The 71,707-nt window shown below is 41.7% G+C and overlaps 3 protein-coding genes across 3 annotated transcripts; 2 read left to right on the top strand and 1 right to left on the bottom strand.

Moving 5' to 3' along the window:
- The first annotated feature begins 42,944 nt into the window (after positions 1-42,944).
- TIMCC (TIM double twin CX3C motif chaperone) lies at positions 42,945-46,659 on the top strand. Its single transcript, XM_090281488.1, has 3 exons — positions 42,945-43,170; positions 44,057-44,197; positions 46,330-46,659. The coding sequence occupies exons 1-3, from the start codon at positions 43,084-43,086 to the stop codon at positions 46,516-46,518; spliced, it is 417 nt and encodes a 138-aa protein (XP_090137614.1). The 5' UTR covers positions 42,945-43,083; the 3' UTR covers positions 46,519-46,659.
- A 2,366-nt stretch (positions 46,660-49,025) lies between these two features.
- Positions 49,026-56,122, top strand: SNRPG (small nuclear ribonucleoprotein polypeptide G). Its single transcript, XM_090281487.1, has 4 exons — positions 49,026-49,195; positions 51,708-51,730; positions 52,420-52,544; positions 55,960-56,122. The coding sequence occupies exons 1-4, from the start codon at positions 49,164-49,166 to the stop codon at positions 56,008-56,010; spliced, it is 231 nt and encodes a 76-aa protein (XP_090137613.1). The 5' UTR covers positions 49,026-49,163; the 3' UTR covers positions 56,011-56,122.
- A 1,545-nt stretch (positions 56,123-57,667) lies between these two features.
- PCYOX1 (prenylcysteine oxidase 1) lies at positions 57,668-70,926 on the bottom strand. Its single transcript, XM_090281486.1, has 6 exons — positions 70,730-70,926; positions 69,422-69,628; positions 68,214-68,388; positions 61,284-61,495; positions 60,775-60,927; positions 57,668-60,062 (listed from the first exon to the last, which is right to left on the bottom strand). The coding sequence occupies exons 1-6, from the start codon at positions 70,887-70,889 to the stop codon at positions 59,404-59,406; spliced, it is 1,566 nt and encodes a 521-aa protein (XP_090137612.1). The 5' UTR covers positions 70,890-70,926; the 3' UTR covers positions 57,668-59,403.
- Positions 70,927-71,707: the final 781 nt, after the last annotated feature.

The following is a 71,707-nucleotide window of genomic DNA, read 5'->3' as shown; positions in this document are numbered from 1 at the left end:
TCCTTCTCTGAGACTGTCTCACCCATTGACTCAAAACTTCTGGAAGGAAAGGTAAAATGATGGAGACCATAAAAAAAATTAGTGGTTGCCAGGAGAGGAGGATGGAGGAGAGATGAATAGGCAAAATGAGGATTTTTAGAACAGTGAAAATACTCTGTACAGTAATATGATGATGGGTATATGTTGTTATACATTTGTCCAAACCCATAGAATGTACAATACCAAGAGTAAACCCTAAAGTGTACTACAGACTTTGGGTGATTATGATTAGGCTTGTCCTTAAAGAAAAAAAATGTAGCATTCTCATGAGTGATACTGATAATGGGGAAAGCTATGCATAAATGTATGTGGGAAATCTCAGCATTCCTCTCAATTTTATTGTATACCTCTTAAAAAAAAAAACTCTGGAGTGATGTCTCTTTTCCTTCTTGCTTAGCTAAAGAGCTTTCAGGAGGCTGCTCAGAGGTAGAAACTCCAAACTTCTAGGAGCTGGACCCTAGAGGCAGCCCGCTTCATTCACTATATGGTCCTCTTGTTTCTTTTTATCCTCCTTACTCTTTTTCTTCCCCCCCACCACCCTTTTTCTTCATCTGGGATCTACTATTCTCCTTTCTTTCTTTTTTTCCTTTTTCTGTCCTTGTTTGTCATGATCACTTTTTGTTCTCAGAAAGGCTTAAATTGTGTCCTGACCTGCATACTACTAGACTGGGGTAGACCCTGAATCCAATGACTAGCATCCTTATAAGAAGAGGAGAAGACACACAGACACACAGAGGAGAAGGCCCTGTGAGGATGGAGGTGGGGTTTGGAGTGATGCAGCTACAAGTCTAGGAATGCCAAGAATTCAGAGAGGTATATGGAACAGGTTCGTCCTCAGGGCTTCCAGAAGGCACCAACCCCATCATCACCTTGAGTTCTGAATTCTAACATCTGGGAAAGAATAAATTTCTGTTGTTTTAAGCCTAAAAATAAAATAAAATCAACAATGATTGATTGTGATGATGGTTGCACAACTCTGAATATACTTAGAAAAGCTTTAAATTGTTTACTTCAAATGGATGAAGGATATGGTATGTGAATTACATTTCAACAAAGCTGTTTTCTTTTTCAAAGGTTTATTTGATTCTCATCCGAGTAAGAAGGGAAGGGAGAGAGAGAAAAAAAATCAATGTGCGAGATGTGAGAAACACATCTGAAGAGCCCTAATGGAGGATTGGGGATCAAGACCACCACCTGGGTGTGTGCCCTGACTGAGAATCAAGCCAGCAATGTTTTGGTTATCAGATGACACTTCAGTCAACTGAACTACATGGACCAGAGTTCAATAGAGCTGTTATTTTTAAAAATTGTGTCCTGACCTGCCGGTGGCTTTGTTTCCTCCCACTTTCATGACAAGCTTCAGAGGTTTTTGTAAACATTCCTCACGGAACTATTTGCCTTAACTGAGCTTCTTGAGCTTCTTGCCTACATGGATCCCAGTCCTGGGGGCCTGCCCACCACAGTACCACCCTACCAGATCCAGAAAGAGAGAGAGACAGAGACAGAGAGAAGGGTTATGGAGAGGGAGAGATATAGAGAGGAACTGTTCAAAGAGAAAGTATAGAAAATGATAGAGCATGTACCTACAGAAGAATATTTAGGTTGATTCCTCTTTCCCTCTACAAAGGAATTGCGATGGCCATTCTCAATCATAATTTCTTGTACACCAATGTGAGACTTTCTCTAGGGAATAGACTGCAGTGGAATTGCTGGGTCATAAAGTATATATTCAACTCCCCTAGACATTGATAAATTACTCTTGGAAACAGTTGAAATAACTTACATTCCTGCCAGCAATATGTAAGCGTTCCAATTTACTCACATCTTACCAGCCTTTGGTATATCAGACAATTTTTTTCAGCATGATGATTATAAAATATTATGTTGTTATTTTAATGGAAAATTCTCTGATTACCAATGGAGTTGAGCTTCTGTCCATAAGTTTATGGATATTCGTGTCATTTTGCTATGAATCTCCCATTCACATCCATTGTTAATTTTCTACTGGGTTGTTTGTCTTTTACTTAGTGATTTGTGAATCTGCATATTCTGGACACTAATGATTTTTCAATTACATGCACTGCAGGTATCTTCACTCAGTCTACAGCTTGTTTTCTCACTTTGGTTATAACATATTTTAGTATTTTAGTATAGAACACCTACTGGTTCTGTTCAAGATGGCGGCCCCCGGGAGTTGCGCTCTATGGGCGAACCGCAGCCGTGGGTGGTCGCGGGTGATGCAGGGGCTGCGGGCTCCCCGGGCTTCGTAACTCCTGGCCTGGGAGCCCACTGGGTGCGCGGCTCTTGTCCCAAGAGAAGCGGGCAACGGAAACGCACTTCGGGTTTGAGACTGTGTCGGAGGAAGAGAAGGAGGGCAAAGTCTATCAGAGTCTAACAGGCGGCGGCTAACGGTCCAGGGAGGCGGCAGAAGCGGCAGGAACCGCTAGGCGGAGAGAGACCAGGACCTACTGCTGTGCATGAAGGTGGTGTGAGAAAAGGTATAATCTTGGACGGAAAACGAAAACTCGGGCAGAGGAAACGGCGGCAGGCGCCCTGCCTGAAAAATCCAGACAAAAGGCGCGGACCTCCGTCCCCGCCGGTCGGCCGCCGGGGTCCTGGCACTGCCGCCCTAATCTGTGCCCTGCCCTGGCATCCCTCCTACGCTTACCCCTTTCCCATGCCTTCTTGCAGTTACGCAGATTATGAAGAAAGGAAGGCAGAAGCCACAGATAAATAGGAATATGATTTGGATAAGGCAGGCAAGGAAAGTGGGAAGGGAACTCTGTGCACTTTGGAATCACCTATGCCCTCTGGGGCCAGGAGACCTCATACAACCACCACCTTGACTCCTGAGAGCTGATCAAGCCCAAGCCTTCCACCCATCCCCCTCTGATCAGAATCAGGGAATCAGGTCCTGGAGGGGGCAGGTGGCTCAGACACCAAGTGGGCCATCTCTACTCCTGTAAAGGAGGAAAGAGGAAGGACATCTCTAAAATCAGAGAAGGAAAACTCTGACTCCCAAAAACCTCTGCTGCCTTGCGGCATACCTCTTCAGGGGAAAGGCTAAGGGAGTAAACCCCGACAGAAAATCCGGAGCCGGAGTCCCTAAGGCGGTTTGACATTGTAGTCAACACCGGCAACTCCTGCGGCGCACCTGAAGCCAAGCTGTATTGACTTTGTCTTTCCCTTGGACCCTTCAGCTGCGAAGAGAGGGGGGCGTCTGCTGCATGGGCAACAGCAGACCCTCCATATCACCCTGCCCAGGCTCTGTAGCTTCAGTTTCACTGGAGAGGACACTCCAGCGTCATCGCAAGATGTCGACTCAACACGGGAGGAGACAGATACCGGTTATAAGCTCATCCGATTGGCGAAGGAAACGAGCGCCAGGGGTCTCCTCTGACGGTGGGAGAGGTCATCGCACCTCACTGGACAGCTACTGCCCGCCTCAAGCTGGGCAGCCCCAGCCAATTAGGTGCCGTCTCGCCATGGCTCGCCTGCCCCACTGGGTGCGTGGGGATCAGAGAGGCGCCTCTCGAAAAGTGGGCCACAAAACACCCGCACCAGTTAATTCCAAGCAAACAACAAGAAAGAAGCCTCCGGCTCTTCGCCTCGCTAGCTGGAACATCAGGACCATGTGCCCCGGACTTACTGCAGACCTTCCGTGGATCAAGGGTGCCAGGAAAACCGCTGTCATCAATAGGGAACTGGCACGACTAAACATCGACATTGCAGCTCTACAGGAGACCCGGTTGGCCGATAACGGAACTATCAGAGAAACCAACTACACCTTCTATTGGCAAGGGAAGTCTCCGGACCAACCGAGACACCACGGTGTTGGGTTTGCTGTGAAGAACACGCTTGTTAACTCCATAGAGCCACCCACAGGAGGCACAGAGAGATTACTTACCCTCCGATTGTCAACAACTTTCGGCCCAGTCAGCATTCTTAGCGCGTACGCCCCAACCCTCTGCGCCACCATCGAAGAGAAAGAACAGTTCTACCATGCACTGGACGAAGCGTTATCCAAGATCCCCAGAAGTAACGCTGTCTATCTCCTTGGAGACTTCAACGCAAGAGTAGGAGCCGACCACATGGCCTGGCCCACCTGCCTTGGAAACTTTGGGAGAGGAAAGATCAATGAGAATGGTCAGCGACTGCTTGAGCTTTCGTGTCACCACGGCCTGTGCGTGACAAACACATTCTTCAAGTGCAAAGAGATCCACCAGGTGTCATGGAGGCACCCCCGCTCCCGCCATTGGCACCAGCTTGACCTCGTCATCACCAGAAGAACGGATATTGGCAGCACCCTCCTCACCCGCAGCTACCACAGTGCAGACTGCGACACGGACCATGCCCTCGTGGTAAGCAAGGTGCGCATAATGCCGAAGAGGTTGCACCACTCCAAGATGAAGGGTCGCCCACGCATCAACACCAGTTGTGCCAGCAACCCAGTTAAGACCCAGCAATTCATCAACAAGATGGAAGATGCACTCGGCGAGGGAGTGGCGGCAGATGACATTATCGAATCCAATTGGCCACGTCTCCGCGACGCCATATACAACTCCGCCATTATTGCTTACGGGAAGAAAGAGCGGAAGAACGCTGACTGGTACGAGGCTCACTGGGAAGAAATGGAACCCGTGATCGAGGCTAAGAGGAAGGCCCTACTGGCTTACAAGGTCACGCCCACTCCCAATACACTTCAAGCTCTACGGGCTGCCAGGAACAAAGTCCAGAAGACCGCCCGCCACTGTGCCAACACCTATTGGCTAAACCTGTGCAGAAGCATTCAGGAAGCCGCCGATATAGGCAACGCACGAGGAATGTATGAGGGTATCAAGAAGGCAACAGGCCCAATCCCCTCCAAGATCACCTCCCTTAAGTCCAAGACAGGTGAGGTCATCACTGACCAGGAACAGCAAATGCGGCGGTGGACCGAGCACTACCTCGAGCTGTACGCAATGAAGAACACCGTAACAGACACTGCTCTTAACGCCATCCCAGACCTACCAGTCATGGAGGAGCTAGACACCCCACCTACTGCGGCAGAGCTCAGCAAAGCCATCGACTGCCTCGCTTGCGGGAAAGCACCAGGAAGCGACGGAATCCCTCCAGAAATCCTAAAGAGCGGGAAACCAGTCCTGCTACAGCCGCTCCACCATCTACTCTGTCGCTGCTGGAAGGAGGGTTACATCCCCCAGGATATGAGAGATGCCAACATTATCACCATGTACAAGAACAAAGGAGACCACAGCGACTGCAACAACTACCGGGGCATCTCTCTCCTCAGCGTCGTCGGCAAAGTATTCGCCCGGGTCGCTCTTGCCCGCCTGCAGACCCTTGCTTCCCACGTCTACCCAGAGTCCCAGTGTGGCTTCAGAGCTGGCCGTTCAACAGTGGACATGATCTTCTCCCTACGCCAGCTGCAGGAGAAGTGTCACGAGCAGCATAAACCACTCTACCTCGCCTTTATCGACCTTACGAAGGCGTTTGATCTGGTCAGTCGAAGCGGTCTCTTCAGCTTGCTACGGAAGATTGGCTGTCCACCACATCTGCTTGCTGTGGTCATGTCCTTTCACGACAACATGCACAGCACGGTGTCCTACAACGGCGCAACCTCTGAGGCCTTCCCAGTCAGCAGCGGAGTAAAGCAGGGCTGCGTCCTCGCGCCTACGCTGTTCGGAATCTTCTTCTCCATGCTCCTCCAATACGCCTTTAAGGACTGCAGCGAGGGTGTCTTCATTCACACCAGATCCGATGGCAAGCTCTACAACCTGGCCCGTCTACGAGCCAAGAACAAAGTCAAAGAGGTGCTCATCCGTGAGATGCTCTTCGCCGACGATGCAGCTTTGACATCACACTCCGAAGAGGGACTCCAGCAGCTAGTCACTTGCCTTTCCCACGCATGCAAGGAGTTCGGACTAGCCATCAGCCTGACGAAGACGAATGTTATGGCTCAAGGCACGGGGACTCCCCCATGCATCACCATCGACGGGTACACCCTGGAGGTTGTCAACGACTTCACTTACCTCGGGTCCACCATCTCGAGCTCTCTGTCAGTCGACTTGGAGGTCAACCGGAGAATCGCCAGGGCAGCCACAGTTATGGCCAGACTGAACTGGCGAGCGTGGAACAATTCCAGCCTCACTGAGAAAACCAGACTGCGCATCTACCAAGCCTGCATACTCAGCACTCTCCTCTATGGCAGCGAGACGTGGACCACCTATGCAAGGCACGAAAGGAAACTCAACAGCTTCCACATGAGGTGCCTGCGACGCGTCCTGCATGTCGCCTGGCAGGATAAGGTCCCCAACACCGAGGTGCTGAAGCGAGCCAATATGAGCAGTTTGCATGCAGTTCTTAGCGAGAGACGCCTCAGGTGGCTCGGCCATGTCAAAAGAATGGATGCAGGCCATATCCCCAAAGACCTCCTCTACGGCGAGCTAGCAGAAGGCAAGAGGATGACAGGGTGCCCAAAACTGCGGTTCAAAGACATCTGCAAAAAGGACATGACACAATGCTCCATCAATCTCAACACATGGGAAGTTCAAGCAGACGACCGCCTAGCCTGGAGGCTCGCGGTCAGGCAAGGTACGTCACGTGCAGAGGCTGCGCGCAACGAGGAGGCGGTCCAGAAAAGATCGAGGCAGAAGCAGCGTCAACAGCAGCAACAACAGCCATCTGCCTTCACCTGTAACAAGTGTGGCAGGGATTGTCACTCCCGAGTCGGACTGCACAGCCATTCTTGGCGGTGCAGATAGACTCTCAGGAAGCTGCGCCATCGTCTCTCGAGACGGACAGCTGCCGACGACGACGACGACGATTTTAGTATTTGTCAGGTTTTAATTTTAATATTGTCAAACTTTCCTTTATGATTCATGGGATATTTTTGTTTTATGTGAGAAATCTACCTGTATAAAAATATATTCTTCAGTATTTCTTTTTAAAGTTTTACATTTTCTTCCACATTTGCTCTTTAATGTACATGAGATTTACTTTGTGTATGCTATGAGGTAAGGAGTTAATTTTATTTTTCTCCATAGGGAACATTGGCCCTCGAATATTTATAGAATAGTTCATTGTTCCCTCTAATTGATAGTACCTAGCCATTAAATTCAAGCTCCCATATACAAATGGAAACCTCAGCAATTCATCCCTCTGCAAAACATACTCAGTTTTCACTTCTACAGTGTTATGATGTCCTAATCATAACTTAAGGGAAAATATCTTCGCCATATTCTTCTTCAAAATTCTTTGTACTTCTTAATTCATTAACTCTTTAAGATTAATTTTGTCAAGTTTCATAAGAATCTTACTCAGTTTGTTATTTGGGAGAGAATTATTCTTATTCATGAATATAGTGTATCTCTCTGTATTAGTGTGGGTTCTCCAGAGAAAAAGAACCAGTAGGGAGTGTGTGTGTGTGTGTGTGTGTGTGTGTGTGTAGAAAAAGGGAGATTTATTTCAAAAAATTGGCTCACACAGTTGTGGGGGCTGGCAAGACCAAAATCTTCAGGGCAGGCTGGGAGTCTAAATATTCCATCAGAAGTTGATGCTGCAGTCTTGAGTCAGAGGGCAGTGTGGGGATAGAAGTCCTTCCTCTTCTGCAGACCCCAGTATCATCTCTTAAGGCCTTCAACTGATTGGATGAGGGACATGCATATTATGAAGAATAATAGCCATTAGTCAAAGTCTACTGATTTAAATGTTAATCTCATCTAAAGTATGTATATGAGATTATATACATATGAATATGTATATCCATATGTATATGAAATTATATACATATGAATGTATATTCACAGCAGCACCTAGACTGCTGTTTGACCAAATATCTGGGTACCATAGTATAGCCAACTTGACAAACAAAATTAACCATCACACTCTCTATGTATCTAGGTCTTCTTTTATACTCTCCCTAAGGGTTGTGCATATCTGCATGTTAGACTTATTCATGGACTTACGGTTTTTGTTACTGTTGGAAATTGCATAAATACTTTTGAACTTTGTGTTGAGTATAGCATTCATATGATAAAGTGCACAAATCATAAGTGTACAACTTGATGAATTTTCACAAACTTAATCCACACATAAAACTAGCAAGCAGAAAACACAGAAGTATCCTAGATGCCCCTTGTGCCCTCTTTCAGGGTCTATCCAGAGTAACCACTGCCCTGACTTCTTTTTTTTTTTTTAATAATTTATTTATTTGTTTGTTTGTTGTTTTGTTTATTTATTTTATTTTTAGAGAGAGGGGAAAGGAGAAAGAAAGGGAGAGAAACATCACTGTGTGGTTGCCTCTCACTTGCACCCCCAACTGAGGACCTGACGTGCAACCGAGTCATGTGTCCTGACTGGGAATCGAACCAGCAACACTTGGCTCACAGGCCGACGCTCAATCCCCTGAGCCACAGCAGCCAGGGCTGCCCTGACTTCTAATACCATAATTAGCTTTACCTGGTTTGGAACTTCATATAAATCATATCAAGTGTGCTTTTTTGTAACTGATATCTTTCTTAAAAATATGCCCTATTCTGATGTTTGTCTATATGGGTTTGGGCCCTCAGAACAGACTGAAAACCTGTCATCACCTTTTTTATTCCAGAACATATCCATGGGCTTCTTGAGGAAGACCCTCCCTTAGGACCTCTGGGGGCAAGTGGGGTGGGAGGAGGAGGAGACTGCATAACTGTTTACAAAATATTATTCTTCCACCCCTCTGTACCCAGGGCCACATGGAAAGGCCTTAGTAAACCGTGAAACACCTGAGGGGGGTCCTCCAGGATTCATAAAACTGGACAAAGAAAGGATCTGAACTGAAAAAATAAAGGGCACACCCAGCAGCAATTGAGGAGAATGGAATAAAGAGATCAGTTACAACAATGTGGATGGGATTAAGGGAAAGCAATAGTCCAGTGCTGCACCCTGAGACTGGCGATCATGGAAGCTATTACTATTTCTAAACATGGTAGAAAACAGCTGGAGTGATTACTGGATCCCTGAGAGACCCACAGCTAAGGGAGAGAACTGTTCAACGGGCGCATGGCCTTCAATAGAGAGAGGCAGCCATTGCCAACCCATGGCTCAGCCAGTCTCATGAAGCATTTAGCATCCTGCTCCTTTAAGCTGAGACCCATTGATTGTGGCAAGCAAAGCAGAGGTTGCTAAGTGACCCTCTAATTCTTGTCCCTATCCCTTGGTCCTAAGGTTACTTGAGTACCTCTTACAGCCAGGGGAATCTGCAGGCTTATGTTTGTTGACCCACGGAGCTGTTTTGGCTGTTTGTCCTGAACAAGACAAGGAAGAACTGGGTTGGGTCTGACCTTGGTGTTCCTGGTTCAGATAAGAGAGGCCACCAAAATCTTCCTCCACCCCACACACAGACACACATACACGTACATATGTATGAAGTGCTATAAAGCACTCTACAACTATTAGTTATTTTATTATTAAGGATGCTCTTGGTGGGTAAATTGGTCTTCAAATTACAGAGAGATAACTTTGAAGTTCCTAAAAACAATCTGGAGTGTAAAAGGTGAGGAGAAATGAAGAGGGGGGAAATCAAGGAAAGAGGAAATTGTAAAACAGCTTAAGACTAGGGTCCATTGTGAATAAAGAGACCAAGAAATCTCCTGTGGTGAAGTGACAAAGGATTTTAAGAATAATGTTCAATTTGAACTCCTCCTCTGCCTCATTCCTAAGATACTCAGTAAAATCTGCTACACATACAAATCCCTTGTTTGGTGGGAGCGTGGATTGGAAATTAAGAGGGAGCTTGCATTGCACACATGGAACATGGCAGAGTAGAGGAGGCATCCTTAAACTGAAGCAGAGGTTTAGAATCAGTGGAGACCATAAGCCTCTCTTCTTCTGTTCCTCCATCCCCACTCTAGTCCACAACCCCAAGGATCCACAAACATTTTAGAGAGACCTCTGGGTATCCCAGATATGAAAAAGGTGACTCAAATGAATCTTATCTAGTTCTTTAAGAAGTAGGTGACCCCGGCTGACACTTGTGCAACACTTCAATAGTCTCGAAACAGGCTGAGGCAAAGTTCTTGCTTTTGTTTTATTATGTTAATTTTATTCATTCATTCACTTAGGCACGCAGGCATTAAATAAATCACATTTACGGAGAGTGGCACAGGAAGGCACTAAGCAACACATGCCAGGGATTTAGCAGTGAACAGTGAACAAGTTACCTGTCCCAACCCTCAACAAGCTCCTGACTGATGAGTAATGAGGTGAGGTGAGCACAGAAGACACTGTACTGTGACCAGGGTAAGCACAGGAGGGACAACGCAGGAATCACCATTGGATGGTCATCCAGCCTCTAGGCAGTGGAGGTAGTACCAGAAGGAAGTGGCACGGAAGACCTCCCTTTGGACATGACATGACTGTGGCTGACATCCCCTTGGTTCCCTCAAAGGCCTTTTCTTCAGGTGAGCTTCAAGGGCCCTCCTGGACACTGACAGTCACTTTTCCTCCGAGCAGCAAATCCCTCTCCTCCCAGCTGCAGCCACTCTGGCCTCTGAGTCTCCTCCCCAGCTCACCCTACCCTAGTTCAAATAGTGGGGTAAGTCACAATCTCCCCAGTTTCCTTTCTGTATTACTCCCCAGAAATAAAGTACCCAGGAATCTCAGTTTTGAGAATTGTACTGCTAATAACTATAGGATAATAGGGAATATGAAATATGATAAAATTTGTAATTCCAAAATCTTACCACAGTCTTACAGTCCTGATATTGAGTCCTGTTTCTGATTTTTCTCTGAGGTAGTAAATTAGGTAATTAGAATGATGATAATAATAGCACGTATTGGGTGTCTAGGATTTTCAAGAAATTTGCATTCTACAAATGCACAGCTTTAGTAGAATGACCCCCTTTTTTGCAAATGAAAAAAAGGCTCAGTAGTAAGTGCCCTGTCTAAGGAAGCAAACCTTGTAAGAGCCAGGCAAAGGCCATTACTATTGACACTACACTCTGCCCCAATGACCTTTGCCCTCCACATTTATTCCTGAAGGCAGATCTCACCATCTCCTCCTCCTCCCTCTGACTAGACCATGGGCAAAGGTCATAAAAATCTTTCCTCCACACTGGCCCCTCTTCCCAGGCTCAAAATAATCATGGTCAGTTTTCTTTGTCTCAAGTAAGCAATTTTCCTCACCAAGAGTTTCTGGGTTTGATGATACCTGTTCTCTGAGTTTTAGTACTAACCTGGAATGAGCACACCCCTCTACTCCTCACAGCCATATTCTTTTCATGCTTAGGTAAAGCAAGCAACTCACCAAGGAACAGGTTGAAACCTACAAATAGGAATGCTTTCTACTTCACATGTTTTTGGAAGGATAAAGTCATTTCTGTGAAAACAGTTAACAGAGTAGCTCCTAAGTGTGTGTACACTAAGTGGGCTTTTCACTCATCTGTAAATGACTGTTAAACTCTTCTCAAGCCTTCTAACCTCTCCTTGCTGCTCACTCTGGAACAAAGAGGCCACTTGAATAGCTCAGCCAACCACCCTTCTTCCTAAATCTTGACCTCTTCCCTCTTTCCTCAGAAGGAATGGCCACCTTCCAAGGTTCACCTCTTTATTGGGCATTGGACACCACTCCCCTCTGTGCCAGACTGTATCAATTATTCCTCTTCAGTCTGGTTTCTCCTCCCCCATCTCCTTTATTCACCTATGCACATGCTTACTCTTGCCCAAGATTTTGAAAAAGCAAACTTTTTGACCTTGTTCCCCTCTCAGGTTTCTACCCTTCATTCTTCTGTCCCATCACTACGGAACTCCTATAATGTCCTACCCACCTGGCTTCCTGCAAAAGTCATCATAAAAGTCACCAAGAACACCTGCAGTGCCAAATCTAGTGGTCTAGTCTTCACTTGGCTGCCACGATTGACCCTCAGGACCACTCCCTGTTCCTGGAAACTCTGTCTCACCTGGTTCTCCTCCTGCACCTCTGGCCATCTCTTACCTTCGTAGTCTCCTTTGCCACTCTTCTCTTCCTTCTTCCTCTTAAATGTTGAAGGCCCCCAGTTTTCTCTCCTTGGCCCCTTTTCCTTCTCACTTCACACACTCTTCCTGGAAAAGCTCATCCACTAACAGATCTTCAATATTCTTCCCAATCCTTATTTTCAGTCCCTGAGCACTGGAGGCATGGAGTCAGCCATGCTTGATTGGGAAATGTGTGTTCCATGAGGCACCAGGGGTGGCATTATCCTAGCCAAAGCTTAGACTTCTGGCTGATGACTCACAAGCACTTTATGCTTAACTGTCAAAGTGGATCCATGTGCAAGGCTTTCTGCTTGGGGTTGAGGGGCCAGCATGGGGGCAATGGATGCACATAGACTTAAAGCCCTGCAAGTTTGGCCACCAGCCTTCTCCTCCTAGTGTCAGACTGTGGGGCAACGTAATGAGAAACTATCTTCAGACCAAAAGACAAAATAGGTAACTCCACAGAATATAACAGAATTTATTATATGGTAGATTACTTACAGGAAGATTAGGCCAGAGTTGACAGGTGGCCCAGCAGTTTTGCACAAATTATTCTCCATTAACAGGTCCCTGTTACAGTTATTTTTTTATAATATAACTCCAGTACTAATGACTGATAAGACAAAGGGACAAAGAATGCAGTAGCACCAAGGGCCATACCTCCTGGTGGTATTGTGATAGATGATTGCTTATAATTGATACTATTACCAGTTTGATATTTATCTTGTATGTCATGCCATTCTGGCTTTTTTTTAATAATACCCACGGATTTATTTCTTGATTTTAGAGAGAATAAAACATTGATCAGTTCCTTCCCTACAAGTTCCAACCAAGGACCAAAGCCCCAATGTAGGTGTGTGCCCCAAATTGATCCCGCAACCTTATGGTATATGGGAAGATACTTTAACCAACTGAGTCACCTGGCCAGGGCATTCTGGCTATTTCTAACAAAAAGTGTTTATGGTTACATTTTAAGGAACACAAATAATCATCAACTAGAACGGTTTGAGATGCTTGTTAAGGACAGTGATGTTGGTCAGAGATTACAGCATGAAACCTAAAAAATGAAATGAAATCCAGGACACAGAGATGGAGTTAGTTTTGCTGACATCTGCATCTGTACACCTAGGATAGCCACATTACCACACACACTCATCCCTGCTATCACATGTTCTGTGCAACAGAAAGAATGATAATTCCAAAGGATGAGTTTCTCCACCTTTGCCAACACCCAAATTCCTTTGTCTCTCTTTCCAACACCCTACCCGTCACTCATTCCATCCTCTACCCCAAAGTGAAATGGATCCGATCTCACATGACAACAGTGCCCTCTAGAGGAGTACTTTTCAAATTGCAATTGATGCCCTCTAAGACGATGTGGCAGATTGTATTTTCCAAAGATGGCTACAGAATATCTCCCATCCCATCTGTTCTTACATTACTTTGCCACTCAGTACATCAGGAGGTGGAGTTTGTGTTCTCTCTTCTTCAGTTGGGTCAAGCTTGTGATTATGAAGGAAGTGATGCTATATGACTTCCAAGGTTAGGCTACCTTCTGCCTGGTTCCCAGCTTTGGAGCCCTGAGACACCTATAATCATTTCACTGCCCTGCGGCTGCCATGCTGTAAGAAAACCAAACCGGCCCATGCAGAGAGAACACGTGGAGAAACTACTTGAGAGATAGCTGAGCCCCTCCCAATTTCCCTGCACCACAGAAAACAAGGGAGATAATAAAATCGTGGGTGCCATTTTAAGACACTGAGTTTTGGGTTGGTTTGTTATGTAGCAATAGGTAACTAGAATAGTGAGTCATGAATTCAGTCTAATGTATCATCACCAGTGTGTTTTTAAAAACTAAGTAGAACAGAACAGAATAAAATGGAAAATGTAAAAATACATAAAGGAATGCATATGGTTAAGAAAAAAACTTATAAATGTGTGTATTTGTATATGATATGCTGGATCAAGAAGTAAAATGTATTTGTTCCTGTGAATTGTATATAAATTTTAAAGTTTTAAGAGGCTAGACTATTACTGCAACCCTAGAAGTTATAAAAACGAAAGCCCACTGAGGTCAATAACATCGCAGTGAGTCAAGGAGTCTGGAAATTCTAGTACTTTGCAAGCATGTTACAGGTGGGCCCATTTAGCTTTATCACCTAGACTAGAGAAAGGAGCAAAAATGACTTCTGCTTGTGAGAGCAAGAAAGGTGATTTCTAGGAAAGGGATGTCTAAGAAAGGGATGTTTCTAGGAAAGGGATCTTCGGAAACAGTTTGATGGAACTCCTGCATCAGGATCACTTGGGGGCTTATAAGATGCAGATCCCTGGGCCTCTCCTTGAATCTACAGTATCAGAGGCATGGCCCAAGACCCAGCTCCCTGGTCATGGCATACTAAAGTTTGAGATCTGCTGAGTCACATTTCCCCTAGAAAATGAAGGTTAACTGTATCATGCAAAGGCCAGAATTCTGAGAGTTCTTAATGCATCATGAATGTAACTGAAAATAGCCCTAATTGTCAAGAAACCTCATCCGGGACTCCTTTAAAGGAAGTGGGCTAAGGCTGGAACTCATCCATTTGTTTAAAAAAAGATATTGTATTTCTAAGGAGTATACGTCTGTGTCTGCATGAGTCTCTCTGTGTTGTCTGAGTGCATCTGAGTTATGTTTTATAATACAGAATGTACTGCAATATGTAATATATATTACAGAACACACTCAGACACACTCAGATATATTATATTATTATAATAACTATTACATTATTTTCTGTAGATGAGGCCTGTCCAGATAAAGTCCAACCATTGTTAATATAACGAGAATGGTTCGTGCGACATTGATGTAACCTGATAGCCAAGGAGAGTGGACTGGTATGCGCAGGCATGAACAATGACAATATCACTGTACTAGTCAGTGGGGGCGGTAGATTCCATTGAATGAGCTTGTGTACCGTGTGGCCGTGGCATTCAAAATGACTGAGCAAGCAGAGCAACAAATCTGCATCAAATCTTGCATTAAGCTTGAACATTCCTCCACAAAAACTATTTGGATGATTTAGAAGGCCGCAGCTATGGGCAACTGGTGATTGGCAGCTTCATCATGACAATGCACCCTCTCATGCATCACATCTCACTCAGTTTTTTGTCAAAACATCAGATCACCCAGGTGACTCATCCCCCCTACAGCCCAGCTTTGGTGCATTGCAACTTCTGGCTTTTCCTAAAACTAAAATCACCTTTGAAGGGGAAGAGATTTCAGACCATCAATGAGACTCAGGAAAATACGACGACATAGCTGATGGCTATTGGGAGAATTGTGTGAGGTCCCAAGATGCCTACATTGAAGGGGACTGAGGCATCTTTGTCCTATAGACGATGTTCCTTATATCTCGTATCTTCTTCAATAAATGTCACTATTTTTCATATTACATAGCTGGGTACCTTCTCGGCAGATCTCGTATTATAATGTTTGACATCCTAAAAAAATTTTCTGGCTGAAGAGACTGCCCCTCCCTGGGGTAGCCAATTCTTAGAGATAACAAAGGGCCCAACCAGTAGCATTCCTTTGATTTGCATAGGAAGCAACCCAGAGCTAGGCCATACCCCCTCTATCAGGCCCCAAAGCTATTCCTGTGCCTTAATCATCCCAGGACCAGGTACCAGAAAAATTTTTTTGCCCACTCAGTCCCCTTCCCACCCTGATTAAGAGAAAATTTGGCCTTGGCCAGTGAGGCTCACTTAGTTTGAGTGTCTTTCCATAACCAAAAGGTTACAAGTTTGATCCCAGGTCCAGGTATGTACAGCAGACAACCAATCAATGCTTCTCTCTCTCATCAATGTTTATATATATATATATATAAAGCAATGAAAAAATGTTCTCAGGTAAGGCTTAAAAAATAAATAAATAAAGAGCAGATTTGGACTGCCCGAGCCAGGTGGCTCCGTTGGTTGGAGCATCGTCTCATACACCAGTAGGTTGCAGGTTAAATCCCCAGTCAGGGTACATACAAAGGTTGCAGGTTCAGTCCCTGGCCAGGATGCATACACTAAGCAACAATAGATCAATGTTTCTGTCTGTCTGTCTGTCTGTCTCTCTCTCTCTCTCTCTCTCTCTCTTTCTCTTTCTCTCTCTCCCCCTCACCCCCTGCCCCCTTTCTCTAGACAGAGGTGAGGATTTTGGGAAAAAAAATTTTTTTCACAGCTGATTTGGATTGATAAACCATGTAGGAGTCACTGGGGCCTCACCTCTGGGCCTTGTAACAACTGTTCCTTGTGAGTATTACCAGACTGTCCAACCTGCTCCAGCAACTAGGGACCACCCCTGTAGCTAAGAGGCCCCTGAAATGATTCAAACTAGCCAATCCTAAACTGTTCCTTCTTCCCTGCCTTGCCTTTGCTAGGGAAACTCCAGTCAAGACCATGGGCTACAGACTCCCTTCATTCCTGCCTCCTGGCCACCCTGGTGTCTTTCCGATGTGGCCCTGTGCAGTGTACCACGGGAGTGTCTCTAGGTCCTATGAATATAATAAACTTTGCTTTTCTGAGCCTTTCTCATAAAAAACTGCAAAACAGTATCTGTATGTGTCTCTTTTTTGTCTGTGTGTTTATGGGTGTGTATGTGGCCATAGAAGGAGTCTAAGGTCCTTTAGATAAAGTGATTCTTGATAAGCCCCTGGAGCAGTCCCTATTTAACCTATTTATTCATTTTAAGCCTTCTTGTACTTCAGTGGATTTTTTTATAGACACACACACTGCACACCCTGCAGCACACACACTTTGCCTTGAATGGCAGATCCCCAGGTTCCTACTGGATGGGGCCTCCTACCTGTTTCTTCTTTCGTTCCCAAAATGCCATCCATATTAATATAGATCCTCTGGCCTAAAAGGAAACTTAGGGATCCTACTATCCAGTGCTATCTTAAGAAATTTGACACCCTAGCTGGTATGGCTCAGTGTATTGAGTGCTGACCTGCAAACCATAAGGTCACCAGTTCTATTCCTGGTCAGAGCACATGCCTGGGTTGTGGGCCAAGTCCTCAGTTTGGGGCATGCGAGAAGCAAATGATCGGTGTTTCTCTCCCTCTCTTTCTTCATCCTTTGCCCTCTCTCAAAAAATAGATAAATAACATTTTTTTTAAGAAATTTAAAGATTTTTTTATCATTGTCTATTGATGGAATGTGAATAAGGTCACTTGGATTCAACTAAGCAGCCAAAAGAGTCTCACAAAGGGACCCAGAGTTTATTCATATGTTATTTTATCTCATACTTGAGTGAAAAATATTAGAACAATTAAATCAGTTGTATTTTTTTAATATATTTTGTTGATTATGCTATTACAGCTGTCCCAATTTTTCCTCCTTTGCTCACCTGCACCCAGTACCCCACATGCCCTCCAGCAATCACCCACCTCCTTAGTTCACATCCACGGGTTGTGCATGTAAGTTCTTTGGCTACTATATTTCCTATACTGTTCTTGACATCCCCCTCTCTACTTTGTACCTACCAATTTGTACTTCTTAATCCCTGCATCTTTTACCTCATTCTCCTCCTTCCCCCTCCCAACTGATAACACCTTCCAAATAATCTCCATGTCTATGATTCTGTTTCTGTTCTACATATTTGCTTAGTTTAATTTTTTTAGATTCAATTGTTGATAGTTGTGAATTTATTGCCATTTTTAAATATTATTTTATTGATTATGTTATTACAGTAGTTCCAATTTTTCCCCCTTTGCTCCCCTCTGCCCAGTACCCCCCTTCCCTATAGCAATCCAACCCCCCTTAGTTCATGTCCATGGGTTGTACATATAAGTTCTTTGGCTTCACCCTTTCCTATATTATTCTTAACTTCCCCATCTATTTTGTACCAACTGATTATGCTTCTTAATCCCTGAACCATATCCCCATTTCTCCCCTTCCCCCCTCCCAGCTGATAACCCTCCAAATGATCCCCATACCTATGATTCTGTTCCTATCCTGGTTTGCTTAGTTGGATTTTGTTTTTACTTTTTAGATTCAGTTGATAGTTGTGAGTTTGTTGTCATTTTAGTGTTCATAGTGTTGATCTTCTTTTTCTTAAGTAAGTCCCTTTGATATTTCATATAATAATGACTTGGTGATGATGAACTCTTTTAGTTTTACCTTGTCTGGGAAGCACTTCATCTGCCCTTCCATTCCAAATGGTAGCTTTGCAGGATAGAGTAATCTTGGTTGTAGGTCCTTGCTTTTCATCACGTCGAATACTGCTTGCCAGTCCCTTCTTGCCTGCAAAGTGTCTGGGAAACCAGCTGATAGTCTTATAGACATCACTTTGAAGGCAACTCTCCACTTCTCTCTTGTTGCTTGTAGGACTCTCTCTTTATCTTTCACCTTTGGCATTTTAATCATGATGTGTCTTGGTGTGGTCCTCTCTGTGTCCAGCTTGCCTGGGACTCTTCGTGCTTCCTGGACTTGTATGTCTATTTCCTTCGCAAGTTTTGGGATGTTTTTCTTCATTTTTTTTTCACATAAGTTTTCAATTTTTTGCTCTTCCTCTTCTGCTTCTGGCACCCCTATGATTCAGATCTTGGTATGTTTAAAGTTGTCCCAAAGGTTCCCAAGCCTCTCCTCATTTTTTTCAACTCTTGTTTCTTCATTCTGTACTGGTTGACTGTTTTTTTCTTCCTTATGTTCCAAATCATTGATTTGAACCCCAATTTTCTTCCATTCACCATTGGTTTTCTGTGGCTTTTCCTTCATTTCACTTAGCATAGCCTTCACTTCTCTTATGTATTTGCCATAATCAAGCATATCTGTCAAGACTGTGAGCATCTTTATCACCAGTATTTGGAATTCTTCATCTGTTAGGTTGGCTATCTCCTCATCACTTAGTTCTCCCACTGGAACCTTGATATGTTCCCTCTTTTGGGCCATACTTCTCTGTCTCCTCATCTTGACAGGCTCTTGTGTTTGTTTGCCTGTGTCTTAGGTAGAGCTGTCGTTCCTGTTACATTGTAAGGGGCGGAGTCTTAGGGATTTGTCAGTACAGGGCGACCTGTTTCACCACGTTGTGGCACTGTATGTGGGAGAGGGATCTGAGAGGGAACAATGCTGCTTGCCCAGCACTTGCCCCTTTTCCAGGTACTTCTCCCACTTCCATATGGAACTGACGCCTCTCTAGCTGTTGCCCTGGCTATCATCCCCAGAGTGGATGGGTCTGAGGATGTTCTAGGACCATGGGGGACCTTTAAACAAGTGGACTCTGCTTAGAGATCAGCAGTTTCTACCTCTGCCCCAACCTCCACTTGTTTGCACAGTCAGAAGCAATGAGGCTTGAATTTCCCTGGTGCTGGGACCGTGAGCTGAGCGGTCTGGTGAGTAGCTGGGAATGCTCCCCAGGTGTCCCTCCTGACTTTTTAAAACGTGTAACTACTTTCTGCTCTGCCACTGCCACTACTGCTGCTGCCACCACACTGCATCGTCTCCACCCCTCCTACCTGCCTGGATGAGTATTGCTTCTTTATATCTTTGTTTGTTGAATTTCCATGCAGTTTGATTTTCTATAACTTCTGGTTGTTTCTAGTTTTGACGTAGTTGTATTCCTTCTTAGTTGTGGAGGGAGACGCAGTGTGTCTGTCTACTCCTCCATTTTGGCCGGAAGTCTTATTATTGCCATTTTTAATGTTCATAGTTTTTATCTTCTTTTTCTTAAATAAGTCCCTGTAACATTTCATATAATAATGGCTTGGTGATGATGAACTCCTTTAGCTTTACCTTGTCTGGGAAGCACTTTTTCTGCCCTTCCATTCTGAATGAAAGCTTTGCTGGGTAGAGTAATCCATGTAGTAGGCCCTTGCTTTTCTCATTTTGACTACTTCTTGCCAGCCCCTTCTTGCCTGCAAAGTATTTTTTGAGAAATCAGTTAGCAGTATTATGGAAACTCCTTTGTAAATAACTCTGTGCTTTTCTCTTTCTGCTTTTAAGATTCTCTCTTTATCTTTAACCTTTGGCATTTTAATTATGATGTGTCTTTAAGTGGGTTTCTTTGCATCCATCTTGTTTGGGACTCTGCTTCCTGGACTTGTATGTCTATTTCCTTCACCAAATTCGGAATGTTTTCTTTCATTATTTTTTCAAATAAGTTTTCAAATTATTGCTCTTTTTCTTCTCCTTCTGACACCCCTATGATTCAAACATTGGTTTGTTTGAAATTGTCCCAGAGGCTCCCTACCGTATCCTCATTTTTTGGATTCTTTTTCTTCTTGTTGTTCTGATTGAATGTTTTTTCTTTCTTATGTTCCAAATTATTTATCTGATTTTCAACTTCATCCACTCTACTATTGGTTGCCTGTAAGTTTTTCTTGATTTCATTTAGTGGAAACTTCACTTCTTCCTGGGTCTTTTTTATGCTATTGAAGTACCCAGTGAGTCCCCTGAGCATCCTAATTAACCAGTGTTTTGAACTCTGCATCTAATAAATTGTTTATCTCCATTTTGTTTAGTTCTTTTCCTGGATTTTTGTTCTGTTGTTTCATTTGGGCCATATTTCTTTGTCTCTTCATTTTGGCAGCCTCCCTGTGTTTGTTTCTGTGTATGAGGTAGAGCTGCCTTGACTCCCTGTCTTAGTAGCATGGCCTATCATAGAAAAGTGCACCCATAAGTGGGATGGGGCAGAGCTTTAAGTAATAACCAGGGCAGAACAACCCATGTAAGCCAGATTGATGGTTCTGTGTAGGGGAGGGCTCAGAAAAGGGACAATAGCCACTGCCTGTGCTCTGGACTTTTGTCCTGGAAGAAGCTGTCTCCCGGCACTCACCCTCATGCCAGACACTTCAGTTTCTCCCCATATGCCACTGATGTCTATGCAGCTGCTGCCCCAGTGATGGAGTCTAGAGGGAGTGAATCTACATAAGTCCTAAAACTGTTCTGGACCCTTTAAGAGGAGACACCTGAGAATCTCTCAGTTTCTTCCACCATCCCAACCCCCACTGGTTTTTACAGACAGAAGTTATAGGGACTTACTTTCCTGGCACTGGAACCCAGGACTTGGTGGTGTGGTGTGGGACTGGGATCCCTTGCTCCTGAGTATCCCTTTGATTTTTATCCACCACACCTGAGTGTGGGACTGCCCATTCCTCATCTGGCATCTCTGCTCCTCCTCCCTGTCTGGATGAATGTGGTTTCTTTAATTCCTTGATTGTCAGACTTCCATACAGCTCAATTTTTTGAAGATTCTGAGTGATAGCTGTTTTGTAATTTAGTTGTAATTTTTGCTGTGGTTAATGTGAGGAGGTGAGCCATGTTTACTTATGCCTGTGTCTTGACCAGAAGTCTAAATCAGTTGTATTGCATGAAGAACAAAAAGCTCAAACTATGACAAGTCAAGAGGCTTAACATAATGCATTGATCATCAAGCAGATGACAGGCCTCACGCCCACTGTGGTTGGCAATCACTGCCTATCCATGCAGCACACATTCTCTCTTGTGCCTAGGCATAGGTCACCACCCATTAAAGAAAGTTTATAACATAATAATCACAATATATGTGTGTTTCTATTTTATTACACTTTTTAAATGCATCTAAGGAAAAATACCTAGATTATTTTCAGAGTTTGGCTTTGGTTGGTTTTAGGTTTTTTAAGAACACTTCACAAAATAGAAATTTAGAAATATTGATTTAATCTCATTTTCACCTAGGAAAATTGAGTCCAAGAAGAGGAAAGACCATTCCAAGCTGGTAGGTCTTTTTTGTGTCAGATTCTCAGAAATAAAAAATATTTGGAGAAGATTCACAGGCATGCTAAGGACTTCCTGGTCTCAGTCCTGAGGGAGCCCACAAGATATTGGTGGGCAACTGGGAGTCATGGGGAGAATGAGAAAAACTAGAACTATTGCTAGAATTTTCAAGATGTTAAGTATTTAAGACTTAAATCTGGCTCATGAGCCTTATTTTCTTAATATACATAATCATCTAGAGAATTTATAAATAACTTACAGTCTAATTGGGTGGGCCCAATATATCTGTTCTTAGTCCCAGCAAGGCTCTGGGAGAAGGCACACTCCCACTCATTGTGACAGTCCTGGCAGAAGCCACAATGAAGTCAGATCCACTCAGCTCTGCTATGCACATTTACATAGTTATACAGCCCTCATGGGATAAACTGGTTCCAAGTTGCCCTGATTTCCCTTGAGTTTTTCACCTGAAGCTGGTGAAAAGCTGCCACCTGGTTATAACCTTTCGTGCAATTTGTTTTTCTCACCTCTGTTAATCAACTTGGTATTCCTTAGTTGAATGTCTTTCTGTTTAATCTGCTCCATCCTAACTTGTTCCCAGGCCATTCATCTCTTAACGTCGTGGTTCAAATCCAATTTATAGCCTCGCTTTGCACCTCCCACATAGTGTCTCCAACCATGACCTCCATTTCTCTCCTCTACTAAATGGCTGTCTCCGTCCTGCTATTCTGCTTCAGTTGTGAGATAAACAGTCTCTCCTCCCACCTAGCCTAACCCCAAAATAGCTATCTCTCTGTATTCCTTGAAGAACCTGCCCCTAGAATCAGGCATGTCCAATGAAATTAAGCTTAAGCCATGAGGTTCCAGAGGCACCTCTGGGCTGCCTGGAGGAGCAGGCAGCAACTTCATGCTGGTGCCTGGATATTAGAATGCAGAGGCGAGCCCCACTGAGCCTCACAAACCAAGTGTTTGAGGCCAAGGCAGGATCTGCCCACAAGACCCATGCTACAGCCTCTTGGAAAACTAATGCCTTACTTGAGATGTTCTCTAGTTGCCTACCTCACCATTCAAACCTTCTTAGGATCATATGAATATTCGTAGGCAAAGGTCAACTATCTTAGCAAGGTACAATCACTTTGTTATTCACATAGTTATGTTCTATAAATCTGCCACTACACTGAATTAGCAAATACTGAACAGTTGTTCATAGGGGAAAATATGAGATTTGGTTCCTGTGAGCCTCTGATCACATTTTTGTCAAATGGTCAACACAAACTTTGGTGAATAAATGAACTATTTAATGACCACTGAATATGTTGTGCCAGTCCCAATAGCATGGTTACAGTAGTCCCTCTTTATATTGTGGTTCACTTATCGCGACCTTACTGTATCGCAGGATTTTTTTTAAATATTATATTTAATTACTTATCACAGATTTTTCACTATATCATGGGATTTTGTGGTACTGTATACGTATGTTGTTAAAGTTACGTAGGTTTAAGAGTATAGAATATGTTTAAGAACATAAATAGTGTTTATAAAAGTGTGGAAAAGGTTAATAAGGGAGTGGAAAGGTTAATAAGGGACTGGGAATGGTTTATAAGTGTGTGGGAAGCATTTATAAAGCCTTAAAATATATATAAATACTAAAATAAATGTAAGGTTCCTACTTCATGGATTTTCACCTTTTGTGGAGGGGTCTAGAACGTAATACCCGCGATCAGTGAGGGAATACTGTATTTCATTTACTCCTCAGAACAACACAGAAAGGCACCATTTCTGGAGAAATGAAACAAGTGATCCAAAGTTTCTGAACTTGTTTGTTGAGAACTAGCATGATTACTAAGTCTTTGATCATGCCCTTTTGGAACTAATGTGATTATTAGGATGCCTGGCACATACCAGGTGCTCAGTAAATGTCACCTCTCTCCTCCATGTGTCACAGGTCTCTAAGGAATGAAGAATACAGAACTTGCTCCCACTGAGAGGCTTAAGCTCTGGTCACAAATTTCTCCTTAAGAAAAGCTGTTTCAATGTCTGTCCTTGATCTTTTCACTTTCCACTTCATTGATGTGCTCAGAAGAATCAAATTGAAAAGTCTTCCCAAAGCATCCCTAATAATAAAGTAACTAACTATTATAGAGCATTTTATACTTCTTAACATACCGGGGGTTGGGGAGAGGGTTGCGAGCACATACGTACAGGGAAATTAACAGCAGATCCTCACCATTAACTACGGTCAACAAGTTACTAGGTGTCTCTTTTAACAGAAGTACTTTGCGTACTCTGGCAATTCCATCTGAACAGAAGTCAAAGCTCCAATGTCCCCTCATCCACCCTGTGTACTCCAGCCAGCTCACCTGCTTTCCCAAAGTTACAAAGGAAAAATAATACTGTTAAATCTTAGTAATTTACATGGGCAGATCAGCAGGAGAAGTCATTTGAAGAGTAAGTTCTTCAAGTTGAAGGAGGTAAGAAAAAAAACCTCATTGTAGCAATCAGATTGTTGGTCCCAAAGACAGAGTGACTCAGGACGAGCTTTGGCAGGCAGGCACTGAGGTAAGACAGGCCCAACCTTTGGAGAATCAGAATAGCATTCTGTGACCCAAAGGGGAAGGAATGCTTCAGCTCAGGAAGCCAGGGTTGGCAAGGCTGTCATTAAGGCAATCTGGGCAGAGCCATGATTACAGATAAACCAACCTGTCAGGGTGAAAACCAAAATCCACACAGCCGGCTCCCTGATGTGTGGTGAAGCCTTTTCCATGCTGCCCATGCTACTGCAACTAGTATATCTGGGCGGTGACATGGCCTTAAGGTTTGCGGGAAAAGCACCAGACAGTATAAATAATAATAATTTTAAAGTGTTGTTGAGTGGGCTGCAGTCTTGTAAGAGCTTGTTTATCCTCACTCTCCTTCTCATCAATTACGATAGAATGATCTGATGCGAGAGAATTTTTATATAACCAAGAGAGACATATTTATTGAAGAAAACTTAGAAATTCCATGTAAACATTCAGAAGAAACTCTCCAAACTTTCCTCTATGCATATATGCTTTTGATTCCTATAAAAAAATAAAAATTCAGAACTCTTGTTACTTAGTTTCTTCACTCACTCAGATGTAACATACATTTTTCCATGTCAATTAAAAATACTCCTGCCCTGGCTGATGTGGCTCAGTTGGTTCGAGTGTCATCACGTAACCAAAATGCTGTGGCTTCACTTTCCAGTCAGGGCACTTACCTAGGTTGTTGTAGGTTTGATCCCCAATCCAGCCATGTATGGGAGGCAACCAATCAATGTCTCTCCTACATCAATGTTTCCCTTTATCTCTCTGTCTCTCTCTTTCCCTGTCTCTTCTCCCCCGACTCACCCACCCTCTCTCTCTCTCTCAAAGCAATGAAAAATGTCCTCAGGTTAGGAAAATAAAAATTAAAAATATTTCTATAACATCATTCTTTATGTCTTCAGGGTACACATTAATATGGTACTTGTAGTAGTTATTTAATTAATTTCCTATTGTTATACATTTAGTTGTTCCCAAATATGGACAATTATTATTTATGTATCTTGCCAGATATGTATGGTTATCCCCCTAGGGTTCTCCTTTAAAAGAAATTGTTGGGCTAAGGAGTTTTCATGTGTTTATGGCTTTTACTATACATTGCCAAATGTCCTTCCCCTACTGGTAAGTCGTATTTACAGTTCCACCACCATTGTATAAATGTTCCTTTCTCCTCTCCTTTTCACCTGAAATTGGTTTTACCTTACTAGCTAAGAAGTTGAACAGTGATACAAGAAACAGTAATTTTATTTTTGATTTCTTAAATTTTTAGTAAAGCTAAATATTATTTCACATGTGTATTAGTTTCCTAGAACTGCTATGAAAAAGCACAACAAACTGTGTGGCTTAAAACAACAGAAATGTATTGTTTCACAATTCTGGAGGCCAGAAGTCCAAAGTCAAGGTTTCAGTAGGGCCATGGGCCATGCATGCTTCCTCTGAAGGTTCTTGGGAATGTATTAGCTCCTCTGGCCTTCTATCTTCTCTGGTATTTTCATCACCATACCGCTCAGAATTTTCACTCTCTGACTCAGCTTCTCTCTGTTCCTCTTTCCCAAACTTTTCCACTGTGCCCACCAGAATTTGTTCTGTGTATAATAAATCCTCCCATACTGCCAACGTCTCTACTAAATGTTTATTTATTTCCTTACCTTAACTGAAATCTAGATTTCTCCCCTTGGGTCTCCTCTTCCAAAATATTTTTAAATTCTATGACCCTCACTTCATTTCAAAGCATTCTTCCTCATTTCTTCTGCTTTCCTTTTTATTTATGTACTCATCAGTCAGCTTCATTTTGATTTGTTTCATCTTTTTTTCCATTTCCTAGAAACCACATTTTCTTGAATTTATCTGAAGAACAATGCAGACCTTATCTGAAATATTCTCTTGTTTCCTGCCATAAATCTCTTTCAGAGTATTTTTCCTTCCACTTATTCTGTGTTATAGTCTCTTTTTGCAGGACACTGAATTTTTTAGAGATCTCCTATGGAGGGGGGCAGTTTACTCAACAGTAAACTGTAAAGGTTTTATCCAAGTTTGGTATTTTTCATAGAAACTGGGTGCATGCATTCTTTTTAGCTCCCCCACTCTCCACTGGTAGGCATGATCTCTTGCACCTCAGGTTGAAGGATGCAGTGTCCATTCATTGATACATATGTCCAAGGGAACCAAGGTAATGGGAAATCATGAGAGGAACTCTTTCTTTGAAATTGTTTTCTACAGTTTTAGTGAGGTTGCTGAACTATGTGACACCTGGTAACTCTTAACCCTACTCACCATCTATAACAAGTCTTGCAAATTCCACTGCAGCTGCTGCTTCCACAGCCAGGCTATAGACAGACAGCCCCCTGACAGGCCATCAAATCTTCCCTTCCCCTTCTCCTCTCACATTCAGCCCAGTTCTACCAGGTCAATACCTCTTGTATTCATGAAGAACTTTGCAAACATTCCAAATGGCTCACTCCTCAAAAGCCACTAAAGGCTTGCTGCCTTGCTACAGCCTCTTGAGGCTCAATGCCCCACTGCAACCACTGCCTTGAACCATACTGATCCACAGGGACTGCAGGAACCCCTCTCAAGAAGCACGAAAGCCTGGTGGTTAAGTGGTGTGGCCTTCAGAGAAAGCTAACCTGGATGTAAATCCTGGCTTTGCTATTTGCAAATACATGACCTCACACATGGTATTTAATTTCCCTATTTCCTCATCTGTAAAATGGGAATATAAATAATACTTACCCCATAGGATTAGAATAAGGATTAAATAAACATATTTGCCAACTACCTAGAATGATGTCTAGCATGTAATAGGTGTTTGGAATAAACAAATTAAACTTTTTCCACCACCAGCCCTATTTCCTCTATGCCCACGTAGATTATGGAGCCCATAGTCTTCTCCATTTATTTTCCTTTTGGTTTTTTGTGTTTTTTTTTTTGTTTTGTTTTTGTTTTTTTTTTACTTGAACTATTACAAGCACATAGGAAAGGGATAGAGAAAAGAGGAGCCAAGTCTCAGAGCAGGTGGGATGTCCTACTTCTCCAGAGAAGACAGAAATGGCTGAAGACTTACAAACTACACTATCCCATGTTCAAGTTAAAGTTGTTTGCTGCACTGTGATGCAGTACAACTTTTCCTGTGGCTTCAGACTTTTGGTCAACAAGTGCCACCCATACATGCTCCACTGTGTCCATGGTACTGAAAGGGAGTATAGGAATCAGGAAAGATTCTAGTGCAAGATGACAGGGTTCAGAAATGGGATTGCATGCACAGGAGATGAGATGTGGCAGAAGGAGAGAATGCTGCAGAGCATGGAATTTCAACCAGGATTAAATGAAAGCAATGGAAGCTCCTTACAATTCTCAGAAAAAAATTGGGAGGATGCTCAGTCTCACAGCAGATGTGGATGAGGGTTCAAGACTACTTTATTTAAATCATAAAGAACAGATGGCTGCAGCAAATAGGACTTTGCAGACATTTAGCGGCCAATGGTGGCATTACACATGTCGGTGTACCTATGCCAAAATATTCTGTATGTTTCCTCCTCAATCTCGCCTAGTGGATCTGATCATCTCAGTTCAGGCAACAGAGTCTTGTATTGCCAGTGCAATACATTTCTTATGCTCTGAATCCTTTAGACACTAACTAAACTATATTTTTTGTACCACAAGACTACCACTCTCTCATGTGGTTAGATAAACCTACCATGTGCAGGACATGGCTGGGCTCTAAAGGAATTTAAAGCAAAAGTAAGATGTGATTTCTGCTCCTTGGGTTCACAGTCAGGTGTCCATGTAAAGCTGAGTGGGAGGAAGAGTTGGAAAAAAATCATGTTCACGCATGTTACAGAAATTCAGAGAAGTGGGATAGGTCATCATGAGTGGGACATTCCAGGAATGCTTCTCTCTGGAAGGTTGGGTCTGGGCCTGGACCTTAGAGGGCAAGTATACATGGGTATAAGAAAAGGTGCTCCGTGTTGACTTGTGCCACTGACTCCTTGGCACAACGATCCATTAGCCCAAGAACCACACTTCCAGGAGCAAGAGTTCAGGAATCTCACTTGAGGTCACCAAATGTTTAGCAGAACAAGGAAGTTCTTACCACTGTTGATCTTGAAAGCATAGATAAAACTCCCTCTCCTCTAAAAAGTTTGAATAGGGCCAATTAGGCTCTATTTTATCATGCTCTCCTCTTCCAAGCAACCCTCCAGGCTCCTTCTTTATACCACACAAGCTGAGAGAAGGAGAATATTGCCACAGTCTCAGAAAATTTAACCACTCTGTTCTCCAAAGGGAGACTCACTGAGGGAAGGAGGCCAGCCCCACCTACCTTCTATCAGAATAGTTCTGTGAGACTGCACATACAAAGAGTTAATGGCCAGACTATATGTTAAAAGAGAACTCTGACCCACCACCTGTCCAGGAAACCAACCCACTTATCTATGATAAACCTAGGAAGCCAACCTGCTACAAGTCAGACTTACAGGAAGCCAAATCACTGTCTCTAATAACAACCCAGGAAGCTAAACAATAACTTCTGTAACTATCAGCCCAAGATGGCCAGGATTTGATTAATAACTGACAGCTTCCCTAATTTTTGTCCCTATTTCAAATTTAGGACCAACTAGAGAAAGCCAAATATGCTCCCCTAATCAATCACATAGGATGGCTGACTATTAGTTAGCTCACCTACAGCTTCCCCATGCCAATAGCCTCCAAAGACGACAGACCTGAAACCTTCCCTTTTTGCCATTATAAATCTCCACCACTCCTCCCCCTGCTTTTGAGTCTCTGCCCAAACGCAAGTGGTGGTGCCTGACTGCCTTACTATATGAAGTTGAGAATAAATAGCCTTTGCTTTCTCATTCGGTTGGTCTTCATTTATTTCCACAGTCCCAAGAGATGATCACTCCATATGATGTCCATGCCCCTAGGGTATAAGGAACCCAAAGTGCCATCAGAATACGGCAGCTCCAGTGGAAAGTGATGGGGGACAAAAAGGTATGGAAAATCCACTGCAGAAATACACTCAAGACCCGTGTACACACAGCATGTCTGTACTCCAGGCAACTCTTTGGATACCTACTGGTTAATTCCTTCCTTTTCTCTTATTCATCATACATCTCCCATACACAGCCCATCCTTTTATGGCTGTCCTTTTGTGTGGTATCTTATCTCTTTCATGTTTGTGTGTCAAATGCTTCTTAGTTTTATTATTCCTGTGACCCAATGATGGAGAAACTTAGCCATGGCCACACCCTGTACCTCACTCCTTTGACAGATGCACAATTCTGTTCTGGGTAGCTTGAGGTGCTCTCAGGCAAGCATAGGTGAGTCAAGGATATTTGCTTTCCATTTCTTGCCTTTCATTAACAATGTGTTCTCCTAGCCTCTGCTTAGCAACTCTCCACGCTTCCATCAGGGAGGAGAGAAAGTTACTCTGATTATCTTTCCCATTATTACCCACATTGCTTCAAGTCAGGAGAAGAAATGCATCCCACCCCTATGGGATTCATATGGAGTCACCCTGCAAGTCTGCTAAGAGCTTAGCTGGAACCTAATGGTTCTGCCTCCTGACCAGGAGGCTGCTAGTAGGATGACAGCCCCTCACTCCCTTCCTTCAGCACCTTTCACCCACCTCAGCACTGATCTCCTAGATGGCAACCCTCCCTCCCTTTCCCCTACTACCCACTAAACTAGGTTGATTTCACAGCATGGGTAAACATACAAATCTTGTTCTTGAAAGTTGAAGGCAACCTTTTCATTTCTCTAGGATTAAGTGGCTCACAATGATTATGGTCAGATGAGGGAAGAATGAGCTGCTTATACTTGCCTGTCAGATCTGAGATGTCTAGGCTTTATGCCAAGTGCCCCTGACATTCTAACATCACCAAGAGAAATCACATTGAGCCTACTGGCATCACTCTTCTTGTTGAACTCAGGCATATTTTTAATATTTGCACTGCATGGTATTTACAATAAATTAAGTATTCACTGTTCATAGTAGATGAAGTCAGTCTTTGTCACTCCCTGGAACCCCTCTTAAAGCTTCTCTCCAATTCCTGGTTTTCTCAAGAACCCAATGTCCTCATCCCGTGCTCTAACTGCCCATTATTTTTATGACTCATCCTCTCAACCTCTACCACCTCTACCCAGTCTCAAAAAACAACAACAACAAAAAAAAAAAAGAACACCTCAGAGTGGATCTCGCCTCACTCTTACTCTTCAAAATTTTGTGTCATGACTTCAACCAAAATTCCCCGAATGGGGAAGAGAGCCCTCTGGGTTAAGAACATGTATGATGGCCTCTCTGCCTCTAGACTGAACTGAACACTACTCCACCAAAAGTTCTTCTTTATGGGGTGACTCAGCACTGCTCCCAAAACCTGACCCACAGCAGGCTCCACAAATTATTATTATTATTATTATTATTATTATTATTATCATTATCACTGTTGTTTTCACTATAACAGTCAAAGTAACAAGAGTGGGAGAAAAGGAAATACAGGATTTCAAACAACAATAATTAACTATTTACCTGATACCTCAGAGACATTAACTGATGACCTGTCACCACACCCCTGAGAGTTAATACTATTTATATAAGGGAGAAGAAAGAAAGAGAAATGGGGAGTGGCTCTGTCAGTGAATTAGCCCAGAGATTGTCAGAGGTAGGCAGAAAACAGGAAGAGTTTGATGCTCAGTCCAAGATTGAATCTGTAGACCTGTGTTTAACAGAACGTAGATCTGTGACCTACATAATATTTCAGCACAAGACTTTCTAAACTCTTGACCATTACCAACAGTAAGAAATATGATTTTACATATATCTATATAGAAAAAAATGGGAATAAAAGCTTTTACAAAACAGTCTTTAACCATCACCATGTACCATGCATTCTGATATTGATATTTTCTCTTCCATTCGAGCTTATTCTATTTAAGTCTTTAAAGTGCTGGTTGCAGTCTCCTAAATGTATTTCACTCCACACTAATGAGTTATGACCCTTCTGACCCACAGTTGGAAAAGTATATCTTCAGAGGGAAGATGAAAGAGCAGTCCTAAAGGAGAAAGGCTGCATGAGGTTCTTCACCAAAAAAGCAGGAGGAAATTATGTTACAGATAAAAGTAGAAGAAATTTTGTGAGATTAAGATATAATAGCAACTCTAGCTGGTGTGGCTCAGTGGACTGAGCACTGACCTGCAAACCAAAAGGTTGCTGGTTTAGTTCCTGCTTAGGGCACATGCCTGAGTTGCAGGCCAGGTCCTCATTGGGGGCGTGTGAGAGCCAAATGCTCGATGTTTCTCTCACACATTGATATTTCTCTCCCTCCCTTTCCCTCTCTCTAAAAATAAATAACTAAAATTAATATTATATATACAAACATATAGCAGAAGTATACCTGCAATAGCATCTCACCTATATAGAACATTTGCCCAAAATGTTTAACCCAAATCTACGCATGTAGGCACAATCAACAAACCCCAATTGTGGAACATTCTAAAAGACATGGAAGTCTTCAAAAATTTTATTGTCATAAAAGACAAGAAAGATGAGAAATTGTTCTAGATTAAGGGTTAACAAAGCAATATGACAACTAAACATAACATGTGATCCTTAATTGAATTCTGGCTAGAGGGAAAAAAAACACAACAACCACAGAGTACAGTGTCAGGCCAATGAGGGAGATTTGAATATGATCTCACATTCGATGATATACTGGGTCAAGTTACTAATAAGTGTCTTGTGTGTGATAATGGTATTATGTTATGTAAAACACGGCCCTTGTTCTTGGGGCACATAGTGTAGTATTTTGGGGGAAGAGTCATAATGTTTGAAACTTACTTCAAATGGTTCAGAAAAGAGAATATGTATACAGAAAGAGAAAGAAAATGTAAAGGAGTATTTAAAATTAGTAAATCTAGGAGAAAATTGTATAGGTAAATGTTCATTGTTCTATTCTTTCAACTTATTTGTAAGTTTGAAATTTTTCAAAATAAAGTGTTGGGGAAAGTGAAAAATAATATATTTTAATTAAATAATTTACTGTATTTAATCTCTAATGTTGCAATAAACATTAAAATTGTGTTTTGTAAACATTTCTTCAAAAATATAATAGAAGTGAGCCCTGATCAGTGTGGCTCGGTTGGTTGGGCATCTTTCTGCAAAGCAAAAGGTTGCTGGTTCAATTCCTGGTCAGAGCACATGCCTGGGTTTTGGGTTCGATCCCTAGTCTGGGCATTTACAAGAGGCAACCAATCAATATTTCTCTCTCACACTGTATCTTTCCCTCTCTTTCTCCCTCCCTTCCCCTCTCTCTAAGAATAAATAAGCAAAAAAAATTTTTTTTAATTTAAAGATATAATAACAGTGAATCCACCCACTTACTCCCACCCCCACACACAACTTCACTACCCCTGGCAAAATGGGACAATTCAATTCAATAAGTATTTACCAGATACACCTGCCCAGTACACCACTAGGTGCTGTGAGAAATGCTCCCAATGACAAAAGCCACTTATATAATTTCACACTAGTGATGCTAGTAAGAGTGGGGTAGGTTGTATGGGTTTTAGAGTCTATCAGATCTCATTTGAGTACCATTTCCACGGTGTTTAACTGTATCACCTTTAGACAATTTATTTGACTTGTAAAACTGCTTCCTGGACAAGGTAGTACAATATTCAACCTGAGCCCAGTGATTCCGGAAAACAGTGAAGATTAAGAAAATGCCCTGACCCTTTGTGTTCCAGAAGGCCTACTACAAGGAACCACCCTTCCCCTAAGACCTTTATAAGATTCATAGGTGTCTTCCTTATTTACTTATGACAAAGCCAGACACAGAGCCTCCAAATTCCCATTCTTTGCCTTAGAAATGATTAGCTAAACTGCTTGTCCCTATTGATCAATCAATTGAACAACATGTTTGTTAACCAAACTTCTGTGAAGCTTTTCTCCTTTCTTCAGGTCCCTGAGCCAGCACACAGCCCCATCCCCCCCCTTCCCTCCCCTCCCCCCAACCCCCAGCATCCCTCCCAGGAAATAGGTTGGCCTCAGGGTAAAGCAATCTCTGATCTACACCTAAGTCACCATCTTTTCATTCCACTTCCACACACCTGGTTTTTACTAGCTTTGTTTACTACTCTATAAAAAAAATCTTCTTGCCTAACTCTCCAGAGGTTTGCTGATCCTGCGGTAGTGGTAGTTCCCCCCCCCCTTTAAATTAGTCCTCCTTACCCTATTGCAATAATCATTTTGAATTAAAGTTTCTCCTTACTAAGTCTGAATTTGTTTTCTATTTGATGCTTCTATGTTGAATCAGGATAACAATAACATCCTCAAAGTTATGGAGAGGATTAAAGGTCGTATCCTTAAAGCACTTAGTATGTCTGACACACAGTAGGTGCTCAATAAACAGAAGCTACTGTTATTATCATTGAAGGTAACATCCTAGATGAGAAAGGTAAGGCCCCTTTCAGCTCCCAGCTTGGGTCCCTTTAGGACCTGCCCTTCTTACCATAAGGCTGCAGGAGAACAAGGCCTAGAGGATGGGAGGGAGGGAAATTTGGACCATGCCATTTTAGAGATGTAAGGAAATCACTGGGTTAAGAATCATAAATATCTATTTCTACTCTCTTTCCTGATATTCGCCTACTGTGTGACCCCACTGTCATTTTAGAACTCATTTTCATGAAAAGATTGGCTTGGTTCAAGAGTTTTCTTTTTCTTTTTCTTTTTTTAATCCTCATCCAAGAATATGTTTTTATTGATTTTAGAGAGTGAGGAAAGGAGGGAGGGAGGAAGGAAGGGAGGGGGGAGGGGGAGAGAGAGAGAGAGAGGAACATTGATGAGAGAGAGAAACATCAATTGGTTACCTTTGTACATGTCCCAACTGAGGATCAAACCCGCAACCTAGGTATGTGCTCTGACCAGAGATGGAAGCTGCAACCTTTTGGTGTACAGGATGACACTCCAACCAACTTAGTTACCCAGCCAGGGTGGTTCAAGAGTTTTCAAATTGTGCCCCAGAGCACCCTAGGGTTCCACGGAGAGGTTTTCTGGGTTCCACAAAATGTCTAAGAATTCTAATTTATAAAATATTTTTTAATATTTTATTTATTTTTAGAGAGAAGGAGAGAAACAACAATGTGCAAGAGAAGCATTGATTGATTGTCTCCCGCATGCTCCCAAGGGGACCCAGCTTGAAACCCAGGCATGTGCCCTCACTGGGAATCAAACTGGTGACCTTTCAGTTCATAGGCCAGTGCTCAATCCACTGAGTCACCAGGGCTAATTAATAAAATATTTTTAAATAATTTCTCAGCTGTCTTTCAAAAACACCTGCTCTAGTATTATATATTACAAGCATAGCATTTCTTCACAAATTAAAGGCAAGACCTTCCACCAGCAAAAAGATTACAACTCTTTTTATTGCAGTATTTGCTTTATTGTGCTGGTTTGGAACCAAACCTGCAATATTTCTGTGGTATGCCTGGATATGCCCCATTTTAGCCCAAAAGACATCACTAGGGCATTATCTTGTACCACCAGATTAATTTGCTTTAGTCTGGGCTCAAACTAGAACTTCTCCTGCCACCTCTGCTTAATGCAAGAATATCCTGAGATGAAAAAGGGCTGCCGTGTGTGACTAGTTATCTAGTAGAATTGAGGTTGTCTTGATTCTGTGTAGCTAAAGCAAAACCGAGATGTACATTGGCAGCTGAGATTTTCATAGTGTTAGAATGTTTAAGACAGCCTCATTCTTCCAGAGCTGCACCATCCAATAGAACTTTCTGCAATGATGAAACATTCTGTATCTCATACGGTAGCCACGAGCCACACTTGACTAGTGAGCAGCTGAAATGTGGCGTGTGTGACTAAGGAGCTGAACTTCTTATTTTATTTACTTTTAATTTAAAATCAAATAATCTCATGTGGCTAGTGACTAATTGATTGTCTACTAACAATGAGAAATCTTGGAATTTTAACTTGGAGAATTAATTTAGACTTAAAATAACATCTTCATCTATTCTTTTTTTTTAATTTTTGATTTTTTTATTGTTTTTCTATTACAGTAGTCCCACTTTTTCCCCCTTTGCTCCTCCTCACCCAATCTTCATCTGTTCTTTAGATTAGAGTTTTCTCCAGTTTTCATTTGAAAACTAACAGAAGAATGATTCTTCTAAAAATTTTGTAAAAGTAAACCAATTCTCCAGGAACCTTTTAAATTCTATAATTCTTGATCAAAATGACACAGCTGATAAATTATCTGTAGAAGAGAATCATCCCAGGAGACATTGCTCTTTATCAAGAAGTCTATTGGGTGAAAAAAGGGCTTAGACTTGTCTGCATGGACCCAGCCATCAACCAAGGGTAAAAGCTACAGATTAACCATGCTGTAAGGTAGGCACTTTAATTACCAAACTTTACAGATAGGGATTACTAAATAACTTGTCTAAGGTGACATTATTGGTAAGCAGCAAAGCAGGACTCAAATCCACATCTGCGCCAAGTTCTCTAACCATTATGCTGAATTGAATAACAATGCATTGTATATCAAAGTGCATTGTATAACAGATGGAAATAGATAAGAGGGGACATTTTAAAAGCCACATGCTTGTCTACCTGCATTATCTCCTTGGAACTGGGCTCCAAGCCACTCCAAGAAAGATGTGTTCTCTGACCCAACATGTTGCTGGCAGGTAAGAACTAGGAAAGAAACTGCTTTCAGGTGAGAATTCCTAAGTCTTCCTGGCTTGACATAAGTGAGTCATAAGATTCCCCACATCTTACCTGTGTTCTCTTCAGTGAGCAGTGGCTCATATACTCAATGATTCCATTAATAATAATAATTCTTTCCAATTAAAAGACACTTTCCTCTGAGAACCTCAACATGCTCTGTCCTACTTACTTCCCTGAAACTAGCTAAAAACTATAGACTTACCTCTTTTTTTTTTTCCCCCAGATTAGAAAACTGAGGTCCAGAGAAAGGAAGGGGGCCAGGCAGCACCTAGCCAGGTTGGGAACAACTTCATCCACATCCCAAGCAAATTGCCCCACCCCTGCCAATCTCATCCCCCTCTATAAGTCTAATTAAAGTCATTGCTTCACAAGGGCCTTGATTTTGCTCCACCTTTTCCAAAAGCCCTTCCCCAAGTTACTCAGGACCATCCCAGGCAAGTAGAGGAGGCAGGAGACCATACCCCTCACAAAGCAAATATGGAAGGAGAGAACACTTACGGAATGTTAAGACATCACTTTCCCTATCATTAATTTCTTTAGAAAGCATCTCCTGACGGTGCGTGTGTATCTTGTGCTGTAATTGATGCTAAGAAGGCTGCAAAGAACAATATGTTTTCAAGAGGCATACTTCTGGGGAGTGGGGGGTGGTGACAAAAAAGGAAACAAATTACTTAAGTGTCACAAGAGCAAGTTTACCATATTTTGTTTAGGTCCATGATACTTAAGGGGGAAAAAATGAGAACCGTTCTTCAGTGTAACATGGGAGTTAAGCCCAGGGATCTCTTCTGCTTCTTCAGATGAGCTGAAAAAAGCACAAGGAGGACTGGATGAAGCAGACATAGACTTTATTATTCACATTACAGGGAGCACTGATGGCAGCAGATCGACACAGCAGGACTGCACCTCCGAGTTCCAAGACTGGTTTTAAGGGGTCCCAGACAAAGCGGGCATGAGTCTTGCACATGACTCTAAACTACATTACCTCAGTGTGTACGTGCAGAGGGAAAAGTCAAGAAGCAGTCACAGGACAAGAAGCCTCTCCCAGAAAGAGATAAGGGAATAATTACAATCCATTTTCAAAGCAATACACATTCCTTCTGGCCGGGGCCCCTCCAGCCAGCCAGTGGGGGTTGGAAGAGCCGTGTCCAACACGACCCCACATTCAGTCTACCAAGGTTCCCATCACTCTGCATACATAGGTACAGCATTATTTTAAAAGTGAATAGGCAAGTCACCAAATAGGAGAAAATATTTGTAACATCTATTCCTGATAAAGAGCTCATTGCAAGGCTATGAAATATATTCTAAAAACCAATAAATAAAAGACAACTAATAGGAAGATGTGCAAAATGTTTAAACAAGGTCAATTACAATAGCCCACGCAAAAAACAATTATTATTATTATTATGGTTGTCTTATCTAGGGTAATAACAGTAGGCTGGAGAGATGTGAATAGATTCAAGAGATACATAATGGTAGGATATTTATAATCATAAAACATTTGCTTTATTTCATATTTAATAATATTAATATAAATTAATATAAATACAATAATTATTCAACCAAAGCTTCAAATGTATTTTTTAATTTATTGTTTTGAGAGAGAGAGAAAGAAAGGAAGAGAGAAGGGGACATCAATTTTGTTGTTCCACTTATTTATGCATTCATTGGTTGATTCTTGCATGTCCCCTGACCAGGGATAGAACCCGCAATGTTGGCGTATCAAGATGACACTCTAACCAACTGAGTACCTGGCCAGGCCTCAAATGTATTTAATAAAAGTTTTGTGAAAAAAATTAAAATAAATAAATAAGTAAAAATAATTTTTTTATTTAAAAATAAAATATAATAAAAGTTTTTGTGACTTCAAAAACATTGAACTTCTCATTATGTAGAAGATGGTGCTCTGACTTCCAATCAAGATGGGGGCATAGGTAGATATGCTTTGCCTCCTCGTGCAGCCATAGAATTACAACCAGATCTCAAAAGCAAATAACACCCAGAACCATCAGAAAATCAAGCCATGTGGAAGTCCGACAACCAAGAATTTAAAGAAACCACATTTATCCAGACGGGTAGGTGGGGCAGAGTCACGGAAATGAGGTGGAAAGGCAGTGCAGCATGGAGAGGAGGCAGTGGCAGTGGCGGCAGCAGAACAGACAGTACCAATCACATACGGGAGGTGGATGAGGTGACTAGAAGCAAGGTGAGTGCCTAGCAGGCCTCCAGAAGCCAGGCAGCAGCATTTTACCCTCTGCAACCCCTCCCCACAACACACACACAGAGCTACAAAGCGATGAAGCAGGTTGTCCCACCCTGGCAACTACCTAAGGCTCCGCTCCACACAATTTACAGGTATCTTTTCTACATAAGTCATGCTACTAAGACAGAGGGTAAAAGCAGCTCTACTTCATACACAGAAACAAACACAGGAGGTTGCCAAATTGAGGAGGCAAAGAAATACGGCCCAAAAGAAAGAACAGAATAAAACCTCAGAAAAAGAAGTAAATGAAACAAAGATAGCCAACCAATAATATGCAGAGTTCAAAGCACTGATGATCAGAATGCTCAGAAAAATGATTGTGTACAGCCACAAAATAAAGGAAGAAGTGATGATTATACAAAGTGAAATGAAGAAAAATGTACAGGAAACCAACAGTGATGGGAAGGAAGCTGGGATTCAAATCAATGATTTGGAACATAAGGAAGAAATAAATATTCACCCAGGCAGAAAGAAGAAACAAGAAATTAAAAACGAGGATTAGGAAACTCTGACAACGTTAAACATACCAACCTCTGAATCATAGGGGTGCCAGTAGGAGAAGAGGAAGAGCAAGAAATTGAAAACTTATTTGAAAAAACAATGAAGGAAAATTTCCCAAATTTGGCAAAGGAAATAGACATACAAGTTCAGGAAGCCCAGAGAGTCCCAAACAAGTTCGACCCAAAGAGGACCACACCAAGACACATTATAATTAAAATACCAGAGGTTAAATATAAAGAAAAAATCTTAAAAGCAGCAAGACAAAAGCAGAGAGTTACCTACAAAGAAGTTCCCATAAGACTATCAGCAGATTACTCAAAAAGAACTTTGCAGGCAAGAAGGGGCTAGCAAGAAGTATTCAAAGTGTTGAAAGGCAAGGACCTACAACCTAGATTCCTCCATAAAGCAAAGCTATCATTTAGAATTGAAGGGCAGATAAAGTATTTCCCAGACAAGGTAAAGCTAAAGGAGTTCATCATCACCAAACCCTTATTATACAAAATGTTAAAGGGACTTATTTGAGAAAAAAAAGATCAAAATGAACAGTGGAAAGACAACCAACTCACAATTATCAATAACTGAATCTAAAAAACAAAAATGAAATAAGCAAACAAGAATGGGAACCAAATCAAAGACATGGAGATCATCTGGGGGGTTATCAATTGGGAGGGGGAAGGGGAAGAAATGGGGAAAAGATACAGGGATTAAGAAGCATAATTGGTAGGTACAAAATAGACAGGGGGATGTTAAAACAATATAGAAAATGAAGAAGCCAAAGACCCAGGGACATGAACTAAGTGGGGGGATTGCTGAAGGGAAGGAGGGTACTGGACAGAGGGGCAAAGGGGGAAAAATTGGGACAACTGTAACAGTATAATCAATAAAATGTCCTTTTTTTAAAAAATGGTGTTCTTTGCTTGGGAATTTTTTTCCCTTCAAGCCTTCCTAATGTATCAAGGAATATCATAACTGGGAAGTATTAACATAAGAACTGCATTTCAGATGATGACTTTGATCCATAAAGGTTCATCAGGAACTCTTCAACCAAAGTTGGTGTATCTGCATTTCTGGCTGTCGCCCACTGCTAACATGAAGTTTAGACAAGGTGGCAGCAATAAGTAAACATCTCTTCCTTTTATCATCCCAGGACTCCAGGCCCCATTTATAATACCCATGTCTGAATTTAAGTTAGTGAGAAAGAGTCCTGGTCTATCTAGTGCCATTATTTGTCTCTGGCAGAATAGCTGAGAGGATTCCATCCACTTTTGGGCCACACACACCACCACCCCAGGATCTGAGTGTACAGCATGGCAGCAGGGGAGGGGAGGAAGGGATCCAGACTAAATAACTGACCACCCAGGATCCTGCCCTGTTCCCAGCGAGTCACCCATGCCTTGAGCCAAACAAGATCTCAGACTCCAAAACCTCATTTCCTATTCCCAAAGCACCAGGATACAAGTATGAAAACAGTTATCTGAACTTCCTAAAATGATATTAAAATCTGATTCTACCATAATTCCCATTTGGTTTCCAAAGTCAGCTGCAATGAGAATCATTTTTTCATTAATACTAAAGAACCACTTATTGCATATACACAAATTAGCAAGGCTGCATTACTCAAGGAAGTTTAAATTAATTTTAACCAGGCTCCTATAAGTAGGACTTGATGAAGAGATTCAGTCTGACATAAGGAATAAGGGGGGAAATGAGGAGTTTTAGAATGTGCTATTATGAAGAAAAAAATAACTTATGGAGACATAAGTATAAGCATTACATAAGTCATGAAAGAGTTTTCTACTTCTAAAGTCTGGAGTCAGCTTATTCAGGTTGGAAGTCTAGTGCCACCATTTCATGCTTCTAAATGTGCAAACTTTGGTAGGTGGCTTCACCTCCATAGGCTTCAGTTTTCTTCCTGAGTGGGAAAAATGTGAATAACAAAGTACTTATCTCAGAGGATTGTTGTGGGAATTAAATTACATAATTCATGTAAAGCACTTAAAACAGTGCCTGGCACATTGTAATAATAGCTGATGTCACCCTGATTCCAGTGGCTGTTGGAACCACCTCTACTCTGGCTTGAAGTGGGAAGGATGTCTCAGACCCTGAACAGCAGTGTCCAGGGATTTTTACCAGCACTTGGACTAGAGAGAGCCTGGTGCTTGAAGAAAGCAGCTTTCTTTTTCTTTTTTAATTTTTATTTTCTTCAATTACAATTTACATTCAATATTATTTTGTATTAGTTTCAGGTGTATAGCATAGTGGTTAACAAAGTGTTCCCCTAATATTTCCAGGACCCACCTGGCACCATACATAATTATTACAATATTATTGACTACATTTCCTACAGTGTACTTTCTGTTCTCAATTCCTGTTTTGTTTGTTCATTTATACTGTTCATTAGATTCCACAGGTAAGTGAAATTACATGGTATTTGTCTTTCTCTGACTTATTTCACTTAGCATAATACCCTCTAGGTCCATCCAAAAAGCAGCTTTCTTCAAAGGATGGTAGGTTGGGTCAAACCTCCCCATGCCCTCAATCCAGAGTTCTTCTTCCATCTAGCGCCCAATGGCAGCAAATGCCTAAAGTCCAATGTCAGAGACCCTTTCCTTGTGTCTCCCCACTCCTTTTCTTCTCCGTTCCAAGTCCGCAGAATCACTTGGCTTTCCCAAATCTTCAAGCTATTTCACACTCTGTTTTGTTCACAACAGCTCCTCATGCCTGACATGGCATTCTCTTCATCTCTCGTGTGCCAGGCAAACATGTACTCATCTCCTGTAAGACAGCTTTCAGAAGCACCTGACCGATCACCTCCTTCTTGCTAGCCCTGGACAACCCCCTATAGCACATCTCTTCCAGCATTGCCTGTGTCTTCCCCCTTCACCTTCACTAATGCTCCCCTGTGGACTCCTACCTCCACCTAGCTCATGTCTAACAACAGCCCAATATGTGGTTATTTTTTCAATTTATTGATTTTTTTTTTTTTTTAAGAAACAAAAATTTTGTTGTTCTGCTTATTGATGCATTCATTGGTTGCTTCTTGTATGTGCCCTGACTGGGGATCAAACCCACAACCTTGGTATATGGGACAACTCTAACCAACTGAACTGCCCAGCCAAAGGCCCAATATGAGTTTACTATGTGAATGCATTGGATCGTAAAGTTGAGGGTGAAAGGTGAGGTATTCCAGATAGAACTGCTCCAGAAGCTCAGAAACAGTTCGCTGTTGCTGGCACATAAGTGCTCCATCATCCTTTGAATATCTGTAACCTCTGTGTTGCCTTTGAGGCTAATAATATTTTATTAGAAATGAATGCATAAATATACATCTACCAACAATCCAACAATTCCTCTTTGAGCTATTTACCCAAGAGTAATGGAAATCTACATCTACAAAAGATTTGCTCAAGAATGTTTACAGTCACCACTTTATTCATAATGGGTAATAACTGAAAACGACCCAAATGTCAACAGGGGAATGTAAAAACAAATTGTGCTATGTCCATTTAATGGCCTATCATTCCCCAACAAACAGAAATCAACAACACAGCTGAACCTCAATAGTTTATGCTAGGTGAGGAAGTCAGACACAAAAAGAGTACATACTGAATTATATATATATGGGTGAACAAAAGACTTAAGAGTTGTGAGTATGTGAAACACAATTTATTCTTGTATTATTATATTATTTTTCATATAAACAACTGTAAACCTACTTTTGCCTACCCTGTATATAAAATTCTAGAAAGGGAAAATGTAGCCTGTGGTGACAGAAAGCAGAAAACCTGGGGTAAGGGGTGAGGGTGTAGGGTGAGAAAGGACAGAGACTGGGAAAGAACAGCTTTGTTAAGATTCATCAATCTGTACACCTAAGGTCTGAGCATTTTTCTATACGTTAATTATACGTATTAAATATGTGTTAAGAGTTAAAAGGAAGAAAGGAAAGAAGGGAGGGGAGGAAGAAAGGCAATAGCAGTGCGTGCAAGGTAGCTGTGCAGAGACCAGGTGAACAAGCCCTCCCTTGCTGGAGGCGGCTAAGGCGGGTTACTCAACTCCAGCGCGGGAGGGCGGGGAGGGGACTCGGTGGGAGGAGGGAGCGAGTGGAAGGCGGGACAACGGCTGCCAGGCGTGCAGTTGCTCCTCTCGGACGCCAGGCGGCCGCGTGGGCAGGAGGAAGAACAGGCTTCGGTGATCCAGAAAGCCAGCGGCGAAGGGGCGGACCTGGGCCCGGAGTCCATGTGGGCTCCGTTGCGGCGTGTTGCACCCTGGGGTCGCTATGGCGGACCTGCAACAGCTTCGGGTGCAGGAGGCAGTGGACTCCATGGTGAAGAGTCTGGAAAGAGAGAATATCCGGAAGATGCAGGTAGCCGGGCGGGAGCCGATTCTGGGAGAACGCGGCGGTCCGGCGTTCCCGGCCCTGTTCCACGATTCCCGATCCTTTCCCGCAGCCGCCGCGCGGTGTCCTGCGCCGCTGCCCCCCCTCCCGGCAGAACCCGGTCGGGGCGTCCCTGGGGTAGCCGCAGCACCCTCGGAAGCAGGGCTTACCTTCAGACAGAAACTCTGGAACTAGGGCTGAGCGGATGAAATCTGTGCGTCCTCGCCGCACTCAGGGCCTTTATCACCCAGACCAGCACGAGGGTGAGCGGGGACCCCCGGATCAGAGCTAGAAAGCCTCTGGTGTAAGGCGTTGGTCTCCCCCACCTTCCCTTCTTGCCAGGCCCCATCCGCAGGTGAGCAGGCCGACGCTAAAAGAGCATGGCCAAGGCGAAGGGCCAGAAAGGCGAAAATGCTCTGCCTCCTAAATGGCCAGGTCATTCACGCCCAGTTCTTCGCGTTACAGAGCGTTGGTTTATATGCTGTTGCGCTTTGATACCGTAAGCGTTTTGTGTCTTTTGGTCCTGTCTCCCTTGTAGTGTCCCTTGTCATTGATGGGTTGCCCCCTTGTGGAACATAGATTACTAGATTACTGACCTCTAAACCCAGATTTTGGCTTCATCTGACCCACCGCCACCTTCTCCGTCCACCCAACCCTGTAGGCAACAAGTGTCACTGAGCTAAAAAGAAGACCATGAAACACTGCGACGCACTGAGGATAATTTTCCCATTCATGGTCTTACGGTCCTGATGTCTAGTCTAAGGAGAGGCACAAATATGTAGACACTCCTCCCAACCCCTGTAGCACTCCATGGTCATCTCTCTCCCTGGGGCTCTCCTTTTCTGACCTCTCTCTCTCTGCCCTCCCTCACCAGGGCCTCATGTTCCGGTGCAGCGCTGGCTGTTGTGAGGACAGCCAGGCGTCCATGCAGCAGGTGCACCAGTGCATTGAGCGCTGCCACGCGCCTCTGGCTCAAGCCCAGGCTCTGGTTACCAGCGAGTTGGAGAAGTTCCAGGTGAGGAACATCCCAGACAGAGGACTCCAGTCCTTGGTTTTGCTCTTTTGCAGGCGACAAACATTTGTTACAAAACTCTGGGCTTTAGTGTTTTGATTCTGTTAACATTGGTTATAGTGCTGTGGTCAACTAGTCTTCACAGAGTTGGAAATTTTGGAAAAGTTTTGGAGATTGAGTACTGCAAGTATTTCCCTAGAAATAATGAGTTACCAAGGGAGTTCATGACCAAGAGCCTTATGGGTTTTTTTTCTGTAGTTACAATATAGAAAAAAAAAAAAGTATATATATATATAGCAGAATCCCCAGGAAGGTGGAAGAAGCTAGTCTTAAAAGGGTACAGATTAGAGCAAGATCCTATCATCATTTTGTGGACCTACCCACCCAGGACTGCCCCTACTTGCTATACCCAGAGGATAGCCCCATGTCACTAAAGAGCAGTCATTTACATGAAGCGTTCCCCGATGCTTGCCTCACTAGCCCTCCTGAGGTCAGTAAGAGCCCCAACCCCCACCCCAGTCTGGAGCAAAAGGTAGCCACAACTTCTTTTTACTCTTTTTCTGAGTAACTTTTCTGGAACTTGGGGAAGCAGGACCCACTTCTGAAGCAGTTTTTCATAGACTGAGATTCTGTTTACATGGAAAAATTGTATCTAATGTGATACATTTTTACATCCTGCTATACAAAATTCTTTAAAAATTACTGACAGGAATAACTTCTCCAAAATCATGGAACTCCAAAGGGTTTCTTTGTGTTTATTTTGACACCTAACTAGGGTTTTTGAAATTTTGATTCTTAAATTGCTGAAAAACTTTTCTCCCTCTGTTCACTTTTCAGTCCTCTTCAATCTGACTTACTCTTCTACTGTGCCAGAACTGCTCTTGCCATTCCTCTCCTAGGACTAAATCCAGTGGTCATTTCTCATTCCTCATCGTATTCAACCTCTCTGCATCATTCACACAGTGTATTACTCTCCCCCTCCTTGAAAAATTATTTAGTTGCCTACCGGGATGCCTCACTTTTCTGGTTTTCTACCTCTCTTCCTAGCCATCCGTTTATGACTTCCTTTGCTGGCTTTTCCCCTTTCCAACCTCTGAATATTGGAGTGCCCAGGGCTGTCCTTGAACCTTTTCTCTTTTCTATCTAGTTCTCTAGTCTCATGGTTATAATTATCATCTATATGCTGACAACAACTACATTCATATCTCTAGACCAACTTAACTCCTGATCTCCAAATTCATATATCCAGCAAGTTCCTCAACATCTCCACTTGTTTATTCTGTTGGTCTGTATTCCCTTATGGAATATAAGTTATATGAGGGTAAGAACTTCATCTGTTTGACTTGTTGCTATATTCCCCATTAGAAGAGTACCTGGCACATAGTCCTGACCTGTGTGGCTTAGTTGGTTGGGCATCATACCACAGAGCATGAGTTCGCAGGTTTGATTCCCAGTCAGCACACATGCCTGAATTGCAGGTTCAATCCCCAGTCAAGGTACCTACAAGAGACAACCAATTGATGTTTCTCTCTCATATTGGTGTTTCTCTCCCTCTCCTTTTCCCTCTCTTCCCCTCTCTCTAAAAATAAATAAATCTTTTTTTAAAAAAAGAAGTATACCTGGCACATAGTACATAGTCAATGAGTAATTATTGAGTGTTTTTCTATAGCTAGGATAGACATTAAATAATAATATGTAAGTCTTTCTGTAATTGAGTAACTGGCCTTTAATCACTTCTCACTTCCTGAAAGAGGCTTCTGTACAATTCTGTCACTCACCTGCTTTCTAGTAATGCTTTACCTGGGCCCTCCTGGTGCCACCCTCTGCTTCAGTCAGGATAATCTTGGTTAATTTTACTAGTGTCTCTTTAATTCATCAAGATAATACATGTCAAGCCAAAACACAGCAGATCCTCAAATAGGATGTTTTTGTTATAACATTGACAAGATACCATAGGAACTTAACTCTTTTATATCAATCAACCTATAGTAAATTTGGTTTCATTATACATCATTTTGCCGCAGTTCCATGACATTGAGGACTTAACTGTATGTAGCACAGGACCTGGTACATGATAAGCGCTTGTTAAATGAAGGCCAGCTTCTCAGACTTCTCTACCCTCTTCCTTGCCACAGGACCGCCTGGCCCGGTGCACCATGCATTGCAATGACAAAGCCAAAGATTCAATAGATGCAGGGAGCAAAGAGCTTCAGGTGAAGCGGCAGCTGGAGAGTTGCATAACCAAGTGTGTAGATGACCATATGAACCTCATTCCAACCATGACCAAGAAGATGAAGGAGTCTCTTTCATCCATTCATAAATAGAAGCCTTTGCTATTGGCCATTAAGGCTGAAGGCAGGAACCTATTTAAAATGAAGAATGATAATTTTGGTCTTTTATAAAGTTTATGAATGAAGTAATTAAGGATGGCAGCAAGATTAAAGTGTGTGTCACTTGCCTCTGGACACTGATTCTTTTGTGTTTTAATCCTAGAAAGTGAAATAGAAAGAAACTGGTGCTATAATTTGGGTTGGAGAGTTTTTGAGAGCCTAAATTTTATGTGGCAAATGCTTATCCTGGCAGCAGGTATTTCCTTCAAAACAAGCCAGTGCCCTCTGAAGTACTTACAGGCTGACAGGTTCCTCTAACCTGCCAGTGATCTAGTGGAATGTGAGGAGAGGTGTTTCTGTTTGTTGCCAACATCCTGTTTACCAGAAGCATCACCACACCATTTTTCATAAGCTGTTAAACAAAATCCATGAGGTCACTGATCTAGAAGGGGAAGAACAGTTTCTGGATATTTGTTTTGCTTGGTTTTGTTTTATATATGAGGGCATAAAGTTGATTTAAGATGTGGAGTTGGAAGAGGTAGTTTAGGTAAGAACTTTAAAAGATTCCTTTGGATATCTGTTTCTGTCCATCAAGATGGATTTAAGTGCATACTTCTTAAATTCTCACTCATTACATCTTTCAGCTTGGAGATCCTCCAAAAACATGAGAGGCAATGTCACACTGGGTATGGGAAGCAGACCTTCCTTCTCACTAGCTGCTGTCATGGGCCCTAAGCCTGTCTGCAGCAGAATAACAGGACAATCTTGCAATGGTACTCTACCTTGAAGGAAAAGGGGATTTTGATTGTGCTATATACCAATATCCAGGAATGAACAATGAAAGAGGAACTGTTGACTGCTTAATTAAGAGAGTTATGAAGTATTGGATTTGGAAATAAACTGGTTTTCAGGAATAAAACCTAAAGGCAGTATTGCTTACTTAGCCCCCTGAAATAATAGAGCCCTACTCAGGCAGTCCTTTGGTAACAGGAAGGTTAAGGTAGAAAAAGTAAGCAACTCAGGTGAACTGTGGCTCCTTTAGAGCAAAAGAGGAGCTGCGCCCCACCCACACCCACACCCATTACCAAATACCACTTTCGCCTGGGGGCTTTGCAACATGCAGTGTTCCAACCCCAGCTCTGGTACCTTACTGTTTTGATAAGGACCTTGTCTTTTTACCAACTTATTACTTGAAATGGTATCCTTTCTATTTGCTGTTTCAGGACTGTGATACATTTTCCTAGTGGTTTTGTTTTAAAAAATAAATAAAGTTTAATTTTTCCTCCACTATTGTGTTTTTATATTTGGGCAGTGAATATATAGCTTTCTAAGGATGCTTTTCTTTGTAATGTGTGAAATAAGTTTCTTAAGAGGTCCAAAAGAATGAAAGTTAGTTACACAAGTATGTTATGGTTTGGGTGCAGGACCTGTTCATTGTAAATGGAAAAAATTTCAAGGGCAAACTAGGGCACAATTACTTGAAGTCTGTTAATGTAAAAGGATGGAAACTGTAAGTCTAACAAAATAAGTTGAATATCAGGTATCTAGCTTCAACTAAACACTAACAGCAAGAGGTAGAAAAGATACAGTTATGACCTCTCTAGAGAGTATGCAGTGTCTAGGATTTTGAGTCCTAAGAGAATACAAAATACATGATTAGTTTAACCAAGTCTTTACTACTATTGGTATTTCAATACAGGGGTGGGCACAAGTAGGTTTACAGTTGTTCATATGGAAAATACAAAAATAATACTATAAGAATAAAGTCTTGCATACTCAACTGTAAATCTACTTGTGCCCACCCCTGTAGAGCCATTCCTGAACATTAAGTATGAATTCAATTTTGGGGAACCATCTAGTACTTAGAATCACCAAGGCTTTTCTATTTTGGCCCAAACCTTCTATAATCCCCATTGTATTTGATTCATAAATCTAGATTTCCCCTGTTCTGAGTAACTTAACTGGGAAGAAGTTAGGGACCACTTTTTACACTTAACTCTTGACTTAAAAATCATTACCTCATATTACAGTTTGTGTTCTACACTGAGTATTTTATGTATGGGATCAAGGTACACTTTATATTACGTGAGAATCTGAAGGCAGTGTTACAAGATCAAGACTGTCAGTTGGAAACGTACTTCCGGCCTCTGAATTCAAATTCTTGGAAACAGGCCCTGTCACCCTACTCTTTGGTGCTGTGGTCACAAATTGAGTTGTTAATGAAACCCTAGGCTTAGCAGGACAATACGCTCTGGGAATACGTTCCTAAGAACTATTAGGGTCCCACTTCTATAGAGCTTATTTTCATTTGTTATTTATGAATAAGATAAACGAAGCGCTCCACAAAGATTAGGGTTGACCGGCGTTGTTACAGCGTTACAGAAGAGGAAATGGAATTAGGGACGACGGGAGGCCCAATCCTTCCATCTTCGCCAATCACTGACGACGCAACCGGAAGCTCGGCCTTGATGACCCGCTCGGGCTTCCCTAAGTATCGCGAGCAGAAATGTGGAAGTTGCCGACAATCGATTGGCTAACGGGGCCCCTGGCGTCAGACGCAAGACGCCGGGCCTACCGCGGAAAGGTAAGAGGGTAAGAAGTCCGTTTGGAGGTATCTTGGAGCTCGCTGCGTGGACACCATGAGCAAAGCTCACCCTCCCGAGTTAAAAAAGTAAGTATGTGCGAGGACCGCGGGTGATTGGCAGCTTCTTTGTATACGTTAAGTTCCTTAGATTCCCCTCCATTTCCCGTACGCTTGGCGTACTTATTCGGGTCCAAGGCCGCCGACGTCTCAGCCACGGTCCCGGGCTTCCGGGCCTGAAACTCGCGCAGACGTCGCATTTCTCCTTTGTTGGCACGGTTATCCAAGGCGACGATGGCCTTCGTATACAGCCGATTTGACCTAGCCTAAGCTCCCGGCCCCACGTCTCGCCCGTTACTTGAAGATCTCTTTGTTGACCTCATATAGCATTCTGTTCTAGGTCAGGTGGCTGGAGAGTAATTTCATAAGGAGCTAATGATGTGGGAGAAATGGAAGTGTTTGATAGTATATGAGGAATCAAAAGCCACCTTAATCTTAAGAGTGTTCGTAGCTGTTTCTTTGAACTTTAACTTAGAAATCCATTCCTTTTTCTTGCTTTCTTGTACTTAACGTTATACTTGAATGTTATGGGATGTCTTGCTGTTAACAGAGGTGTGAGAACTTTTTTTTTCTAATCCGAGGCTATGTTGGTTTTTTTTCCTGCACCCAATAAAATCAATTCAGAGTAAGATATTCCTACTTTAGATACTCCTACGTACGTACGTCTCTATCTTGTTTATACCATGTAATGCCAGAATTCTGCGTGTACTGGTTGATAGCACAAAAGATGCAAAATTCGTCAGGAGATCAATTTGTGAGACAGCCATCTGGTCTGTTTTGCCTATGGTTAATTTATTATCACCCCATAAAGGAGTCAGAGTTAAGGAAAAGTTCATATTTTATAATTTTGCATTGAAGTGCACATTTGTTTCCTAGCCATCTTTTTTTGCAAAAACGCCGTGTATGTTTTAGTTGGATCTGTTAAAGATTTAATTGTTAAGTCATAATCTTCACATTAAGAAAAATATAAATTATTATGAAAAAGTTTATCTGAAAGTGATTCTTTTATTGGTGAGCCAGTAAAATCTTTTATCCTCTGGATTTTTCAGAAACCAATGAAATGATAAATCTAACAAAAGGACCATTCGTTATTTGTAATCTTAGATTTCCTTTTTGATTCTTAACAGATATTATTTGAGAATTTCAGAGGATGAAACTAGTTTTAACACCTTTCTCTTCTCATCTCTAGATTTTATGAATTGTGAAGTCCTGTCAGATCTGCCTTCAAAATGACTTTCAAATTTTTTCTTCCTTGCTCACAAATATCATCATCTTTTACACTTTTGTACCCTCCTGTTTTAGCATGACCCAGTGGTTCTTAACTCGTGCAGGGGTTGTGGTTCTACCAGCTTCTAATGGGTGGAAGCCAGGGATGCTGCTGAATATTATACAATAGTGCCCTCACCTAACTGAATTACCCCTCCCACCACTTAAAAATTGCTGCCGCGGGACTCTTGCCAATAATTGACTGCTTTAATAACTTGTTGATCCAGCATTCAAGCTCCTCCATATCAAATCCAAATATTACATACATAAATATTTGAGTGCCCTCCTCTCCAGCCAAATGGAACTATTTGTGTTTACTCAAACTTTCTTACCTGCCCTGTAACTTTGGACAAGTTACTTAACCTTTCTGGGCCTCAGTTCCCCATCTATAAAATGGTGGTAATACTAGTAATAACTTACAAAGTTGTCATAAGGATTAAATAAGCTCTTGTGTGTTAATATTTGCTATGTTTTCTGTAATATATCCTAAAGTCGCTTATTTTATACTTAATACATATTTTATTTGTAAATGCATCTAGCCATACCTTCTGTTGGGCCCAAGTCTTAATAATCTGAATTCTCCCATGCTATCTTATACATTAAAATTGAATGAAATTTGTTCTTTTCTAGCCTCTACCTAGAAGAGGTAAAAAACTTGATTTGAGTACACAGCTTAGTATTTTCATAGTACTCTGCTGAGATAGGATTTTGTTGTTTAAGTTGTTTAAAGCTTCAAAATATGCATTTATTTTGCTAAAATATACTTATGTGTTGAAGAATAAAGCTTAATATTAAATAAAACATTACTTATTTTCTCAAATATAAAATAGCTATTGTATTAGATGTGGTTTGGTTACAACGTCTCATTTCTTCACAATTTTGTTTGGTTTAGAAATAACCAAAATATAATCAAATACTTGTTTTTCTGCTATGGCTATAAAATCCAGCCATTGAAAATTAAGTCAGTATTGAACAATAATGTTTTTGTAATTCATATTGTATAAAGATTCAATTAATGTATATTAATATATTATAAACCCATTCCATTTTTTGACTCTCTTGCCCCTTCCCAAAATACAGTGCTTTGTGTAAGTACAAACTGAGGTGGCATACCTCAGTATAGCAGTACAGGGTTTTTACTATTTTAAATTTCATTATTCCTATTGTGTAGATATAATTTTAGCAAATTATTATATAATTGAGTATATACCTACTTTTGTGCTTATTTTGCCTAAATTTTATGTCAGTTATATAATCTATCCCTTTGTTTTTTCAGATTTATGGACAAGAAGCTGTCGTGTAAGTTTTTTGTTTTTAATTATTCTCTTTCTTTTTACATATGTCTTAACACTGCTAAGACAATGTTTGGAGCAACTTTACAATGATTCAAAGCACACAGTGCCTCTAATTCACATTCATTCATTAAGCAGGTTTAGCAAAACCCTAACCAGACAGTTTTATTTACCTAATTTCTTAAACACAATAAATTTCACAGTACTTCAGACTCTTCATAATTTCATATAAGCCCCACGCTGTCACAAAATTAACAGGGTTTTCCTATTTTGTGATACTTGGAAATTTATTTTCCTTTTTAAAAAAGCAAACAAACAAAGGACATAGACAAGGATCAATCTGACCCACACAGTACTTGAAGTTTGTAGGGGTTAAGATCATCTTTAGAGATAGGTAAGCAACCTTCAGTTTAAATCCCAGCCCTACCACACAGTAGCTATATAATCTTGAACCAGTTATTTCAAAGCCTTTTATGTCCCAGTTCCCTCATAAAAAGTTAGGGTAGTTCTACTTTATAGGATTCTTATAAGTTTAAATGTGGAAGTAAATGTAAAGTATTTAGCTCAGTGCTTGACATATAGTAAAGATAGTAGATTATACATCTCATATACCTGGGTTTTACTCTACCTAGTTTTTAATGAATACTGGATAGTTAATGGCCAGCTCTATTAAAACTTATTTTTCCCTTTTTATAGTGAAATTAAATGGTGGCAGGCATGTCCAAGGAATATTGCGGGGATTTGATCCCTTTATGAATCTTGTGATAGATGAATGTGTGGAGATGGCAACTAGTGGACAACAGAACAATATTGGAATGGTGGTAAGTAAAGATGTGCGATTTCTCTTAAGAGATTTTATTTTTTATTTGGAATAAGCATTAACTTCCCTTCTGTCAAAATCTTGAGTTAAACTGAAGTTAAATTACAGGCAAGATTAGACTTTACATCTTCCTTTTTGAGTTTAACATTTGGCAGACATTCAACTATGATGATATCCCAGTTAAGTTAGATCTGAATTTTATATAGAACCCTCTGAGGGCATTGGCTTGAAACAGCTGTTGGGAATCAATTTTTAGCTTTATTAAGTTCTCCAGATGATTCTAATGTAAGGCCACGATTAACCACTGGTATAGAGCATTTACAATCACCTGAGTTTACATAAAAACTAGATTCCACCCCAAGCAATTGAATCTCTCTAGTGATACTTTTTTGTTTTATTTTTAATTAGTAATGTGTAGTGAAGCTTAAGAATATGCTTATGAATTCTCAGATGATCTTGTAAAAATGCAGATCCTTATTCAGTAGGTTGTCAGTCCACAGATCACAGTTTTATTTTTAATTGTGTATATAATTAACCTAGATTTTCATTTATCACACCCAAATTTAAAAGTAGTCAAGAAAAACCATGGCTGGGTAGTTCAGTTGGTTAGAACATTATTCTAATACACCAAGGTTGGGGGTTCAATCTTCTTGGTCAGGGCCCATAAAAGAAATGAGCCAAAGAATGCTTAAATAAGTGGAACAACAAATTGTTTTCTTTCTCTCTCTCTCTTTCTCTCCCCCCACTTCTCTCCCTTTCTCCCCCTCCCACTCCCTCCCTCTATTTCCTCCTTTCCCCCCACCCCCTCCCTCTAAAATCAGTAAATTTAAAAATAAGTAGAAGTAGTCAAGGTAAAAGTTACAAGGATGGTCATGATAATAGCCATTCACATTAGAAGAAAACAAATACTGAGTTCCTAATTATAGGAGCAAACATTTCTACATTCATTAGTCCATAGTGGGATGACTGCTGAAAAATTTTTGATGTTTGTCAGCAAGACCTAGACTTTAAATCCCTCTTTTCGCCCAGCATAGGACAATATAACCAATAAGTGGTAAGTCCAGATTTCTTGGGAAAGGTGAATCAAAAAGGACAACTTAGCCCCGACTGGTGCGGCTCAGTGGGTTGGACATCATCCTGCAAACTGGAACGTCATCGTTTCAATTCCCAGTCAGGGCACATGCCTGGGTTGAGGGCCAGGTCCCCAGTTGGAGGCACACGAGAGGCAGCCGATCAGTGTTTCTCTCTCCCTTTCTCTCTCTTTTCCCCTCTCTAAAAATAAATAATAAAACTTTTTTTTTTAAAAAGACAACTTAGCTTTAGCAAATTATAGAGCTTATAAAGACTTCTATGAGGTAATGAGTTCCTAATTGTTAGACTTGATTTTTTGCCTTACTATTTTTTTTTTTAAGTTTGAGCAGTAGAGGGGTATAATTTTGATTTTAATGACTTGTTCCAATAATTGTGTTACTGTTTATTTCAAATGTATTTTTGTTGCCGCATTTTGAAAAGCAAGTCCATGGTCAAGACTGGAAAAACAGCTTAGAGTATCTAAATATAAGACTTTCCCCAAGCTTTATGTAAATCAACCTTGTTTTCAGGTACATTCTTCTTGAGCTTCTTTTTTACCTAATCTATGATTGCATTATGATCTGTAGTCCACCGGGGCCTTTTTATACAGGGTGGGGCAAAAGTGGGTTTACAGCTGTTCATATGAAAAGTAATATTATAATAATACAAGAATAAACTGTGTCTTGTGTACTCGCAACTCTAAACCTACTTTGTCAAACCCTGTATTCACAGACCCCTTGCCTTCCAGTTTCACTTAATGTTTCTATCCTGTTGAACTCAATTACCAGCCATTTCAGCTGTGCTCTCATAAGTATCCTGGCTTTTCTTCAGTTATGGAATGACTATGTCAGACACTGTGCTAGTCCTAGAGCCTTTTATTTATATAACTTCTAGCCAATAAACTCTCTCCCATTCTCTTTTCTTCAACAACTTGGGTTTAAACTGTGCAGGTCCACCTCTATGTGGATTTTTTTCAATAAATACACAGTATCCCTGGGTTTCACAGCCACATATTCAGCCAACTGTGGGTCAAAAACAGTTCTTTCTTATCTGTGGTTAGGAATCCATGGATGTGGAGGGCCAGCTGTATGCATTATTATATAAGGGACTTGAGCATCCATGGAGTTTGGTGTCTGCGGGGGGGGTCCTGGAACCAGTGCCCTTCAAGGAATGACTGGGAAGTCAAAAGCTATACAGAGTTTCAACTGCGTGGGCTTGGGGGAGGGGGTCGTCAGTGCCCCCAAGTCACGTGTTATTCAGAGGTCAACTGTGCTTGTGCCAGAAGAGTAGTCATTCCTACTCTGAAACTTTCACTGACTCATTGTTGGTTTCATGATCCCCTCCACTTTTAAGATTGGTATTGGAAGCCTTCTAACACTGGTTGCAAACTATCTTTGTTTCCACTTCCCTTAACCTTTTACTGCAAATTATTCTTTTCTTATCCCCCAGATAATTTCCCTGTCAAAATCCTACCCAATTTTCAAAACCCGTCTAAAATGCTATCTTCATAAAGCCTACTTTTTGCAACTTCCATTCTCGTTTATTCCCTAAATGATCTTACCCCCATAAACTAACATGCATATTCCATTGTACCTATTTTTCCCATTAATTTATAGGCCTCTTAGGGGCAGTGATAGTCTTTGTTGTTTGAGTCCTGCAGTTAAAGCGGTAAAATGAGTTGTTGGAGAACTGGTATCTCAAAAGGGTAGCCTTTGATCTAGGTGTATATCTCATTAAAAAGGTCTTATATGGCTTCAGAGTGATTAAAAGACTTAGTTATTTGGCTTGAAAAAAAGCCTCAAACTAACATGTTTTGCTTTTGGTTTTTTTTATATACAGTAGTCCTTCGCTATATCGCAGTTCACTTATCGCAGCCTCACTGTATCATGGGATTTTTAAAAATATATTTAATTATCATGGATTTTTCACTATATCGCAGGATTTTGCGGTACTGTATACGTATGTTGTTAAAGTTCCGTAGGTTTAAGAGTGTAGAATAAATGTAAGGTTCCTACTTCGCGGGGGGGGGTCTGGAACATAATACCCGTGATAAGTGTGGAAATACTGTATTTTTTTATTCTTGAGAGGGGAAGGGAGGGAGAAAGAGAGGAAGAGAAACTTCAATCCATTGCCTCTTGCCCGTCCCCAACCAGGGACCTGGGCAGCAACCCAGGCATGTGCCCTGATGGGGAATCGAACCAGCAACCTTTAGGTTTGCAGGATGACAGCCAGTCCACTAAGGTGTCAGATAGAGCTGATGAAAATTCTTTAATCGTGATTGGTAAGTCTGTTAAATGACTTGTGGTCTTTTTTAATTTCTTTTTTTTTTTTTTTTTTTTTTTTAGGTAATACGAGGCAATAGTATCATCATGTTAGAAGCATTGGAACGAGTATAAAGAATGGCTGTGTTCACCAGAGAAATCAACTGCTCCTCTTTACATCTCCTGTTTTAATTATAAAAATCAAGTCCTGTACATTTTCACATTAAACTTTTGTTAAATAAACTTTTATATTGGTCAAAAAATGCTGAGATGTTCTGAACTTACAAAATAGAATATTAGGTCTAATTATTTTCTTAAATGAATTATTTCTGGTTAAAACTGAGTTTTTTTCAAAGGTGGTTTTTATGCATCAATATAGAAAAATCTGATTAAATGTAAAACACTGAACAGAGATAAAGAACCTGCAAACCTGAGTGGGTTTCTTCTGTAACATTAACGGTAATTTCCAAACCCTTGTAGTAATTTTGATATTTGGCTTTTCCAAGTACATCTGCATTCCAAGTAAAGTATGATACAACAGAAGACAGGAAACAATGGTGTTGCTGTTTATTTTTAACATAAGCAGGAAAATATTTTGAATACAAGAGTAGGAAAAGAATCCAGAGAAAAATATTCCAGTGTATTGTTCTTTGTGGAGTAGAGAGTAGTGATAATGCTGCCCCTAATACTTAATCTGTAACAAGTGCAGCAGGGATTGTCACTCCCGAGTCGGACTGCACAGCCATTCTCGGCGGTGCAGATAGACTCTCAAGAAGCTACGCCATCGTCTCTCCAGACGGACGGCTGCCGACGACGACGAATACTTAATCTACTTTATAAATTGTACACAAACTGATGAAATATACTTTGCACATGCTTGTATCATAAACCTAACCTTAAGAAACCTACCAAGCAAATGCTTAGGCCTGCTCTCTTTGTGATCTGGTAAAAAGCCTACAAATCTTGAATCACTAAAACTAGAGAATGGGGTATGCACAAGTACGTACATAGGTACTTATAAAACACAGTGGATGGCTTGTATGTATCTTAAAATGTACTGCAAAAAAACGGATCAAACCAACAATCATAAGAGTTGGTGCGAAATCCAATACATTTTTATTCCAACTTTTATTTTTTCCATTTTTTTTTTTATTCCAACACATTGTAAATCTTCAGTGATGTTGATAGGCTTTTTTTTGCAACCACATAGAACTGAATTGTAGAAATGGTTCTCAGTGTGGTTCCTAGACCAGCAACATCACCTAGGACCTTAATAGAAATGCAGACTTACGTGCCACTCCAAACCTATTGAAAAATTCAGGGTGAGGCCCAGCAATGTAAAGCCGCCAGGTGAGTGCAAAGCATACACAAGTGGTAGAACTGCTGCCTTTCACTCTGCCCCTGCATCATTTTTACCACTCTCCTGTAAAAAGATGAATAAGCTCTGATAGAATATTTTTTCACCCAATTTTTAAAAAAAACTTTAATACTGTAATTGCATTATATTAGTATGCTTCATATGTTGGTAGCCTGTTTTGCTCTTTGAGGAAGGAATTTCAGAGGCCCTGTTGGAAAACTTAGAGTAGGTTCGATGTAAAGGTAACACTTTAAATTGGTGTTCTTGTAAGTAAAAAGATATCCCATTGCAAAATAAGTCTACAGGTGATAGAAATTTAACTATTTCATTAATATTTACCAGTCTAGCTTGTATATGCTCTACACATTGTCTTCATTAAAACCACAAAAGGAAAGAAAGAACATTCTTTTCTAAAAAATGAGAAAAAACTGACCATTTGAGAAACTACTTTTAATAATAAATGTTAACTTGGTTTCAGTTACTATTGAATTCACAAGCTCTTGTTCTGTCCCTACCAGTGACTATAAAGACATTCATGATTTTTGTACAGTAGATGTAGAACTGGTTTTCAAGTTTGGCTGCATATTAGAATCATTTGGGTAGCTTTCAAGTTCTACAGATGATTTCAAAGTCCAGCCAAGGCTGACAACTACCATCTTAAACAAGATTTCAGCAGTTTCTCATTCAAAATGGTACAGTAGCTTAAGTATTTAACAGTTTGAACATATGCTAGATTTGATCAAGTGTCATTCTGAATATCTTATGTCAAGTACTCTGGAGTAATCTAGGTTGCCTCTGCTGTTACACTGTGCTTCTTACTATCAAGGTTACTAATAGAGTTCTCATTGAGAAAAGTCATTCTTCACAAAAGGAATCTTTGACAATGAGTTGGATTTCTTGGGGCTTTTAAGGCACTAAAAATCCTTCGGAGACATTTCAGACACCCAAATCAGTGACTTTCAATGCAGGTTACACCATTAGGAACTTTAAAAAGCTATCATGGTGAGGTCCTATCCTTAATCCGTTAAATCAGAAAATCTGGGGGTGGTGTCTATCTGCATTTTTAAAAGCTTCATAGGTGAGGATTTGATAATAGAATGCCAATTTCTTCCATCAACAGCCTATATTTTCTTTTCATTTTACTAGATTTTTGTATGACACTTCAAGATTGTACTACTCAGACGTCTGAATTTCACCCCTTCAAAAAAAAAAAAAAAGCAATCAAAAGAACATTCTAAAAGTCAAGGCTTCAGCCATGGGCACCTTTACCAGCTCCCACAGTAGACTCACTATGTGACTAAAGACCACATCCAGCTCTGAAGCACAAATGAACTCATCCCCAACTAAAAGGTTATGTCTTATTTCTTCCTCAAGTATTCAGCTTAAAATGCTCTAAAGTTTTGTTCAAAATCCAGGGTCTAACCCCTAGATCTACTGAATCAAGATCTCCAGAGGAGCTAGGGAATTCTGTATGTTTTATAAATTCCAGATAATTCTTACAGACAAGTTTGGAAAATGCTGTTGATAGACATTAAGTGTTAAGAAATTTTGGAGCGGGCTCTCTGGAGCACACCAACGCCTTTCTTCCCTCTCAGGCATGCATCTTTACTTTTCTCTCCTAAAGTCTAAGGGTCCCCAAGCAACATGCAACCAAGGGAGCAATGGGCAGCAGCAGCTCATCCCAGGCTAACCCCCTGAACCTGTTTCCAAGGCCATTTGTCTCTGACTTTTTGGTGAGCTAACACAAGTCCTGCCTCAGCTCTCTCCTGTCATGGTGACTTGTACTTCTCAGTGAGCAAACAGCAGCCCCGTGGTGGCCCACTTCTTTCCTATAACATTTCTAGGGAGCCAAAACAGAGCACTGCCTAGGCTCTCTCCTGCTGTCTTCTACCCTCAGCCCTTCCTTTGTTTCACCGTCCCCCAGCTTTAATAAACGTACTCTCAAAATCACAAAAAATAAAATTTTGGAGATGGCATAAATGCAATAGTTACACCTTCACACTTAATAAAACCTTGTATTTTCTCACGACTCACTGGGGTTACTCTTGCTAAACAATGATAATGGCAAACTATTTGATTCAAAACATCTCTGCTCAGATTGTGTTCTTTGCCAGTGATAGTCCATTTGGAACCAGGAAGGGGTAGGGGAGGCGGGGAAACAAAGTGTTATCTCATAGTTCAGTTTTGAGTTTCTCATATAAGTCCTCTTGGTCAATCATGTCTGTGTGCCCGTTCCAGCGGTGATAGGCAAGGAGGGCGGCATTGTGGGCTGCAATGGCACTCATTTCCATGGCACTTGCTGCACACTCTATGCCATTCAGGTAATAAAGTCGATCATGGAGTATGATGGGGGGGCATTTCTCTGGAGGCTTATAGTAAGGATATGCAAGCCATTGCTGCTTCACAGCATAATCATAGGACACAAAGAGCTTTAAAATTTGCTCTTTGGTAAGAGTTTCATGGGAAAAGATCTTCCAAACATATGTTCCATCTGTTGATGGTTGAGGATTACTATCTTTTTTAATAGAAGATACAATCCCAATGCTGTTAATAAACAAATTAGAATTATCAGTGGTTAAGACAGTACTGAGATCAAATTTATCTAAGGCTCTAGAGCTAAAAGTAGTTGAATTCAACTTCCCCTTAATGAAAGTTGTCACTATATGTTGGTAGTGTTGATGGATTTCCTCAACTGGAGGATCAAAGTTGAGAAAAGTTATGTTGGACATTGTTCGAATCAATGGAGTGGCAACCAAGATGACATCATAAAAGTCTGAATGGGTCTCAGATCCAGTTTGGTAGACAATTTCATACATCTTTGTGGGGTTTCCTAGAGGAAATAAGGAAGCATACATTTCTTTAGTGTTTCTAACATACTATACTTTACACGTCCTAAAAATAATTCTATACTTTCTTAATAGTTTATAATCCTAAGGAATTAAAGACTTTATCCTTTAAGCCTTGGCTGGGTAGCTCCGTTGGTTAGAGCATCATCCTGAAACTCCAAGGTTGCGGGTTCGATCCCGATCCATCAGGGCACACACACAAGAAGCAACCAATGAATGCATAAATAAGTGGAACAAATCGATGTCTTTCTCTGTCTCTGTCTCCCTTTCTCTCTTTCCCCGCTCCCCCTTCCTCTCTCCTTCGCTCACTGACTCTCTAAAAAAAAAAAGTTTTATCTTTCACGATAACTGTTCCAAATTGAGACAATTTTCTACTAAAGTAGAAAATTTATAAAATAATACCTTGTCAATAACTACAAAATAATTTTTACTTCTGAGAATGAGATTTTTTTAAACAGATTTCATTTTATTATTATATTTTTTCATTTATTTGTTGAGAATGGGACTTTTTTAAATCCAAGGAGTCATACCACTATACTTAAGTACATATGGGAGTATTTCTACATGGCACAACACATGCATTGAAAATTCCATCATTTGGAGCTAAGGAGAAATGGCTTAAGAGAGGTTTTTCTCCCTCAGCAATTACTTTCTACAAGGGAAATCAGGAACAATAAAATAGAAATTCAAGCTCACCCGTCTGCTTGGTCCTTGTTTTCTCCTCTATGTACATTACTGAACCAGATATAAGGTTGCTTTTGGAAGCTTGGAGGAGTCCTGAGCAAACAAGTTTATTGCCACCTTTTACTGCCCAAAGGCCAGAATCAACACCAGCTAGTGACACTGCCCCTGTCAGCAGCAGGAAAAGAAAAAAAAAAATGTGTTTTAATTCTAGCACTGTAAGAGGCCCTTCATCCACTCTCCCGTCCCAATTAGGTCAGTTCTGCTCCAAATGTCTCCACACACTGTCAAATGGACCCTGAGGACAAAATCTCCCCTAGTTGAGAACCGTTCAACTAATGAAAGGTAAGGACTCTCCCCTCATAAAAATGCACACCTACATTTACACAATTTTTCCAAAAATGTCTGAGGTTTCACAGAGAAAGGCAGTCTTCTCCAACTCATGGATTAGTTCAGGAATCACCATAGCATCAGGTAAGCTCCTCTGTAAATGAATTCTAAAACTGTTCCAAGCCATGGCTTACCTACAAAGCCATTGAGGTGTGTGCTTTGGCCATAATTGAGCCTATTGATGGGAGCAACCATTTCATCGATGAATTTCTCAGAGAAGCCTGCTTTTTGCAAGGTTTCAAGAACGGTTCGGTTAAGCATAGCAAGGAAATCGTCCCCTCCTTGGGAATGTAGTAAGTTTTCTACGCTACTGAAGGCATAGTCATGGGACTGGTAGCGGTAGATCCTTTTGAAAAAAAGAAATGTCCATTAAACACCAAACAAGATAGGGGTAAGGAGATGCATAAAGAGGAGAAATAGCATCATAAGATTCAAATTGACTTTCATGTCTCTCTCTAATGAGTTCCTACTTATCATGTGACACACCTCAGCCACCATCTTCCCTAAGATTCCCAGAAGCCCTTGGCCCTCACTCCCCCTCCGCCTCCTTCGGAACTTCACTGTCCTTTGTACATACTCTTCTGCATTAATATGGTCACTGGGAGCACCTTTAAAGATTTGGGTACATCGTGTTCACATTCATCTTTTTATATTCCAATAACACTTAGACATGTCTAAAATTATAACTTTTTTTAAAAAGATTTTATTTATTTCTAGAGAGAGGGGAAGAGAGGGAGAAAGAGGGAGGGAAACATCGATTGCTTGCCTCTCATAGGCAACATGATCAGTGACCGAACCTGCAACTCAGGCATGTGCCCTGATCGGGAATCAAACCAGAGACCTTTTGGTTCTCAAGCCAGAGCTCAACCTACTGAGCCACACCAATCAGTGCTAAAATTATAACTTTATCTTTCCATCCGGTTTGATCCTTTCCACCCACTGCCTATCCCAAACAAAAATAACAAGTCAACCTAACATCCTACACGTCGCCTCAGTTCATTCAGTTTCAAACAATATTTTCACTTCTTCCTGCTCCTCCTACCCAAGAAGGAAACCTTAGCAATCTTTCTAATGGTTATTTCATTCTCATTTTCCTGATCTTGAGTCAGGATTTATATTCAACTACTAAAATGAGTAACTGATCTACCTGCTTCTAGTTTCTTTTAGTAAATCTCCCAGAAGCCCTAAAACATCTTTTATTTAAAAAAGCAAAACAAAACCTTGCTTACTGCTGCTTACTAAGTAAAATCCTGACTTTTTTTTGAAAACACAGATTTTAGCCCTGGCCAATGCGGCTCAGTTGGTTAGAGCATCATCCTGTACACCGAAAGGCTGTGGTTCAATCCCCGGGCAGGGCATGTATAAGAATCAACCAATGAACAACTAATGAAGGCATAAAATAAGTAGAACAACAAAAATTGATCTCTCCCTCTCTCTTCCCCATTTCCTCTCTCTCCCTTCAAATCAATAAGTAAATTTTTAAAAATTTAAAAAATTGTTAATATAGAAAAAAGAGGACATTTTGTAATGATAAGGATTAGTCCCATGAGTAAGACATATGTTTAGGAATTGTTTTTTAAAATAAAAATAGTATAATCTAGCCCTGACCAGTGTGGCTCAGTTGGTTGGGCTTCATCCAGCAAATCAAAAGGTCACTGGTTCAATACCTGGTCAGGGTATATGCTGGGTTGTTAGTTCAGTCCCCAGTCAGGGCATATTTTTCTCTCACATCGATGTTTCTCTCCCTCTCTCTCCCTTTCTTTCCCCCTCTCTAAAAATTAATAAAATATTTTTTAAAAATAGTGTAATCTATATATCCCCTCACTGGGTCTTTTTCACAGTTCTGCAGGACCCTAAATTCACTTCAAAAGTGATTTTTTAATTTCCGAAAGGGCAATTCTCTACATGTCAAGCAAGCCACAGATAAGAAAATGATACACGGTCCTGGCCAGAAAGCAAAAGAAAATGCTACATACAGATGGCACTGCATCTGATGCCATTGGAACAGAACTTTCCTCCTGAGTGTGCAGCAACATGCCACCTACCTTCCTCAAAAAGTGACTGCCTCTACACAAATCCTATATATTCTTATTTTTCTTTAAATCCTCATCTGAGGATATGTCTAATGATTTTAGACAGAGAGGAAGGGAGGAAGGAGAGAGAGAGAGAGAAAGAGAAACACTGATGGGTCACCTCTCATTCTTAGCACAACCAGAGATCAAACCCAGGGATGGAATCCAGGGATCAAAGTCGTAACCTAAGTATGTGTCCTGACCAGAAATCAAACCCACAACCTGGTGGTAAACAGAGATAATGATCCAACCAACTGAGCCACCCAACCAGGGCTATTTTTTTTTTTTTAAGTGTTAGAAATTTTGCTCTGGGTGGGTAGCTCAGTTGGTTTAGAGGGCCATCTGACTTTGCCAAGGTTGCTGTTTGATCCGGATCAGATTACATACAAGAGGCAACCAATGAAGCATAAATAAGTAGAACAACAAATCTATGCCTAACTCCATCTCTCTCAAGTCAAGAAATAAAAAATAAAGTGTTAGAAATGTTATTCAAGTTAACATTCAACAAGGTTATATTCATACAAATCAAACTGAAAAAAAATCCAGGCATACAAACTCTCATGTTAACGTGCCACCTTTCATCTCCAAATGTCAAAAATGGACTTCTTTTAGTGATATAAAATCTAGAAAATCAGTCAAATCTACTGTCCATTTGTGTTAGGTAAGAAACCTATTGTCCTCATTCATTTCATGAAATCCATATTAAAAGAACAATGTCTTGCTCTGACTGGTATGGCTCAGTTGGTTGGGCCTTGACCAAAAGGTCCAGGGTTCAATTTCTGGTCAGGGAACATGCCTGAGTTCTGGGTTCAGTCCTGGACATGTAGGAGAGGCAACTGATGGATGTTTCTCTCTCTTTCTCCCTCTTTTCCTCCCTCTCTAAAAATAAATAATCTTACTTAAATACATATTTCATTGATTATGCTATTAAAGTTGTCCCAACATTCCCTCCAGAAATCGACCCTTAGTTTATGTCCATAGGTCATGCATATAAGTTCTTTAGCTACTCCATTCCCAGTACTGTTCTTAACAGCCCCCTATTTTGTACCTACTGATCTATACTTCTTAATCCCTGCACCCTTTCCCCATTCTTCACCTTCCCCCTCCCAGTTGATAACCATCCAGATGATCTCCATATCTATGATTGTTTTTGTTCTGGTTATTTGCTTGTTTGTTTTTTAGATTCAGTTGTTGATAGTTGTGAATTTATTGCCATTTTAATGTTCATAGTTTTGACCTTCTTTTTCTTAAATAGGTCCCTTTAACATTTCATTTAATTATGGCATGGTGATGAAAATTCCTTTACCTATACCATGTCTAGGAAGCACTTTATCTGCCCTTCCATTCTAAATGATAGCTTTGCTGGAGAGAGTAATCTAGGTTGTAGGTCCTTGATTTACATCACTTTGAATGCTTCTTGCCATTCCCTTCTTGCTGCAAAGTTTCTTTTGAGAAATCAGCTGACAGTCTTATGGGAATTCCTCTGTAAGTAACTAACTTCTTTTCTCTTGCTTCTTTTATGATTCTCTTTATCTTTAACCTTTGACATTTTAATCATTATGTGTCTTGGTATGGTACTCTTTGAGTCCATCTCATTTGGGACTCTCTGTGCTTCACCAAATTAGGGACATTTTCCTTTATTATTTTTTCAACTAAGTTTTCAATTTCTTGCTCTTTATCTCCTCTTCCAGCAGCCCTATGATTCAGATGCTGGGACATTTGAAGATGTCCCAGAGGCTCCTTAGCCTATTCTCATTTTTTTAAATTCTTTTTTCTTCTTGCTGTTCTGATTGAATGCTTTTTTTCTTCCTTATGTTCCAAATTGTTGATTTGATTCTACACTTCATCCATTCCACTGTTGGTTCCCTGTAGATATTTTCTTTATTTCAGTTAATTTAACTTTCATTTCTGCCTGGGTGTTTTTTATGCTGTTGAAGTACCCAGTGAGTTTCTTGAGCATCCTGATAACCAGTGTTTTGAACTCCATGTCTGACAGGTTGCTTACCTCCATTTTGTTTAGTTCTTTTTCTGGAGTTTTGTTCTGTTCTTTCATTTGGGCTTTATTTCTTTGCCTCCTCAATTTGGCAGCCTCCCTGTGTTTGTTTCTGTGTATTAGGTAGACCTGCTTTGACCCCGTCTTAGTAGTGTGACCTATTGTAGAAAAGCGCATCTGTAAGTTGTTATGGGGTAGAGCCTTAGGTAATCGCCAGGGCAGGGTAACCCAGTCACCACTCTGTTGCTCTGTGTAGGGGAGGGCTCAGAGAGGGGACATTGCCCCTGCCTGGCCTCTGGAGTTTTGCCCAGGAGGAAGCTGTCCCTAGCCACTCACCCTGATGCCATTTACTTCAATTTCTCTCTGTATGCCACTGGTGCCCTAACAGCTGTTGCCCTGGTGCTGAATCCCGGAGGGACTGAAAGTCTTAGTCTATTGCAGGCCCTTTAAGAGGAGTTTCCTACGAGTCCTGCAGTTTCTTCTGCCACCCCAAACCCCACAGGTTTTTACAGCCAGAAGTTATGGGGACTTATTATCCTGGCACTGGAACCCTGGGCTGTGTGGTCTGGTCTGGGGCTGGGATCCCTGACTCCCAAGGTACCCCTCCCAATTTTTATCCACCACATGCAGATGTGGGACTGCCCTTTCTGCATCTCCATCCCTCCTGTCCATCTGGATGAATGAGGCTTCTCTATATCCTTATTGTCAGGCTTCCATACAGCTCAATTTTCTGACTATTCTGGGTGATATTTGTTTTGTAGTCTAGTTGTAATTTTTTACATAGTTGTTTGAGGAGGTGAAGCATGTGTACCTATGCCTCCATCCTGGCCAGAAGTCGAATAAATAAAATCTTTAAAAAAAAATCCCTGTCTTGGTTGTATATTATCACAACACTCTTGTATTAATCCATTTTCCTCTGTTCCCCATAGAGGACTGCCATTTTGAGTTCTCCGTGTTAGGGTCCATCCATTACCTTGTACAGGCCCTTTAGAGATTCAGTCTTACAATTCACATTTTTGCTATAAAAAATACAAACTTTTGCAAAGATTTCCTTTATCATCAAATATAAAACTCCATGGTCTCAGTCTTCAAAATGGTGTATCTCAAATAAAGGGTTGTATTCATTCAGGATCATCATTAACCAAATTTAATTTTAAGCTTTTAAGTTACCGGGTCCCAGTGCAGCTGCCAGAACCTCAAGGTCACCAGGACATGATTCTACATCACCCATAGGCACACAGGGGTCAGGCTGAGCAGTAGGGGTCCACTTCAGGAGCTTCTGCCACGGGATCCCACCCCAGAAATCCTACTGATCTAGCTCAGCTGCAGCTGCTTCGCCTGCCCCTGGCCTGCAGCCTAAGGGCCCTGTGACAGAACGCCTGACAGATCAGGGTGCTACTGCCTCTCTGGCTATCTTGTGCTGTGCATTCATGCATGTGTGGTGTCACTCTCCCTCTTCCTCCTCCCCCTGCCCCACAAACCATGGTGTTCCTGCCCCATCCCCTTCTCTACCCTCCCACCTCCAGTCTGCAGCCCCAGGTCCCCTCACTTCTATATATTTTCCTAGTTATTGGCTTATCCTTTGTCTTTCTACTATGTACATTCTTTGAGGGCAGCCACATGTTCTAGGCTGAACATCCTTAGGACCTACAATAGTGCCTGGCACATTACAGGCACAAACGACATGTAATTTTACCTTTACATTGGAACAGTCATAGTAATGAAATATAAATAGCATTTACAAGTTGAATATCTGCACCATCTAAAATAGTAAGCCAGTCCTGTTCAGGTAGCTCAGTTGGTTAGAGCATCATCCCCATACGCCAAGGTTGTAGTTCCATCCCTGGTCAGGGCACATACAAGAAGCAACCAATGAATGCATAAATAAGTGGAAGGAACAACAAATCAATGTCTGTCTGTCTATCTGTCTCTTCCCCCCCTCCCCCTTTGTCCTCTCTCTCTGAGATCAATAAATAAAAATTAAAAATAAATAAAAAACAGTAAACCAGCATAAAAGTTAGCAGGTACCAATAGTCTTAAAAATGATAGGTAGTGCTCTGGCTAGTGTGGTTCAATGGATTGAGCACCAGCCTATGAACCAGAAGGTCACCAGTTTGATTTCCCGCCAGGGCACATGCCTAGGTTGAGGGCCAGGTCCCTGATTAGGGGCTTGCAAGAGGCAACCAAGTGATGTTTCTCTTACACATCAATGTTTCTCTCGCTCTCACTCCCTCCCTTTTCCTCTTTCTGAAAATAAATAAAATATTTTTTAAAAGACAGGTTGCATTTTTCAAATTAAGACTGGTTATTTTGTTAATTTTCCTAATTAGCAAAGCAATGCACATTCATACACATTTTGAAAAACATTTAAAATAAAAAGGAACCTGTATTGTCACAGCCCAGGACAATGCTGGAATTTAATATCTTAATTTAAATTCTTAGGGCACAGAACTGATACCCTACCTCAGGTTACTGGCTCACTAAAACTTCATGTCACAATTAAGGCTCATTTTTCTTATCCTTTCTACAAGCTCTTGTGCACATGACCTCATTCCTCTGATACACAATACCAGTACAGTGCAGAGATTAACAGTGAGAGCTCTGCATGCCTAGCAGGAACTCTGGCTTCGCCACTTAATAGGTGGGTACACTTGCGCACTTGAAATTTCTCCATGTCTCCTCCATCCATATCTATAAAAAGAAGCTAATATATAGCACCTACCTAGAGAACTGTCATGAGAATTCAAGAAGTTAATATTTGTAGATCACTGAAGAGTGTCTAGCAACACTAAACAAGCATTTGCAAAATACATTTTCAGAAGCAAAAATAAACTACCCTTTTAATTTTCAAGTGGATAAATGGTCTGCATATTTTATATAAAACATTTTGCCTAACAAATATACCTTGCAGTTAGGTAGAGAACTGTTCCAAGAAGTCATAATTCTTAAAGATTATCTAACTAAAAGGTCTTAGGTTAAATAAAAGGAGAAAAAATTACCTCATAAACTTGTCTAATATATCCTCTACCCACATGTGCAGTCGAAGGGGCTGAAATCCATACTGCCAAATTAACTTAATTATGTTAATTATAAACCAGCTGCTCTCCTCAAACACCAGAGTTTCTCCATTAGAGACCCCCACTAGGCCTCCAGAACTCTGAACAGCAGAAAGACCTGCAAAAACAGAGAAAGAGTAGCTAAGTCAGTAGTTCCTATGCTGATCAAATGAAAGAAGGTAATCTGAAGCTATCGGGGATGCTCTAAAGTGAGTGAATTCCAGGCTTACCCCAGCTCTCGAGAGACATATTAAAGGAGCTCTATTTTTAGAATAGTAATAAAATACACTATGCAGTCACTACACTGTCCAAAAACAGAGTCTCTAAAAGATGGGTCAGATGATCATGCAGATATAGCAAAAGTAGACTGGCTATTTTTAGTCTGAAGTGACTAAAAAGTAAAAGGAAAAAACAGTGTATCAACTGAATTCAACTTAAAAGCAAAAATGTCAGACATGAATCTTTGCAGCATAAATTGCTCCTAGTCATACACTTGTCCTCATGGAGAAAAGAGGCTCAGAAAGCATCCACGGGCCATGTGGAAGGCAGCTAAGGGAAAGAAGGCACTCTAGTTCTGTGCAAATACTATTTTGCATAACTAGATATTTCAGATAACTGGGAGGAGGCCAATATTACCCAATATTCCTTGAGAAAAAGGCCTGCACAGGCCTGCCAGATTTCACTCACAACCTGTCCAACTCCTCTGCTGGTAGGGAAGTAGTCAGATGTCCCAGCTTCTAAGCACACACCCAGAGCTGTGTGAGAGACTTTAAGCCAAGCACTTCAAGCTTCTGGGCCTCATTTCCCCAGCTAAAAAATGAGCATACTAGGTTTCTGCTAACTTAAACCATTCTTTGGTTCAACAGAAACCCACAGGTTGAAGAACTGACAAGAGCAACCATCCCCACCCCGCAACCCCATGGCTGTAATTCCAGATAACTGAAGATACTGATAACTAGTGTCCCATTACAGGAGAGTGCCTCCTAACTAAGGCAGTACCAACTTTTAAAAGGAAAGCAGGGAAAATAGTTTTACCAACTTGCCTGTAAAAGACAATTAACAAGGTGGAAAAGTTTTGGTTCCCTAACTGATAAAAACATTCATGGACAGTCGCACAGAAAGCTGCATAGCTCTAAGACCAAATTACATACCCAGGTCCTTGACAAAACGCTTCATGTGTAGATTTAAAGGATGGATGACAGAACCTCCTGCTTCATAGTCTTGCCCCTGCATAGTCATGGTGGCCAAACGGCCCCCCACCGCTCCTCTTTCAAACACGTCAATCTTCACATCTTTCCCAAACTTCTGCCGCAGATAATAGGCTGCTGAAGTGCCACCGATTCCAGCTCCAATTATCGCTATAGAAGGGGGCAAAACAGGAACAGTTTCTTTCCCTTACCAGCTATGTGGGTTTTATTTTTTGAAAGGCCATCAAGCAATAACAGATGTTACTTAAGGCTAATATCAACAATTTAGGGAAGCCTACATAGGGTAGGTCAGCAACCGTTGCTGTGAAGGTAGAACTCTGAATCTGGACACCAACATTGCCCCTAGACAAAACCGGCAGTAAATTAACTTAAAATTGGCATTAATCGGGTTTTTTGTTTGTTTGTTTGTTTTTGCCAGATGCCCAAAGATTCTCACTCACAGTTCTTTGTGGAGGCACTAATGAGCCTGCACAACCTAGTTTGTGCCCAACTCCCGGGAACAGAGGAGGTGGGTCTTTCCTTCAGCATTTTAAACGAAGTGGCCGCCATTTTTGCTTAGATTTATTGTTTCATTAATGTAGACAGGCTAATAATCCCAAAGAACAGTTTTAAAGGGAATAAGAAACAGAGCAAAACAAAACAAACAGGAAGAAAAAAAACTGAAACTGGGAAGAGAGTGGATTATTTCAGCTGTGTAGTAATCCCAGGCAGGGAAGTTGTGCAAACTACCTCTGAGAGCAGGACAACTGCAACAAAGCGGAGAAGGGAAGAGGGTACCACCCTATCGAGGGAGCAGACGGGGTCAGCTTGTTTTCAACTGCTCCTGCTGAACCCGCGTGCGCCTGTCATGTGCAGACCGTAAGCGGCCGTCGCTTCAGGACAAACCATAAGACTGGCCTCCCAAAGGGGCAGCAGGGGAAGGCGCCGAGAGGAGGTTCGGTCTCCCTCTACCACCAGGCTTCCAAGTCAGGGACTGCAGGGACGCCTGGAAGCCAGCCGCCCGCCCGCCTGGGTCCCCCTTCCACGGCCAATTCCTGAAGTGGGCATATCTCCACGCCCAAGAAGGCACGGTCGCTAGGGCACCGAAAGTGGCACTGAGACGCAATCTGGGAAGACCTAAACCTGAGCAAAGGGCTCGGCCAGCACGGCCTGGCCCGCGTCGCTGCTGCAGGGCCCCGTGCACTGCGCAGCGGCCGTCCAGCGCAGGGTGCGCTCCTGCACCTCCTTCCGCGCTGCCCCACGGTCACCTACCGATCTTATCCGGCGGGGCCCGGAGCTCGGTGCTCCCGGGGCACACCCAGCTGCACAGCAGCAGCCACAGGAGCAGAAGAGAAGAGACGAGTTCCCTGGCTGCGCGACTCATATCTCCTAGAACGCCGCACTCCAGTGACCTGCAGGGACCGACTGCCATTCAAGCCCGCTACTGTGCGACTGCGTACTCCGTCTGCCCTGCCCCAACTCCGGTTTGCCCCGCCCCCACTCCGGCTTGCCCCTCGGTGCCCTGCCGAGGCCCGCCCCTTGCCAGCTCCGGCTTCATACCCCCCAGGTCCACGCCTCCCTCCAGAAGCTTCAAACTTTGATTCACTTGATTTGCCAAGCCTGCATGCCCTCTCCAAAGCCTGAAGGGAGACACCAAGGGCACCCGAGGAAGCTCACCCAGCTCTCCTTCCTTCCCATCTGTTCGGATGAAACAGCTCATTTCTTCACTAGGATCCTCTTGTGTCCCTTAAATCGCTCCCTCTCAAAGAAAGCCCCCAGCTAATCGCTGTCTAGAACAGACCAGTAAAGCTCCAAATACTTATTGTGATCACTATGTTCCGAGGATTGTCGAGTACGAGATGAATGAGTAAAACATGCTACCTGAAAGGAAAAAATGAGGGCGACCTGGGATGGGCAGGTCCAAAATGAAGGGCATGAAAAAGTACTGTACCACTACATACGGTGGAACATTATGCAAGCATTAAAGAGAATGTGGTGTAGGGGCTTCAGCCATTCCTTGTAAGGAATTCTAGTCATCCCCTAAGGGCCCCATTGCCTAAGGCCTGTAAAAATTTGCAAATGTCTGCTGCTAGCATTAAGTAATTGCCTCTTTGAGGCTTTTCTCTTGCAGAGAATCCAGTCTTTTTGCAGAGCTGTCCGTCCTGCAGAGAATCTGGCTAAGCAACCGACTACCACTGAAGATAACCCCCCGTAAACCTTGTCCCTGTTGCTGCCAGATATCACGTACAC

The sequence above is a fragment of the Furipterus horrens genome, unplaced genomic scaffold (genome assembly GCF_987537825.1).
Source record: "Furipterus horrens unplaced genomic scaffold, mFurHor1.1.pri manual_scaffold_6, whole genome shotgun sequence".
In the NCBI taxonomy this organism is placed as follows: Eukaryota; Metazoa; Chordata; class Mammalia; order Chiroptera; family Furipteridae; genus Furipterus; species Furipterus horrens.
Note: the sequence above shows the minus strand (reverse complement) of the source record. Positions and strands in the feature narration are given on the sequence as shown.

Coding starts and splice junctions, on each gene's coding strand:
- TIMCC (XM_090281488.1), top strand. CDS start 43,084: ATGGCGGACCTGCAACAGCTTCGGGTGCAGGAGGCAGTGGACTCCATG. Junction 43,171..44,056: donor AGAATATCCGGAAGATGCAG/GTAGCCGGGCGG, acceptor CTCCCTCACCAG/GGCCTCATGTTCCGGTGCAG. Junction 44,198..46,329: donor GCGAGTTGGAGAAGTTCCAG/GTGAGGAACATC, acceptor TCCTTGCCACAG/GACCGCCTGGCCCGGTGCAC.
- PCYOX1 (XM_090281486.1), bottom strand. CDS start 70,889: ATGGCAGTCGGTCCCTGCAGGTCACTGGAGTGCGGCGTTCTAGGAGAT. Junction 60,928..61,283: donor ACACCTCAATGGCTTTGTAG/GTAAGCCATGGC, acceptor TGCTGCTGACAG/GGGCAGTGTCACTAGCTGGT. Junction 60,063..60,774: donor AACAAGGACCAAGCAGACGG/GTGAGCTTGAAT, acceptor TATTTCCTCTAG/GAAACCCCACAAAGATGTAT.
- SNRPG (XM_090281487.1), top strand. CDS start 49,164: ATGAGCAAAGCTCACCCTCCCGAGTTAAAAAA. Junction 49,196..51,707: donor CACCCTCCCGAGTTAAAAAA/GTAAGTATGTGC, acceptor TTGTTTTTTCAG/ATTTATGGACAAGAAGCTGT. Junction 52,545..55,959: donor AGAACAATATTGGAATGGTG/GTAAGTAAAGAT, acceptor TTTTTTTTTTAG/GTAATACGAGGCAATAGTAT.